The sequence below is a fragment of the Rutidosis leptorrhynchoides genome, chromosome 3 (assembly GCF_046630445.1).
Source record: "Rutidosis leptorrhynchoides isolate AG116_Rl617_1_P2 chromosome 3, CSIRO_AGI_Rlap_v1, whole genome shotgun sequence".
In the NCBI taxonomy this organism is placed as follows: Eukaryota; Viridiplantae; Streptophyta; class Magnoliopsida; order Asterales; family Asteraceae; genus Rutidosis; species Rutidosis leptorrhynchoides.
In genome coordinates this window covers 553300993-553373081 of record NC_092335.1, presented here as the reverse complement: position 1 = coordinate 553373081, position 72089 = coordinate 553300993, and the positions used below count along the sequence as shown (strand labels likewise).

The window sequence follows — 72089 nt, the reverse complement described above, 5'->3', positions numbered from 1 at the left end:
TATATATATATATATATATATATATTAACAATACAATTAATAATATTAATAACAATAATAAGATTTGTACTAACTATATTAATATGACAAACCAAATATATCAAACTTCATACCTAGATGTTATATATTGAAAATATTACTTTTAGAAATATAGATTTTAATATTTATATTAATAATGATGATAATAATAACAACTCATACATATCTAAATTCATATATTAATATTAATATTGGTTTTAGCGAAAGTAACGATTATAATACAACATTTATACGTTAACTTGTAACTACATATTATACATTAGCTTTACATTTCATTACTAATGTAATACTTATTTTATTTAATTAACATATTTGAATATTTAACATTTATATATTTTATAAATATTTCAATATAATAATCATATATATTTATATATATTTACTTCAAATGTAATTTAATTATTTTATTTATCATTTTACATTTTTAATCTCGTTTGATTAAAATGTAACTCAAAATATTATATATAAATCCTTATACTTATTTTGATATATATATATATATATATATATATATATATATATATATATATATATATATTTACAATATTGGTTCGTGAATCGTCGGGAGTAGTTAAAGCCAAATGCATTCATACAAAAAAATAGTTCTAACATTTTGAGACTCGGTCTAACAGACTTTGCTTATCGTGTCGGATTTATATAAAGATTAAGTTTAAATTTGGTCAGAAATTCTCGGGTAATCACACATAATCTCTAAAACATTAGAGATTACTTAATCATCATGTCGATCTTTCACACCCCCAAATAGGGGCCTGGGGTATCTGTGACTAATTATATCAAATCACAGTTGTATAAACGAGAACGACTCTACATGAGACGTTTTGTTGAGTTTTGCAGCAGAAGATGAATGTCTTTAATTGATATGATATGTAATGAAGACTCCAAGCATAGCAAGCAATCATCATCAAAGCAGTAGATATATAGCGGAAGCAATACTTAAGTACCTGAGAATAAACATGCTTAAAAAGGTCAACACGAGGTTGAGTGAGTTCATAGGTTTGTCATAAATAATGATTTCAGTAATAGTGTTAGACCACAAGATTTGTTTTCATAAGTAGATCACTCGGATCCATTCAAGTTGATCTCCCGCAGGATCAAAAAGTTATGCCAGTGCGTGATATTTAGACTAAACGTTGTTTGCCCCGTGACAAGTTGTTCTGTCCTTGTCGTTTAATTTCATTATCAAGTAATACAAAGACTTAGTCAAATGTATCGGGGACGTTACTCTCGATAGGCCTATCCCCAATAATTAAGAATGCCGCAGTAATTAAAAATATCACTGTAGGGACTTAGTCGGACATAGCCGGGTATAGCATAGTTTAACAGTTGGTACTGATATTTAGACTAGACTTTCAAGTTTACCTCGTACAAGTTATCGTTTATACTTGTCGGTTGGGGACTTGCTGGTCATAGCCCAACATAGCACAGTTTAATAGTTGGTACTGATATTTAGACTAGACTTTCAAGTTTGCCCCGTAACAAGTTATCGTTTATACTTGTCGGTTGGGGACTTGCTGGTCATAGCCCAACATATCACAGTTTAATAGTTGATACGTGTAAAATAGTTATAAAAGTTGCGCATGTATTCTCAGCCCAAAAATGTAAAGAGTAAAAGGGATCATATGAAACTCACATTAAATAGCAGTTGAAGTATTCCACGCAAGAAGGAAAGTAAAGCAAGTAAGTGATCTGGATATCAACCTTGAGGTATAACGTTTGATTAGTTAATGTCTAACTTGACATAAAGTATGTTTATTAATATAGCAACTATATTGACAGTGACGGTTTTTGAGAAAAGTTCATATTTCTCAAAAGTTTCTATTTTTGGAAACCTACTATTTATGAAAAACTTCCACTTATGGTAAGCTTCTAGTTTAAGAATGTTCGGGTTATAATTCTTAACAAAGATGTTGTACAATCTCGCCTAAACTTCGTCGCTAACATGCAAGTCACTCGAATGATCTATTGTTACTGAGCGGCCCAGGATCTCTTGACCAGAATCTAAGTCTTGGCATTCGAGATCCACAAGCGTCCCATAATAGTAACAAGGATCACCCTAGGCCACAAGTAGCGGTGATGTTTGTAGTCTTTGTACGCTATCTTTAATTATAACCTTCACGTTAGGTGCGTGTATATATATATATATATATATATATATATATATATATATATATATATATATATATATATATATATATATATATATATATATATATATATATATATATATATATATATTAATTCGATTTTAATTATAACTCCTATATATTAATTCATAAAAATACTTTTATAATTTTTAGTAACATATATTACTAATTGTAACATGTTATTTATTTTAATTTTAATTGCATATAATTTATAACATTATTTACATGTTTCGGTAAAAAAATAATAAACCGAAGTAAATAGTAAAAAGTAAAAAGTAAAAAGTAAAAAGTAAAAAGTAAGAAAAGAATACTTACTAGTAGTAATTCTTCAAAGAGAGAATGAGAGAAATTTTGGTGTGAGTTTGAATGAGAAATGAGGGGTATTTATACTTGAAAAAATTAGGTAAAAAGAATAAAATAATTAAAAGAAAAAGAAATATTTTAATTTTTAATGGGATTTTAAAATTCAAAAGTATTAAATGTTAGGTCATGAGATAATGCACAAAATAAAATAATAAAAGTAGTTTTCCATTATAATTTTCAATTAAAAAGTAATTTATTTATTTATTTTATTAAAAAATCATTTATTTTAAGGATTTTTTTATATATTTTTTTTAAAATAAACAAATTGATTTACTACTTTTCCAAGAATATTTGTCAATATTTTTTTTATTCATAATAACAATACTGATAATAAAGATATTAATTATTGATATCTTGTTTAAAAAGGATATTAATAATAATAATATTAATATATCAAATTAATGCGTAATTATTTACAAATAATTGTTCGTGAATCGTCGAAATTAGTCGAGGTTAAATGAAATCATATAAAGATTTTTGTTTAAATTGTGCCGAAAATTTACGGGTTGTCACAGTATCCCCCTGTTAATAGAAATTTCGTCCCGAAATTTAGTTGTTGCCATCAGTCGGCGTTGTTTGTAAACAGGTGAGGATATTTTCTTTTTATTTGGTCTTCATGTTCCCAGGTATGCTCGGGGCCTTTCGTGAATTCCAACTAATAGGATATTGTTTTGTTTCTAGCGTTTAAATCTTACGATCCATAAATTCTACGAAGTGCATTTTATTATTAATGCTGAGGTTATCTAAAGGATTTAACAAGAGTGTCATTGATTAGGTTTTCCTCAGAAAGAGATGATGACGTTATACAAGCATTTCAATATACATGAAATGTGTGATGAATAATAGTGAGCTTATTTAACCCTTGAGCGTTTATGCCACAATATTAGGGTAGACAAAATGGAGAGGAGTTCATGAAAATCATAATCATGAAATTTGATAGAGATCGTCATTCTTTACAACAAGAATGATAAATATGAGTTGAAAAATAGAGTTTTATCGACATTAAATAATATGGATAAAACGATTCCATTATAGAAAGTGTATAAATGAAACTATCACAAAAGAGTGAAATGAGGAAATTAAATGTTCACCTTAACTTTTGATATGGTTAAAGTTGATTTCCGGAATTCAAGGGATTTAAAGAAATCTTCATAATCTTTATAAGATTTGATTCTCCGGTAATTAAGAAAATTAGGATTTTCTTTAATTAAATGCGGTGAATTGTCTCGATTGCTGTGTCTAGAATTTTGCTATAAATTAGCTTCTTTCGTTTCATTATCTTCACCACTTCTATACTTTCTCCCTCAATTCATACTTCCAAAAGATTTCTTAATATGCTCAATCCAGTTCTTGTTCTTGACCTTATATTGGTTATCGCCACAATCTTCCTTCTTTTCCAACTCCTACCAGAGGAGTGTGTTTACTTCTATTATGCTCTAGGATTTATCGTGTTTTTAGTTCTCCCGTGTCTTTATATTGCTATACGCATTGATATACACGGTTTATAATTTCGGTATTGTTATCGGGCTTTATATTTTCCCTTATTTGTCGAAGCTCTTTGCCTTTTTATTCTCCTCTCGACTCTAAGTAAAGCGAGTAATGGTCCAGAATTTTAGGTATGAAGTTTCGAATGAACATAATGTTCTAAGTAGGAAGGAACGTAATATCATGATTTGATTTGTTATATTACAAGAATTACTGAGGATAGAACTATCAAGAATATATTTTCTTGATATGTTCAGAGATTAAGTAGAATGTAAGAGTCGTGCAACATGGCAAATGATGATTATAAAGTTTATGAATCATCATCTTCCATTAAAATTTTAGCATGACTTACTGTAATATAATCACGTTGGCCTGACGTCATTATATTATACTAACTCATGCTTCAATTCCCAACACTACTTCAAATCATTCAAAATTTAAACTTGTATGTTACAGAAATATAGAAACTAAAACGGTTTCCTTTATTATGTAACACAGATAGTGCGAAGTGATAAATAATTTCGCACAAGAATAGTTATGAGGGTATCTTCAGAAATATAGAGGATATTTATAACGAAAGGTACGGTGATATCTTAGAATTTTTAAGATCCAATGACGAGGAAAATTCTTCTGTTTTCTCTGCATTTAATGCAGTCATATTTGAATCTTCGGTTATCAATGGTTTCAAGAAATTTTATTTTTAGATGATTAAACACTGATTGTAATCGTCAACGAGTCTAATGGTTAACGAATAGGCGTTAATGATTTTAAAAGTAATGAATGATAATTTCAGTGGTTTGATATGATAATTCATCATAGAATATGAATGAATACAATTCATGAGAATCAGAAGTGAAAAATGTACAATGTAATATATTAATGTGAGATATAAATATTTCTAGGGTATTACCTACCCGTTAAAATATTTTCACAATTAACAATTTGTACAAAAGAGTTTTAATTACAGTCTTTTTGAAAATATACATACATATATATTTTCCTTCAGATGTAATCATGGATTTAAAATAATAATAAACTCATTTGATTTACGGTTGAAATGAGAATGAATAATCTCCAAAACCTTTAGAGATTTCATAATTGTCGCGAAATATTTCGCTAATGAAGTTATGAATCAATACATTCATCGTTACACTTGATTTATTATGAAATGGAGTTTATTGTGTTGAAGCAGTGATTAACAATTGTTAAGTCATTAACGAAGGGTGTACATCATATCATATTAGTGGTATGAATTAACCAAGTAGTACATACTAGTTGAGATTCACACGTAATTGCTTAGTACGACAAGATTTATTGTTGTTCCAAATCATATATATAAGTTGTACATATATAATTCTTCGTGAAGAATGAGTCAATACATCGTAACTCATTATTACTAATATTCCTTGGTATCTATGGGCGTATGATGTTGATGTTTGAGGTACTGAGTGTGATGTTGAGGTGTGGGATGCGGATGTTGTTGTTGATGAAGCTGATGCTGTTGGTGGTGATGCTGATGGTGCTTACAATTCTTGTGGTGTTGGTAATGTTGGTGGTACTGATGGTACTAGTGGTGTTGCTGGTGTTGCTTGTGGTACTTGGGTAGTAGGTGTGAGCCTAGCTTCTAAATCGTGCACCGTTTCCTCCAGGGTTTCTACTTTACGCTCGAGTCTATGGATTTGTTCTACCCATTCCTCCGTAAGGTTTATCAATTCTTGATATTTAGTTTGAAGTCTTCTAACTTCTTCTAGTAATCCTATCTGATTAGAATTTGGGAGTAGAGGATGAATACTGTCTTGGGCTACATCGAGTCGACCTTCGAGGCAGAAAATCCTTGAGAAAAGAGTGTAAACGGTATTACGAACAGGTTCACTGGTAAGCGGATCGAGTACTCCGACGTTTGGTGGTAAGTTTGGCTCATGATAAGGAGTACCATCTTTGTTTCTCCATAGGGTGAGTATTTCACGAACCCATCCCCATCTTCTGAAGAAATCATGGTAGTTGATCGGTTGGTGGGTCCCCGTCATGATGTCTTCGAAACTAGAGGAATTTGAAGAATCGGGTGAGAAATCCATATTATGTGTTTGGAATAGAGTTTGATATGAAATGAATACTGAATGATATATTTCTCTCCTTGAATACGTATATATAGCAAAAAGATTTCCGTAATTTACGAAGGAAATTTAGGGAAAGTGTTAGACAAAGTTTATGGAGATAGATAGGATAAGATATGATGTCTCAATACTCCATTTATGCAATGACGTGTCGAGATAAAAATGATAAGTATGTAATCAGATAAACTTTCGACTATAGACTTTTAATTCATAATGGCCTATTCAGGTCTAGGGGCTTGAGCTATAGGATCCTTTAAATCGGTAATCCAAACCCTTCCATTCTAGAGTTTCGTAGACGCCATCCGTCAAGAAAATTCAATAATAAAAAATAACGAGAAAGCAAAGATTTTGAAAGTAATGAATATGAATAGTAGAGATTTCAAGAATCATAGATAACATTTCATGTAATACATATGTAATACACAAAACCATGATAGATGACAAAGGAATGTCGAGAATTTCCGAAATCATGGTGTCGCATTTAAATATGGTGGCGGAATTGGATAGTACTTAGGAGAATGAGCAGAGTTCTTAGATTGGCTCGGCATTCTAAGATAAGTAAAGTTTCTAAAGAATAGTATAGCATTTAACAGTTAAAGGCAACAATTAAAGGCACTATGGTCAAGGATAGTTGTAGTCCTACATTGCTAAGGTACCTAATTATATAAGGCACACATAAAATGCAATCCTGGTTCTCTACAACAACCTGCTCTGATACCAATCTGTGACACCATGTGACACAGATTGGGGTTAAAACCCAAATAGTGCCTTTCCTACGAATAGGGTGACCACTGAGCGTACCTCAGACTCTGATTTTACAGCCCGCGTCACCGCTATTATTTGGCCAACCATAAAAGGATCGCAAGGAGTAAGAGCCAATGCTTCGTCACAGGTAACACTGTGAGAACCCCCTCTACGACTAACTCACCTAAAGTCGTTGCCGTTAACCGAACCCGAATGTTGGGAACGTTAACCGGTCGTTGCTTTAGATGCAGTTAAACCAACTCTGATACCAATCTTTCACACCCCCAAATAGGGCCTGGGTTATTTGTGACTAATTATATCAAATCACAGTTGTATAAACGAGAACGACTCTACATGAGACGTTTTGTTGAGTTTTGCAGTGGAAGATAAATGTCTTTAATTGATATGATATGTAATGAAGACTCCAAGCATAGCAAGCAATCATCATCAAAGCAGTAGATATATAGCGGAAGCAATACTTAAGTACCTGAGAATAAACATGCTTAAAAAGGTCAACACGAGGTTGAGTGAGTTCATAGGTTTGTCATAAATAATGATTTCAGTAATAGTGTTAGACCACAAGATTTGTTTTCATAAGAATATCACTCAGATCCAGTCAAGTTGATCTCCCGCAGGATCAAAAAGTTATGCCAGTGCGTGATATTTAGACTAAACGTTGTTTGTCCCGTGACAAGTTGTTCTGTCCTTGTCGTTTAATTTCATTATCAAGTAATACAAAGACTTAGTCAAATGTATCGGGGACGTTACTCCCGATAGGCCTATCCCCAATAATTAAGAACGCCGCAGCAATTAAAAATATCACTGTAGGGACTTAGTCGGACATAGCCGGGTATAGCATAGTTTAACAGTTGGTACTGATATTTAGACTAGACTTTCAAGTTTACCCCGTACAAGTTATCTTTTATACTTGTTGGTTGGGGACTTGCTGGTCATAGCCCAACATATCACAGTTTAATAGTTGGTACTGATATTTAGACTAGACTTTCAAGTTTGCCCCGTAACAAGTTATCGTTTATACTTGTCGGTTGGGGACTTGCTGGTCATAGCCCAACATATCACAGTTTAATAGTTGATAGGTGTAAAATAGTTATAAAAGTTGCGCATGTATTCTCAGCCCAAAAATGTAAAGAGTAAAAGGGATCATATGAAACTCACATTAAATAGCAGTTGAAGTATTCCACGCAAGAAGGAAAGTAAAGCAAGTAAGTGATCTGGATATCAACCTTGAGGTATAATGTTTGATTAGTTAATGTCTAACTTGACATAAAGTATGTTTATTAATATAGCAACTATATTGACAGTGACGGTTTTCGAGAAAAGTTCCTATTTCTCAAAAGTTTCTATTTTTGGAAACCTACTATTTATGAAAAACTTCCACTTATAGTAAGCTTCTAGTTTAAGAATGTTCGGGTTATAATTCTTAACAAAGATGTTGTACAATCTCGCCCAAACTTCGTCGCTTACATGCAAGTCACTCGAATGATCTATTGTTACCGAGCGGCCCAGGATCTCTTGACCAGAATCTAAGTCTTGGCATTCGAGATCCACAAGCGTTCCATAATAGTAACAAGGATCACCCTAGGCCACAAGTAGCGGTGATGTTTGTAGTCTTTGTACGCTATCTTTAATTATAACCTTCACGTTAGGTGCGTATATATATATATATATATATATATATATATATATATATATATATATATATATATATATATATATATATATATATATATATATTAATTCGATTTTAATTATAACTCCTATATATTAATTCATAAAAATACTTTTATAATTTTTAGTAACATATATTACTAATTATAACATGTTATTTATTTTAATTTTAATTGCATATAATTTATAACATTATTTACATGTTTCGGTAAAAAAATAATAAACCGAAGTAAATAGTAAAAAGTAAAAAGTAAAAAGTAAAAAGTAAAAAGTAAGAAAAGAATACTTACTAGTAGTAATTCTTTAAAGAGAGAATGAGAGAAATTTTGGTGTGAGTTTGAATGAGAAATGAGGGGTATTTATACTTGACAAAATTAGGTAAAAAGAATAAAATAATTAAAAGAAAAAGAAATATTTTAATTTTTAATGGGATTTTTAAATTCAAAAGTATTAAATGTTAGGTCATGAGATAATGCACAAAATAAAATAATAAAAGTAGTTTTCCATTATAATTTTCAATTAAAAAGTAATTTATTTATTTATTTATTTATTTTATTAAAAAATCATTTATTTTAAGGATTTTTTTATATATTTTTTTTAAAATAAACAAATTGATTTACTACTTTTCCAAGAATATTTGTCAATAGTTTTTTTATTCATAATAACAATACTGATAATAAAGATATTAATTATTGATATCTTGTTTAAAAAGGATATTAATAATAATAATATTAATATATCAAATTAATGCGTAATTATTTACAAATAATTGTTCGTGAATCGTCAGAATTAGTCAAGGTTAAATGAAATCATATAAAGATTTTTGTTTAAATTGTGCCAGAAATTTACGGGTTGTCACACGAACGAAGATAAATAATGTAGAATGTCACGTAGAATGATGATTATACTCGAGGTACATAATGAGATGTTTAGGCATGGGATGCGGATATTGCTGATGGTGGTACTGTTTATGCTGCTGGTGCTACTGCTGGTGTTTGTAACCTTTGCACCATATTCTCCAAAGCCACCACCCGAGCGCGAAGCTCGTTGACTTCTTCTATTACACCGGGGTGATTGTCGGTTCGGACGAGCGGATAAATAAAATCTAGAATTTGATGTAGTATATAATCGTGACGAGATACTATGAAAATGAGAGAGAAAATAGTGTTTCTGACAGGTTCACCGGTAAGTGCTTCAGGTTCTTCACCAAGAGGGAAATGTGGTGGATGGAAGGGATCACCTTCTTCTTGTCTCCAATGATTTAGGAGGCTACGAACCCATCCCCAATTCATCCAGAATAGATGATGGCTGATAGGTTGATCCATTCTGGTCACACTGCTTTCAGAGCTTAATTGGGATTCCATTTCGGAATCCGAATGACTTGAACTAATGACGAATTCTGATGTGCGCAGAGGTGTATATGAAATAGTTATATTTTTATTGCGAAATACTATTAAATACAATACAATTTTACACAAGTTATTTATTTATTTATTTATAGAGTGGATATACCTAAACCTTGCTACAACACTATAGGCAGTGTACCTAATCGTACAGTAGTGTAGTTTTTAGTAAGTCCAGTTCGTTCCACAGGAAGCTAGCCAAGTTTAACGCTATATTTTTAAACCTATATATGTATAAATATATATATATATATATATATATATATATATATATATATATATATATATATATATATATATATATATATATATATATATAAGTAGTATTATTATTATTATAAAATGGGGGTTTTTACCGTTTAGTGACCGGTTTGTCGATTTTATGTCTTAAGTCACAATTAAAACCTAATGTAAAATATTAAAAATAAATATAACTTAAAAGCGTAAAGTAAATGACGATAAATAAAATTGCGATAAATAAAAGTGCGATAAGATATAAAATAAAGGAATTATGCTTATTTAAACTTCCGTAATCATGATGTTTGACGTGATGATTTTAATTTATTACCATGGGTTAATTGTCCTTTGTCCTGGATTATTCAATATGTCCATCTGGTTTTTGTCCATAACAGTCCATCGGTCATAAATATAAAATGCGAGTGTCCTCGTCAAATTATCCTTATATCCGAAGTCAAATATTCCAACTAATTGGGGACTTAAACTGTAATAAGGTCTTAATACTTTATTTAATAATTACACCAGGATATCGACTGCATGTAACCCAAGGTTTTAATACTTTGTTAATAATTACGCCAAGTGTCCTTGTACATAATTCACCCCTGTTTTAATGAGTCCATTGACTATTAATCCATTCCCGTGTCCGATTAAATAAACGATTATTAGTATTTATAAATATCCCGCCCATCGTGTCCGATCGAGTGTATATGGTTATTTATAGATACGTCAAATTGTAATTCTCTATATTAAATTAACGAACTATCATTCAGTTAAACAAATATAAAGCCCATTAATAGTCCATAGTCCAATTTCCACAAGTGTCGGTCTTTTGTCCAAACCCCAATTATGGTACAAAGCCCAATAACCCCGTATTTAATATTTAGTCCAACATCATGATTACTTCGATTTAAATAAGCATAATAATAACTTAGCTACGAGACATTAATTTAAAAAGGTTGAACATAACTTACAATGAGTATTAATAGCGTAGCGTTACACGGACAGAATTTCGACTTACAAACTTAAAACATTCGCCACTATAACCTTATTATTATTAAACTTAAATTAAATTAAAATTATATATATATATATATATATATATATATATATATATATATATATATATATATATATATATATATATTTACGTATATAGAAAAGAAAGAAAAGGGTAATGAATCGATCAGAATGCGCGTTCTTTTATAGGCCCACGTTTCACTGTTGAGCTCTGCGAGTGCGAAGCTTTTGTGCTTCACAGCTCCGCGAGTGCGGAGGTCTGGAATGCAGCTCATAGATTAAATCCAAAACGTGGGCTGCGTATAATTATAATATATAATAATATATATAATTAATTATATATTATATTATATTCTTGTGCATAGCTGACTTGTAATTTTTGGTCCGTTGCGTCGCACGCGGAAAGTTGGTTCATGTCTCGGTTCCGGATTTTCGAACGCCTTTTCGTACAATTTAATATCTTATACTTTGCGTTTCACGGCTTGTACTCTTGTAATTTTTAGACGTTTCTCATCAATAATTTGAATCACTTGGATTGTACTTTGTACTTTTTAGCTTTTTGGTCATTTGCGTCTTCAATTCGTCGAATCTGTCTTTTGTCTTCACCTTTTATTATTTAAACGAATATCACTTGTAAATAGAACAACTGCAACTAAAAGCTTGTCTTTCTTGAAGGATAATGCAATGAAATATATGTTCGTTTTTAGCATTATCAAATATTTCCACACTTGAGCGTTGCTTGTCCTCAAGCAATATAGAACTTGAATAAAAACATACTAGAATCACTTCTTTATTCTTTACACTATGTACATCAGTGATTTTGATACGGCGGTATGAACAATGATAGTAACAATGTTGTTTACAGTCCCACATGACTATGAAAATTTAGATCCTTTAGGAAATTGGATCTTTATGAAAACATTTGATCTTTTGAAAATTCAATCTAGCTTTTATCCTAGATAAGTTTTTTGGAATAACCCATCACCGGCGTTTGCAAAATGTTTTTGTGGGTTTTGTGGGTTTCAGATTTGAAAATTTTAGCTCAAAACTTATGGTTTTGTGTCACCCACTTGCTAACCTTGTATTGGGAAAGCAACACGTCCAGTATACTTGCTCCGTATATTACCTTTCGGTGAACTACCGTCCGGTTGTAAAGGAAAGCGTTGAACAAGCAACTGTTGAGGCAATGTCCCGTGACATGCTTTTGATTATGGTCTATAACGTGTCGGATGCAATTACTATCCTTGGTATGAGCAATAGTAAAGATCACCCTATAGTTTTTTTGGTCTGGCACAAGGTCCTGTCTTTGACCATGCTATGCAACCACCATTCTTATGGTTGACACCCGATTTGGTTCAGGCGACCTAATGAATTTCAGGTGAATTCCTAGGATTTTACGTTCAATGGTAATGAACGCATTGAAAATAGGTTTTCAGAAAACAAATCGGTTTGTAATTTTGATCAAAATATTTTCTCGTTCACGCTCGAGTTTAGATATCATCGAATTCCATGAGTTTGTAATTCACAATCTTTAAGGTCAATCTCAAGGATTGAGTAATATCAGGCTTAAAAGCTTATTTTTGATCTTTAAGGAGATTATCCTTTTCTGGGGGTCTGATTCATTAGTCTTATCAAGCTAATTTGCACGTCGCCCTCCAAATTTTATGAGACAGATCCTCTCATGGTTAGGATAAGTCTGACCACTTGGCGAACCTTTTTGATGCCGAGGTCCGTGGATTTCCAGCTGATTTTCGAGAAAACTTTTCAAGGTTTTTCGTAGACTCTACAACTGGTCTGGACGACAACTTCCTGACCTAAATCAAGAAGCGCGTGTCTTTTTCTCTCAGAAGACTTTACTTCCTTTTAAATTCTATTTATATTACAATAAACTGGTAAAACTGATTAATATCGTCCAAAACAAAAGTATCTTCAATTATTTGTACAAAAATATGTGATATATGTTCTAAATAACTTGGTAAATTTTTCCCACACTTGGCTTTTATTTTCCTTTCTTTGCCTTTTTATTTTCCTCTATTCCATTTTAAATGAATTCTAACATTTTGGGTTGTTTCTCAATTAATATCCTTTTCGAGGTAATAATAATTTCGGTGTTAACACCTAGTTTTATCGTTCATAAATATGTATAAACATGATTTTGAATTCATTTATTTGAAAATTTTGAAAATTTTTTACTAGAATTGGGTAGTCAGTATATAAGAGTAGGGTTGTTCTTTATTATCAGAGAGCACTAGATTCTAATACAACTACTGCGTTACTAGTATTTTTAATGGTAATCAAGTGTTTACATTTAAAATTTTAAAAATCCGAAAGAATTTAACCCCTTCCCACACTTAAGATCTTGCAATGCCCTCATTTGCAAGAAATCAGTAACAATTTAAATTATTGAGGGTGATTAGCGTAGAAAAATGATTAAATTTTACCAAAGTTTTCAAACGTATTGTTGTATGCTTTGAATGATAAATGGTTGATAAGGCTAAAAAGGAACATATATTTCATAGCAATATCCCTCCTAAATAATAGGTTTTCATATGTAATTGTATTATATTTTCATTGTAATTGTTTAAATAAATAAGTGCGAAGACAAAAGGCGAAAATGAAGATTTGAAGACACAAACGTCCAAAAAGCTCAAATGTTCAAGATACAATTCAAAAGGTTCAATTTATTGATGAAAAACGTCTAAAAATGACAAGAGTACAAGTTACAAAACGCAAAGTACAAGATATTAAATTGTACGCAAGGACGTTCGAAAATCCGGAACCGGGACATGAGTCAACTATCAACGCCCGACGCAATGGACCAAAAATTATGAGTCAACTATGCATAAGAATAAAATATAATATATAAATAATTATATAAATTATTTATATATTATAAATATATATATAATCATGTCGACAAGCTATGAGACAAAGGATCCTGAGCTGGATTTTCAAACTCCACGACTCGCGGAGTTTGAAGGCCAAAAACTCCACGACTCGCGGAGCTGTCAGAAATCAAAATGCCTATAAAAGGCCATGCATTTTGCCGAGTTTATATATAATAAATAATAATAATAATACTCTGTAATAAATAATAAATAAATATATATAATATATATATATATATATATATATATATATATATATATATATATATATATATTATAGGGTAGTTTTATATTAGATTAGTTCGGGTTATGTAAAGGTTATTTTACGGGTTTTTGAAGTCGAAATTCTGTCCGTGTAACACTACGCGATAAATACTCAATGTAAGTTATGTTCTCCTTTTTAAATTAATGTCTTGTACTTAAGTTATTATTATGCTTATTTGAGCCAAAGTAATCATGATGTTGGACTAAATATTAAAGACGGGGTAATTGGGCTTTGTACCATAATTGGGGTTTGGACAAAAGAACGACACTTGTGGAAATTAGACTATGGGCTATTAATGGGCTTTATATTTGTTTAACTAAATGATGGTTTGTTAATTTTAATATAAAGATTTACAATTGGACGTCCCTATAAATAACCATATACACTCGATCGGACACGATGGGCGGGGAATTTATATGTACGAATAATAGTTCATTTAACCGGACACGGGAATGGATTAATAGTCACTACAATTATTAAAACAGGGGTGAAATTATGTACAAGGACACTTGGCATAATTGATAACAAAGTATTAAAACCTTGGGTTATACGCAGTCGATAACCTGGTGTAATTATTAAACAAAGTATTAAAACCTTGTTACAGTTTAAGTCCCCAATTAGTTGGAATATTTGACTTCGGGTATAAGGATAATTTGACGAGGACACTCGTACTTTATATTTATGACTGATGGACTGTTATGGACAAAAACCAGACGGACATATTAAATAATCCAGGACAAAGGACAATTAACCCATGGGCATAAAACTAAAATCAACACATCAAACATCATGATTACGGAAGTTTAAATAAGCATAATTATTTTATTTTATATTTCATCGCACCTTTAATTATTCGTCATTTATATTTTTTGTTATTTATTTTATTTTGTTAATTAAATTTACTTTACGCTTCGCTTAAAATATAAAATCGACAAACCGGTCATTAAACGGTAAACCCCCCTTTTATATATTATTATATATATATATTTATATATTTTTGTACAAATGTAATTATATAAAAATATAGTGTAACCGTCTCCCTGTGGAACGAACCGGACTTACTAAAAACTATACTACTCTACGATTAGGTACACTGCCTATAGTGTTGTAGCAAGGTTTAGGTATATCCATTTTGTAAATAAATAATTAAAACTTGTGTAATATTTCGTCGTATTTCGTATTTAAATTAATACTATTTCATATACACCTCGCATAACATCAAGTATTTTTGGCGCCGCTGCAGGGGAAATCGGCGAAACACTATATTTTTAATTTATTTTTGTATAAATATATTTATATATATTTTTAGAAAAACAATATAAAATTTTTAAAAAAAAAACGTTTTTCAACCTCCGCGACTCGCGGAGATTTTCTGGAACGGGACATCGCGACTCGCGGAGCCGCCCTATCAGGCCACAAAGAAACCCTAAAAAGCATTAATTACAGGGTATTATTAATTATTATTATTATTTAACCCTAATTGCTTTATTATTATTATTATTTAGTTTAAGTTTTTAAATTAATTAGTTATAATTAATTATATTTAGTTTTAATATATAAAAAATTAATACTTTTATAAATATAAAAATAATATTTTTATAAAAATAAGTAATTTTATCACTTTTTATAATTTGTATCCTTTTATTTAGTGTAATCGTAATATTTTGTATATTTTTCGTTCGCAATTAGTTTTAAAATTAGTTTTTTCGTAGTTATTTTATATGTATAGATTCTTAGGCTTTGCCGTAAAATCCCTTAAGTGCTTTTTCTTTAGATTAAGATTTAGGCACTTTGAAATTTTGCGACGCCGTTTTTCGCTTTAGTTTTAAATAGATTTTAGTGCCTTTAAGTAATTGCTGTTTTCTGAATAAAATTGCATTTACCTTTAGACCTTTAGGCGCAACTTTTTAGATATAATTTTTAGACTTTTAATTTTTGACGTTTTTCTTTCTTATTTTTATTTTTCGACGTTTTTCGACGCGTATTCTTTTTCTTTCTTATTTCTCGCCACACTAGTTTTAGGACTTAGAAATTTTCTCTACTTCTTCTCTAATAATTCAAAACGAAAAATTATTTTAAGCGGTTAAATTGATAGACATCCAAATTTTATGCTTCGTAGTAATAGTTGGATTTGTTAGTGGCTGAGTTGTGAGCTTCCGATTTAAAGGGTTCTGGCTCCCTGCTACATCTTTTGGCTATTCGAAACGTGGGCAAAAGCAGAAAAGTCTATTAATTTGATAACTTTAAATAATTTTTATCTTTTTATAACTAATAGGATAATTAGTGAATGCACCACATTGTAGCTAAAATTTGGCCATCGCAATAAAATGGAAAATTTTAAAAACAAGGCCTTGGAAACTCTTTATGACATCCGAAATCAATTTAATCAATACTCTCAAACGGGTGTTGATGATAATTCGTTCGGTCAATCTTGGATCACGAATGACGAAACAATAACTGGTTGTGAAATCTGTGGAGATTATCACTCAACATGGGAATGTTATTATTACGTTCCTATGGAAAATTATGCACCCATGGAACCTGAATGGAATGATTATGAAGAATACAATTCAAATTGGGATTATTCCCAAGAATATATCCAAACTCAACAACCAGAAGACGAGGAAAATTATGTGCCTGAAAATTCTTTAGATTATATGAAAATCAAACTCGAAGAACTCGATGCTCAAAATGAACAAATGAGAGAGTTTGTAAATCGGCAAGCTGAAACTCTATCAGATTACACACCTGTTGATCTGAGGAGTATTGTGCAAGAAAATCTCATATCATCGAATTTTGATGAATTCGAGAGCTCCGAAATCACCAATTATCCCGATGATACTTTTTATTCAGCTTTACCAATTTCACAACATATCGACACATTAGCCTCTACCAACGAAATCATCAATCAATCAATAAATGAAGAAGAAGTAAGGGTGACAAATTGGTACTCTTGGGAAAACGATAACGTTGAAAATTTTACTCTCGAGACCAAAGTGGTGGGACCGATAAGTACCATTAATGAAGAAGAATTTGCTTCGATCCCGAAATTCACCATTCCACAACCTTCCAATCCAATATTCTCAATAGACGAGTCATCTACTGAAGATGAACTACGAGCTGTAATAGATAATGACACCTCGGATTTCACCCAATTGGGTAATAGAGGTGAAACCTTTGATCCCGAGAATGAACGGAAAGAAATTTTAGGAATTGTCCACCCTATAGAAATAAGTATGTCGGTGTATATCGATCAAATTGACCAAGAACCAGAAAAGAGACATTTCCATTTACTAAAAGCTACATTAAAAAAAGAATTAAGTAGTGACGATCGGGTGGTTCTAAACTTTAAACCCATTGATATATTATACACCACCCGAGATGTAAATAACTGGCTCACTATTCTAATTCGTGGAACTTATTCTACCGACTTCACATGTCGTCAGCTAAGTGTGGGGAAGTCTAACCCCACTTAACGTTAAATTAGGGGTTCGGGTTAGTGCATAACTCGTTAATAAAAATGCACGATTAGGGTAAAAGACGCATTTTCAAAAATTAGCAAACAGTTCAGAAAAGCAACCGTTTTTGAAGAACAATATGTGTGATAAAACAAGAAGGAATGAACGATGAGGTGCATCATCTATCATTCGACGAGCTTTGTAATTATAAACTGGGTATTATTAATCACTTTTCTACACTAATCACCCTCATGAATTTATAATTAGAGTCCGATTTCATGCAAATGAGGGCATTGCATGATCTCAAGTGTGGGGAAGGGTTATAAATTCTCTCGGGTTTATACTTGGCTTATTTTCTAAATTTTATGAAAATTTGAAAAAATTTCAACTAAATGAATTAAAAATCATGTTTATACATATTTATGAACGATAAAAGTAGGTGTTAATGCCGAAATTATTGTTACCTCGGAAATGACATAAATTGAGAAACAACTAAAACGCTTGAATTTATTTATTAAGATATAAAAAGACGCATGAAAAAAGCCAAGTATGGGGAGAATGTACCAAGTTATTCAATTAAAAACTATCTAGCACATGTTTCCGTAAAGTTATTGCAGGTGCTTTTGTTTTGGACTAAATTAACTATTTTACCCGATGAAAGAAAAGAAAAGATAGATCTACATGATGAATCAATTCCATCATTAAAAGGAAGTAAAGTCTTCCGAAAAAGACACGCGCTTCTTGATTTAGGTCAAGAAGTTGTCGTCCAGACCAGCTGTAGGTTGACGAAAAATCTAGAAAAGTCATCACTAAAATCAGCAGGAAATCCACGGACCTCAGCATCAAACAGGGTCGCCAAATGGTCAGATTTATCCTAACCATGAGAAGGATTTATCTCGTACAATGGGGGGACACCGTGCAAATTAGCTTGATAAGACTAATGAATCAGATCCCCAGAAAGGATAATTTCCTTAAAGATTAAAAATCAGCTTTTAAGACTGATATTACTCAATCCTTGAGATTGACCTTAAAGATTGAGAATTCAAACTCATGGAATTCAATGATATCTAAACTCGAGCTTGAACGAGAAAATATTTTGATCAAAATTATAAACCGATTTGTTTTCTGAAAACCCATTTTCAATGCGTTCATTACCATTGAACGTAAAATCCTAGGAATTCACCTGGAATTCATTAGGTCACTTGAACCAAATCGGGTGTCAACCGTAAGAACGGTGGTTGCATAGCATGGTCGAAGACAGGACCTTGTGCCAAACCGAAAAATCATAGGATGATCTTTACTATTGCTCCTATAAAGGATAGAAATAGCATCCGACACGTTTTTGGACCATAATCAAATGCATGTCATTAGACATTGCCTTAACAGTTGCTTGTTCATCGCTTTCTTTTACAACTGGACGGTAGTTTTCCGAAAGGTAATATACGGGACAAGTGAACTGGACGTGTTGCTTTCCTAATACAAGGTTAGCAAGTGGGTAACACAAAACCACAAGTGTTGAACTAAAATTTTCAAATCTGAAACCCACACAACCCACAAAAATATTTTGCAAACACCGGTGAAGGGTTATTCCGGAAAACTTGTCTAGGGTAAAAGCTAGATTGAATTTTCAAAAGATCAAATGTTTTCATAAAGATCCAATTTCCTAACGGATCTAAATTTTCATAGTCATGTGGGACTGTAAACTGCCTTTCAAATGTGCACTTTGCTTTGGAAACCGAAAGTAAATCGGCTATTTGATTACAAGTGTCGTTGACCTAAACCTGAGGCAACTGTGGACGACACACCCACCTTTAACCATGGTTCTATCGTTACTATCATTGTTTATACCACCATATCAAAATCACTGATGTACAAAGTGTGATGAATAAAAAAGTGATTCATGTATGTTTTTATTTCAAGTTCTGTATTGCTTGAGGACAAGCAACGCTCAAGTGTGGGGATGTTTGATAAGGCTAAAAAGGAACATATATTTCATAGCAATATCCCTCCTAAATAATAGGTTTTCATATGTAATTGTATTATATTTTCATTGTAATTGTTTAAATAAATAAGTGCGAAGACAAAAGGCGAAAATGAAGATTTGAAGACACAAACGTCCAAAAAGCTCAAATGTTCAAGATACAATTCAAAAGGTTCAATTTATTGATGAAAAACGTCTAAAAATGACAAGAGTACAAGTTACAAAACGCAAAGTACAAGATATTAAATTGTACGCAAGGACGTTCGAAAATCCGGAACCGGGACATGAGTCAACTATCAACGCCCGACGCAATGGACCAAAAATTATGAGTCAACTATGCATAAGAATAAAATATAATATATAAATAATTATATAAATTATTTATATATTATAAATATATATATAATCATGTCGACAAGCTATGAGATAAAGGATCCTGAGCTGGATTTTCAAACTCCACGACTCGCGGAGTTTGAAGGCCAAAACTCCACGACTCGCGGAGCTGTCAGAAATCAAAACGCCTATAAAAGGCCATGCATTTTGCCGAGTTTATATATAATAAATAATAATAATAATACTCTGTAATAAATAATAAATAAATATATATAATATATATATATATATATATATATATATATATATATATATATATAGTATAGGGTAGTTTTATATTAGATTAGTTCGGGTTATGTAAAGGTTATTTTACGGGTTTTTGAAGTCGAAATTCTATCCGTGTAACACTACGCGATAAATACTCAATGTAAGTTATGTTCTCCTTTTTAAATTAATGTCTTGTACTTAAGTTATTATTATGCTTATTTGAGCCAAAGTAATCATGATGTTGGACTAAATATTAAAGACGGGGTAATTGGACTTTGTACCATAATTGGGGTTTGGATAAAAGAACGACACTTGTGGAAATTAGACTATGGGCTATTAATGGGCTTTATATTTGTTTAACTAAATGATAGTTTGTTAATTTTAATATAAAGATTTACAATTGGACGTCCCTATAAATAACCATATACACTCGATCGGACACGATGGGCGGGGAATTTATATGTACGAATAATAGTTCATTTAACCGGACACGGGAATGGATTAATAGTCACTAGAATTATTAAAACAGGGGTGAAATTATGTACAAGGACACTTGGCATAATTGATAACAAAGTATTAAAACCTTGGGTTATACGCAGTCGATAACCTGGTGTAATTATTAAACAAAGTATTAAAACCTTGTTACAGTTTAAGTCCCCAATTAGTTGGAATATTTGACTTCGGGTATACGGATAATTTGACGAGGACACTCGAACTTTATATTTATGACTGATGGACTGTTATGGACAAAAACCAGACGGACATATTAAATAATCCAGGACAAAGGACAATTAACCCATGGGCATAAAACTAAAATCAACACATCAAACATCATGATTACGGAAGTTTAAATAAGCATAATTATTTTATTTTATATTTCATCGCACCTTTAATTATTCGTCATTTATATTTTTTGTTATTTATTTTATTTTGTTAATTAAATTTACTTTACGCTTCACTTAAAATATAAAATCGACAAACCGGTCATTAAACGGTAAACCCCCCTTTTATATATTATTATATATATATATTTATATATTTTTGTACAAATGTAATTATATAAAAATATAGTGTAACCGTCTCCCTGTGGAACGAACCGGACTTACTAAAAACTATACAACTCTACGATTAGGTACACTGCCTATAGTGTTGTAGCAAGGTTTAGGTATATCCATTTTGTAAATAAATAATTAAAACTTGTGTAATATTTTGTCGTATTTCGTATTTAAATTAATACTATTTCATATACACGGGCATTGGAGTAGGATTATAGTTTGTATTTATGTGTGCACAATGACTTATGATTTGGTTTTGATGATACTGCCAATCTTGAAATACTAGTTGTCTAGCCATTTCATACTCATGTTGAGCCATAAAAATTTGCATTTCTGTCATCTGATTCCCTCCTCCCGCATTACCTTGCTGTTGACCTCTTTCGACCTGTGGATGACTCCCTTGATATGGCTGTGCAACATTATTTCTTTTCCATAAAACCTTTGCACCAGCATATACCCGCATATAAATCTGATCACGAGGAAGGGGTACTTGTACTAACTCCCTTCCCCGAGTAATATCCACACCGAGGTATTCAGCAATTAAAGTCACAAAAATACCACCTCCTATAATACTGTTGTTTCGCATTCCCTTTATCATTTCTGACAAATAATAACCCACACAATAAGGAATATTTACAAAGCTCTGTGGGTCTCTAATACACATCAGATAAAATAAATCATTTTCATTCACTTTATCTTTATTTCTACCCCTTTGTGTAATAGAGTTGGAAATGAATCTATGGATTACCTTAAGCTCAGCTCTATCAATATCAATATAAGAATATTGACCTCCACGAAAATGATTATGGCTAGTCATTCTACTCCACAACTCATTCATATCAAAATCCTGATCAACCCTTCTACCATTACTTATTAACTGTCTATAATCATTAGTTAATAGTTCTTCAGGCGTATAAATACACAAAGCTTCAGCCATATCTAATAAAGACATACGGTACATTATTCCACCTAATAAGAATCTAATAAAACTTCTATCCGTTAAACTAGTTACTTCATTATTTAGTTCAGTAGTACTTAATAACTCAATGCACCATTCCTTATATACAGGTCTACGTATAGTGAATAGCCTAATCCAATCATTGAAAGTAGAATTACCATACCTTTGTGTAAGTAATTCTCTTATTGGCTCGGCCAATCCCACTGTTTCTAACGGTGCCCAATCTATTAACCTGGGTACTTCAACACTCTTGGTTTGCAGAATGTTTAAGTTCTGCTGGAATTTTGGATACTCTGTCCAAAATCTATCAAAAACTAAGTTCGGGTGTAGATTTGGTTCAACTGCTCGTGACAATGGAATAAAAGGGTGCGGTTGATTTTGTTTGTATCGTTCACTGAAATCTTGATCCTCGTCATCTTCATTATAAGTATTAAAGTTTTGTGGTGCGGATGAAGATTCACCTCGTTCATTCTGCAAAACACATTAAACAAAAAGGAATTTGTGCATCCAAAAATGCATTGGTGTTAGAAAAATAACAAATAAAAATAACTAAAATGACATGTTTAATTAGAATCAAATTTATACACATTTTCATATTTTTATTAATTCTTTACTTTTTCAAATAAACAAATATGAGAATGTATACAATGTTCATAAGTATGTAACTTCTAAAACATGTCAAAAAGAATCATTATAACAATAAAACGAGTTTCAATTGGCATTCATATTAAATTAATCAAGTTCATTCAATTTTGACTTAAAAAGTCAACAAATTGGCTCAAAAATCATGTTTGTAATTAAAGTTTGGATCAATTAACACCTCAAACATGTTATACTACTTAATTTAGCATCAATTCATAACAAAAATGGCCATAACTCGTTTATATCAAAAAGCCCCAATTTTACTCAAGAACACAAACCCTAGATTTCTAAAAAATTTGAAGTTTTTGGCTTCAAATCATGTTCAATAGCATCAATTCAGGTTATGCAACTATAATATACAAGCAATTTAACTATAATCAAGCTAGAAATCATCAAATTCAAATTAGGTAAAAATTCTATCAAGAACACTACAAATTCGAAATTAAATGGTGTTTGGATGTAGGAATTACCATTCTTCTTGAAAGGGTTTTAGGTAGGAATCTCCACATCATTATATAGCAACAAATTTGATGAAAAACGGTGTAAAATTGCGAATTTTTTGGTGTTTTTTCGTGGGTTTTTCGCAGAAATTTTGTGTGGTGTGTGTGTAGAAACTGGTCTGTCGACCAGTTTATCCTTTCTGAAATTTGGTAACTCCGCGATCTCGAAGGCGTTTGCCCTTACAGCTCCGCGATCTCGAAGTGGTTTTTTTTTTTTTTTTAATAAAAATCTTAACTCATAAAACAAATATTAATTAATTTTTTAAAAATTTGTTTCTTTTAAGAATGAGGGCGTTTCGGATCGTTGTCCTAGTCCGTCTCTCGACAAAATTTTAAAATTTGTTACTTTTTGAGCGTCGTTTTAAAAGCAAAGATTTTTGGATTTTTTAATGTTTTTGGCATACTTTAACTCAAATAAGATTTAAAAATAATGATAACAAAATTTCTCGTCCCTCCCTTGGGTAAAGCAATTTCGGTTCAACGACCTAGTCTTCAACTCACGACGAATTTTAGAAATCATATTTTTAACTTAATGAAATAAAGTAAATTTTTGTTTTTAAATTCACACCAAACTTAAAATTAAAATGCATAAAATTAAAAATTCATATAAATATAATTAATATTTTTAATTTTACAAACTTATATTAAAAATACTAATTTTTAAAATATTTAAAAACTTAAATATATTGATTTAAAAAGATTTACAATATTAATTTAATATTTATATATTAATTTTAAAAACAAGGTAAAAATTAAAATTAAAATTTTTTTTGGTCTTTTATCCCACTTTAATCAATCAAATATTATCAAAAATATACGCCTCTCTTTTGGGTAAAGTAATTTCGGTTTCATAACCTAGTTTTACTCCTGATGAATTTTTAAAATATTTTGGATTGATTGATTAAAGATATTTATACCTTAAGAATAAACGGTAAATTTCGCAGTGATGTAATACATTTTTGTATGATATCAATAATTTCGGTTACGTATACCTAATTTTATTGAATACCAATTTAATACTTTATAGCAAACGATTCAGCGTTTATTATCAAAAGGTTAAAAGCAATAAATAAAAAATAAAAATAAAAACTGTGCATACTTACCTATTAGATAGAATTCTCAGAGACCTGCTTTAGCTGACTCATAAGAGAGTCGTGTGATTTGGTTTTCCATAGCTACATAAGCGTAACCTCGATTCTTCAATATCTTTTCTTCTAAACATATAAACGGTCCTTCTCTGCATAGAGTAACAAATTCGGTATTTGAATATGTTTGATTATTTGAACATTTACCTTCCTGTGACCATTTTCCGCATTTATAACATCTTTCAAGGTGCCGTACTCTTCTTTTTGTTGCGGATTTTGATTTTCCTTTACCAAAATGTGTCTTATGATGATCTTTCCTGAGTTCTTTTCTTACTCCGTCCATTTTGCCTCTTATGAATGATACCAATTCACTCGAAAGGGTGTCATTATTACGTTTAGTAATCATAGCATGTAGCATTAGACCACGGTTTAGTTCAAAGGAATTCTTTATCTCGTAAAACCTAAAAAAAAATAAAAATTCAGAATGGAGGGAGAAGACTAGTTCTTTAGGGTCTGCTAGGGAAAGACCATTCGGATTCCATTCTCGAGAACTACACGAAAACAGAATATCTAACTCTAACAGAAATACATATTACCCTAAAAAGATTCGAATCTCCCCACACTTAGTTAGCTGTAGTGTCAAGATTGTGATTAACTTCATCTTCAACTTCCATTGGATCATGTATGTAATGTTTAACTCTGTGACCATTAACTTTAAATTCAATCCCATTTGAATTTATTAACTCTACTGTTCTATATGGGAAAACTCTTTTGACTATGAATGCTCCAGACCATCTTGATTTCAATTTTCTAGGAAATAGCTTGAATCTTGAATTGAAAAGAAGAACTCTGTCTCCTTCTTTAAATTCTTTTGAACTTCTGATTCTTTTATCATGCCATTTCTTCGTTCTTTCTTTATAGATTAACAAATTTTCGTATGCTTCATGTCTTAATTCTTCTAATTCGTTTAATTGACTTAACCGTAGACGTCCGGCTTCATGTAAATCAAGATTACATGTCTTCAAAGCCCAAAATGCTTTATGTTCAATTTCTACTCGAAGATGACATGCTTTTCCGTAAACGAGTTTAAAAGGTGTGGTTCCAATTGGAGTTTTGTAGGCTGTTCTAAAAGCCCAGAGTGCATCCTCCAATTTTATGGACCATTCCTTCGGATTTGATCCTACGGTTTTCTCTAAAATACGTTTTAAAGCTCGATTGATATTTTCAACTTGTCCACTTGTTTGTGGATGATAAGCGGTTGATATTTTATGAGTTACTCCATATCTTTTGAGAACTTTCTCAAGTTGATTATTACAAAAATGAGTACCCCGATCACTTATTAAAGCTTTCGGTGTTCCGAACCTTGCAAAAAGACTTTTTAAAAAGTTGACTACAACTCGTGCATCGTTAGTTGGGAGAGCTTGTGAAGCGACCCCTAGCTTACACCACAACACTCTTAACCAACCTTCCATTATTGTTTTTCTGAAATTATATACCCACGATATATATATAACCCGTATGTAAACACTTTTATCTCGGCTACAAGTTGTAAGTAGTGAACCAGATGCACTTCATAACATGCTTTTAACTTCTTAATCATAAACATTTTCATCTTAACATCATCATCAGGTCATCATCATCATCATCCTTATACCGTATCATCATCATGCGTTACCATGCATCATCAACATGTAATCATTATTATTAACGCTATTTAATCCTAACAGAACATAAGTGGCAATTTTTCCTATGATATTTGATATAGACTTGGCCCAAATCAAGCACAAACTCCTTGGCCCAATTGTAAAACAAACGCAGCCCAACTGAATTTAAAAGCTTTCGGCCCAACTGAATAAACAAACTCGGCCCAAGCAACTAGGATTTAAGTTCACGGTCCATTTGTGGCAAATGTGTTCCTAGCCTGTGAGAAACCTTCTACCATATAGCAAGTGGGGTTTTTTTTTCTTTGTCAATCCGAACAGAACACTAAACTAATAATTGTTATACTATCAAGTGGGGTGAGGTGGAGTACTTTATTATAAAGAGGAAAGAAAAAAAAACGTCTCTTACTTGCTCCCTTTAATTTGTCGGCCACAAAGAATTAGTGTTCCACATCTTCTATATATTAATATCTTATAATACCATCTTGTACATACCATTAATATTAATATTAAACTGGTTGAAAAACAGAAAGAAATGCAGCATTAGTGAAACAAAAGAAGGTAAATGGGGCTGTGGTGTGGTGGCTTACTTCGACAGAGAAAAAATAGCAGCAAAGGTTGCTGTGTCAACGTGAACTAGAAACAGAAAGAAATAGCAGCAAAATGAAATGGGTTTTTGATAAATGGTAGGGTAGTGGTCGCTGTAGTAGTAGCAGGAGGATGTAGGGTTTTGTTGTGATGGTTTTTGAATTCAACAAAACAAAACAAAAAGAAGAAAACATGTGGTATAAACTGCAGCTGCAGTTCGTAGTAGACAGGAAACAGATGTAGTTTAAATGGGTTTTCATCGATTAATAGGGATGGAGTGGCGGTGTTCGTTGGTGGTTCTTTGTCGTTGATACATTAAACAAAAACAGAAATTTCGAGCTACAAGTCTCGGGTGGTTTACCATGGTTGAAGAAACTCGGGTGGCGGATATTGGGGTGGATATAGACACGAACAGTAGCGTGTTGTAATTAGGTAAAGGCGATGGTTGCTTGGATGAATATGGTGGTGTCGACAAGGAAAGAGGCATGGAAGAAAATGCAATTGTTTTTCGTGGATGATTAGCAGAAGGTTGAAGTGATGATCTCCGATGGTGAATTGTTGGGTTCTCTTTTGGCTCGTCAAAGAAAGAAATAGAAACAGAGAACGGAGGCTGCAAGTGGTGGTTAACAGTTGATGTAACCATAAAACATAAACAGTTGATGAACAATGGTGAGTGGTGGGTGTTGGAGCTTGTTCTTGGTTAATCACTAGAATTAGGAAGAGATGTGATATAGAAAAATGAAACTAACTGATACTATTAGCACTTGTTGTTTGGTAGTCCATATCACTAATAGAAAAAGATAAAAAGACTAAATGTGTTTGTGAATGTTTTGTCTAGATACATGCATACAGGTGTATATATATTAAAAGCAAAATAACAACAGTACTTTATTCAATATTTCAACGTGTAAATATGAAAAAGGGAGCCACTCCTTTTGTTTTCTCTGTATCGACATCTATCTTATATTAAGATATCTTGAATGATTTTTGTTTGTCATATTCATTGGCACTTATCTTATTCCGATGGTTTTTAAGTCAATAATTAACTCAATTATTACACTTTGAGTTGAACTACGATATTCAACTAAAATCGATACTTTAATATCTTCTATCTTGCTCATCCTCTTAAAATACCAACTCAACAACTCTTTTATCTATTCGACTTAGTAACATACTTATTTTAAATTAACCATTGTATTACTTGGAACACTTACCATAAATAAATAAATTGAAAAGGCACACAGCACACCTATTCTAATTTTTATGTACGTATGCTATTTATAAATTATATATATATTTGTATATATATATATATATATATATATATATATATATATATATATATATATATATATATATATATATATATTATAAATTACATTTTAGATTAATGCATTTACACCTTGCAACATATTTGAATAATTATATATACTATAAATTCTCAGGATGTAACAGTTAACCTGTACAAATCTTAGAATATATTATGAACTCAACAACTTATCATTAGTAACACTAGAATATATATATATATATATATATATATATATATATATATATATATATATATATATATATATATATATATATATATATGTATACATAATTAACACAAATAAACAATACATTTTACATATTTAATTATATCACAAAATCATATAATATTATATTTATGTAATTCAAATTATTATATATATATATATATATATATATATATACAGTTTTATTTATAAACAGTTGTTCGTGAATTGTCGGGAATGTCGAATGGTAATTGAATATATGAAACAGTTCAAAAATTTTGAGACTCCATATTACAGACTTTGCTTATCGTGTCGAAATTATATAAAGATCAAGTTTAAATTTGGTCAGAAATTTCCGGGTCGTCACAGCTTGTGCTTCCGCCCATTTAGATACATAATCAATAGCAACGAGAATGTAGAGATTATTATGAGATTTTGGAAATGGACCCATAATGTCAATACCTCAAACGTCAAATACTTCACATACTTGAATGACATTTTGTGGCATTTCATCACGTTGACTTATTTTTCCGGCCCTTTGACATGCATCACAGGATTTGCAAAGAAGGTGTGCGTCTTTGAAAATTGTAGGCCAATAGAATCCAGCATCGTAAACTTTTCTTGCTGTGAGTTGAGGCCCATAATGCCCTCCTGTTGGTCCTGTGTGACAATGGTTTAAGATTTGACTAGCTTCATCTCCGAATACGCATCGGCGTATTATTCCATCGGGACAACTTTTAAACAAATGTGGATCTTCCCAGAAATAGTGTTTTATATCACTAAAGAATTTCTTTCGTTTTTGGTACGACAACCCTTTTTCAAGGAATCCACATACTAAGTAATTTGCATAGTCTGCAAACCATGGAATTTCATTATAATCTATCTTCAATAGATATTCATCAGGAAAGTTATCTTGTATAGTCGATTCATTTAGAACTTCTAATTCGGGATTTTCAAGATGAGAAAGGTGATCAGCGGCGAGATTTTCTGCTCCATTTTTGTCTCGAATTTCAATATCGGATTCTTGTAAGAGTAAGATCCAACGAATTAATCGTGGTTTGGCATCTTGTTTCAAAAATAGGTATCTAAGAGCAGAATGGTCGGTATAGACCACCGTTTTAGCTAGAACGAGATATGAACGAAATTTGTCAAAAGCAAAGACAATAGCAAGGAGTTCTTTTTCAGTAGTTGTGTAATTCGTTTGTGCTCCTTGACTATGTTATCTTCATTAACTTTTTCAACTACCAGTTCTGTTTCCTTATGTTGATCAGGTTGTTGTTCTTGTGGAGTAGGAATAGAGTCATCAGAAATTACAGGCATTTCAGGTGGTTTAAGTGTAATACCACTTATTGTGGTAATGGCTTTAGCTGTTTCATTCCGGGGGTTAGCATTTGTATCGCTAGGTAGACTTCCCGATTTTCTTTCACCTATCAACCTTGCTAGGTTACTACCTTCTTGTTTCAAATTTTGGATAGAAGCTTGTTGATTTCTAAATACTTGAGCATTTTGTTCATTAGTTTATTTCTGAGATGTGAAAAATTGAGTTTGAGATTCAACTAGCTTTGACATCATATCTTCTAAATTTGGCTTTTTATCATCGGTTTGTGGTGGTTTATTTTGAAAAATAGGTCTTTGCTGATTGTAAGTATTGTTGGATACTTGTTGATTGCTAGGACTTTGTTGGTTCTTGTATGGAACATTTCGGTTATAATTCTGATTTTGATTGTAGATTGGTCTTGGCGGTTGATAATTATTCTGATAATTATTTCCAGGCCTTTGGTTCATGTATGAAACATTCTCTCTTTGTTCCATTGTTTGTTCAATACTGAGACAATCTTTTGTCAAATGTGGTCCTCCACACTGCTCAAAACTAATTCGTATTGAGTGAATATCTTTAGTCATCTTTTCCATTCGTCTCTCGACAGCATCTATCTATGCGGAAATGGAATCAAAGTCATGGCTAGAATCGGCTCTAGCTGCTTTAGATGATCTAACAATATCTTTTCTTGATGCCACTCATGTGAGTGGGAAGCAGTGTTATCAATAATTTTGTAAGCTTCAGTTGCGGTTTTCTTCATAATGGAACCACCAGCTGCTATATCTATGTCTTTTCGTGTAGTGATGTCGCATCCTTGATAGAATATTTGTACTATTTGATAAGTATCTAAACCATGTTGCGGACATCCTCTCAATAACTTTCCAAATCTTGTCCATGCCTCATACAGAGTTTCATTTGGCTTTTGCGTGAACGTAACAATTTTTCCTTGAAGTCTCACGGCTTTAGATGCCGGAAAGAATTGTTTAAGAAATTTTTCAACTAAAACGTCCCATGTATCAATCGCCCCTTCAGGTAGTGATTCTAACCAATCTTTGGCTTCTCCCTTTAAAGTCCAGGGAAATAACATGAGATAGATCTGTTCATCCTCCACTTCTCTGATCTTGAATATAGTACAAATTCTATTAAATGTTCGAAGATGTTCGTTTGGATCTTCCTTCGGCGCACCACTAAATTGGCATTGATTAGTTACCATGTGTAGGATTTGTCCTTTGATTTCATAATCTGGCGCATTAATGTCTGGTTGAGTAATTGCATGACCTTGGCCAGTGCGTTTAGCTCTCATTCGGTCTTCCATACTTAGAGGTTCCATATTTTCCATGATTGAATTTGTTGAATCTAAATCACTAAGGGATTCTGATTTAATGGTTTCTTCCTCGACAATTTCTGGATGAGTGATTTGTGGTTCAGGAGGAATGATTAGTGGTTCAGGATCTCTGAATTGTCCTTGAATATCCTCCGGATTCTCAATTGTGAGGTCGGATTCAAAAAATGGATTATCGAAAATTTGAATTGGAGTACTTGGTCGACTAGATGACGATTCTAAAGAAAAATCAATGGCGACAATATTGGCTAGATGTCTTGATCGAGTTACAGGTGGTGAACGTATGAAAGGTGGTGAACGTTTTGCTCGGTGCATTCACTGAATATCCTATTAGTTATAAAAATAAAAATTATATAAGTTATCAAATTAATAGACTTTTCTGCTTTTGCCCACGTTTCGAATAGCCAAAAGATGTAGCAGGGAGCCAGAACCCTTTAAATCGGAAGCTCACAACTCAGCCACTAACAAATTCAACTATTACTACGAAGCAGAAAATTTGGATGTCTATCAATTTAACCGCTTAAAATAATTTTTCGTTGAAATTTAAAGAAAATAAAGAAAATTCTATGTCCTAAAAACTAGATCGGCGAGAAATAAGAAAGAAAAAGAAGCACGTCGAAAAACGTCGAAAAATAAAAGGCTGAAAAATAAAAATAAGAAAGTAGCACGTCGAAACTTAAAATTCTAAAAACTAAAAATTAAAAGTTGCGTCTAAAGGTATTAAAGCTTAAAAGAATTCTATATCCAAGACGGCAATTATTTAAAAAGTACTAAAATTTATTTAAAAACTAAAGCGATAAACAACGTCGTAAAATTCTAAAGCGTCTAAATCTTAATCTAAATAAAAAGTACTTAAGGGATTTTACGGCAAAACTTAAAGATCTAGAAATACTACGGCAAAATATTAAGTTTAAAACTAATTACGAACGAAAAATATAAATATTACGAATAAACGATTAAAAAGGTACGAAATTTTAAAAATAAAACTTAAAGTTGTAAAAATACAATTTTTATAAAAATATTATTTTTATATTAAGCATTTTATAAAAGTATTAACTTTATAAAGTATTAAAACTAATTAAAACTTAAAAATATAATATTAATTAAAAACTAATCTTAAAAACTAATTATTAATTAAAAACCTTAATTAGGTTTAATAATAATAATTAAATTTAAATTAAACCCTAATTTGTGCAGATTAAGGATCAGACATGTCGGTGCAGGCTACGCGATCGTGTAGGTTTTGCTTTGTTTTCTCCGAGATCGCGGAGATGTGCAGGTTCAGAATCCGATGCAGGCTGAATTTCGTGCAGGATTTTTTTATTTTTATTATTATTTTTTTTACTTTGTTTTTAATTTTTTGTTTTTATTTTATAGAAAATATAATTTAAACAAAACTTATATTTTAACAATTACTTATTAGATTTTTATAATTCTAAAAAAAACTTTTTAATTAAAACACCTAAATAGATATATATATATATATATATATATATATATATATATATATATATATATATATATATATATATATATATATATATTTATGTTTTTATATTTTTGTTTTTAATATTTAAAACTTATATTTTTACAAAAATAGATTAAAACTTAATAAAAATCTTTTTTTTATAGTGTTTCGCTTCGGCGTTGAACTTTCCCCGGCAGCGGTGCCAAAAATACTTGATGTGCGTAGAGGTGTATACTTTGACCCGACCCGAACGTGTTGACTTTTTCGTTGACTTTGACCCGACCAAGTTTGACTTTTAGCCAAACTTAACCGAATACTTATGCAATCTTTCTAACTTGCTTCTATACTTGTATCTTGCATGAAACTTGACAATTTGATTCACATGCTACATAATCGAGTCGTAACGAGCCATAAGACTAATTGAACATCTTTGATCAACCGTAGTTACCGTTATTGTTACAACTTACTTGTTTAGGTCAAGACTAGCATTTGTTCTTTGCACGTTACTTGTTGAAGTATCTTTTTACTCTTGCACTCAATGTGAGATCATAGTCCCACTTTTACTCTTTTGAACTTACATTGGGATGAGAAAACATAAACGTTTCTTTTTACTAAGTGAACACAAGTACAGAAAAACAAACATTCTACATATGAGTTTAGAACAAAATCCTCAATTCGATTATCATTAGTTACACTTGCCGGGTGTAAGCGAGAACTTATGTTGTATGGATCCATATGGGTTTGACAAACTCTCATTCAGACGGTTCGCTACCGTCTACGAATGAAATATATTTTCGAGAAACAGTGTATGTTCTAACACTATTGTGATGGGGTTCTATGGAAGGAATGTTAAGCGTTGATAATTGGGTGCTCGTGAAATAAATTTTGGAATGGTTAACTATTATTTCGATGTTGCAAATCTTGTGGTTCAAATTACTTATTTACTCACTTACTTACTTAAACCTATGATTTCACCAACGTTTTCGTTGACAGATTTCTATGTTTTTCTCAGGTCTTTGAACGATATGTGATACATGCTTCAACTCATTATTTTGATACTTGCATTGGATGTCGAGTATATGTGCATACATGGAGCATCTTTTGACTTTATTTAAAACTGTGTCGCATAGGTTTCATTTGTACTCATAACTTTGTAACGTAACTTTTGGTTGAACAATTCTTGTAAACTTGGAAACAATCTTTACTTTTGAAATGAAGGCGACATATTTTGGTCAAACGTTATTTTAAAGACTTATGACCACGTAACGGGATCTAAGTAGTCGGTGCCGTCAATGACGATTTTGTCGGGTCGCTACAGATGGTATCAGAGCGTTGGTTGTAGGGATTTAGAGTTCATTGGTGTCAACCCCGAGTCATAGGGTACATTAGTGAATCTAGACTACAACCGGCATATAGACTTGAAGTAGGAATTACTTGACTACTTGTGCATTTATACTCGAACTCTTTTATTCACATCTAACTCTTTTTCTACCTTAATCTCACGTGTTTGATTTGATTGACACGCCACCTTGATTATATGAAATGATGTCGAATGCACATATGAATCAGGGTGATATAATTTCCGGGATTATATTACGGTGACTCATATGAACGTTCCGACATTATGACATAAAGAATTTAAGGCGAGTCAAGGAAAAATTTTCTCTTTACCATGATTCCATATCACGATTAGTATTATTGATAATACTAATCAACAGTATTCTTGTGTCATGAAGGAACAATGGCTCACCAAGGTCAACACAATACTCCTCCCGAAACTCTCGAACAAGCTCTTAAACGAATGATAGCCAACGCCGTGGGTGAGGCCGTGGCCGATCACTTCTCCAACCACAACAACAATCAGGGAATTGGTAATTCAAACGAGGGCTGCTCCTACAAAAACTCCATGAAGTACAACCCTCCCACTTTCGATGGAATCGGGGGACCGGTTGCTCTCACCCGATGGTTCGAACAAATGAAAGCTGTTTTTAGCATAAGCAGTTGTCGGGACCAAGATAAGGTCAAGTTTTCCACCCTCACTCTCACCGGTATTGCTCTCTCATGGTGGAACACGTATGTACAATCGGTGGGTATCGATGAAGCCCTTACACTCTCCTGGACCGAATTAAGAGAAAGAATGATCACCGAATACTTCCTGTGCGAAGAGACTCGAAGGCTCGAACAGGGGCCAAGAAATTTAAAAATAGCCCGAGATGACCTCGAAGCTTATAATCAACGGTTTGCCGAACTAACCTCAATTTGTCCAAACCTCCGGGCTCCCGGGCCCCAAGGAGTTGAGTTTTACATTGATGGCCTCCCTAAGAGCATTCCACACGGGGTAATGCCATCAAGACCCGCCGACCTACAAGAGGCTGTGATGATAGCCCACCGGTTTATAAAAACGGTGGACGAAATTGAAGCACCGGCACCAACGGCCGAGGCCCAACTGGGCAACAACAAAAGAAAACGGGAAGCCTCCCCATCAAGCAACCACAACCACAACGACTCCACCAAGAAGCTTTTCACCCCCGGTGGCAAGAAAGGGTATGCTGGGAATCTACCTTATTGTAACAAATGTCACAAACATCATTTGGGTGAATGTGGTAAACCATTTTGCATCAAGTGTCGAAGAAGTGGCCATGCGGCCCATGTTTGTAAAAGTACCGCCCCCGTCGTCCAAAAGAAGCCCAATGTACCGAAAACGGGTGTTTGTTATAAATGTGGCCAACTGGGTCATTTTAGAAATGCTTGCCCAAAGAATAAAGCTAAAACCAACGCGCGCCGTTGAGCTTTCAACATTGACGCCAAGGATGCCCGAGATGACCACGGACTAGTCACGGGTACGTTTCTTCTTAACAACTCTTATGTTTCATGTTTATCCGATTCGGGTGTCGATAAATGTTTTGTATCCAAGGCTTTGGAGCCTACTCTTTGCACTCCATCACTCCCCCTAGATATTACTTACGCCATTCAAGTGACCAACGGAAAACTATTGTGTACCGAAAAATTTTATCGGAGGGTGTACGTTAAACTTATTGGGTGGATAATTTAAATTTTGACTTGATACCTATAGAACTAGGGAGCTCAAAACCTATTCATTAAGAAGAAATGTTTCCCTACGATTTTGTATAGATTATTGTGAACTAAGTAATTTCCGGTCAAGAACCGATATCCACTTCCCCATACCGATGATCTCTTGGTCAATTGCAAGGATCATATGTGTATTCCAAGTCGACCTCCATTCCGGTTATCATCAAATGAGGGTTAAGGGAGAAGATGTCTCCAAAACCGGTTTCCGAACTCGTTGCGATAGTTATGAATTTCTTTTAGTAACCGTTCAGTTTATCCAAGGCTCCGTCCGTATTCATAGACCTCCTGAACCGCGTATGCAAACGTATCTAGACAAATCCGTTATCTTGTTTATAGATGATGTCTAAATCCATTCAACAATAAGGAAGAAAAGCGAACAACATCTCCGTCATACGCTCGAACTTTTGAGAAAGGAGCAACTTTATACCGAATTCTCCAAGTGAGAATTTTGGTTAAACGAAGTCCAATTTCTAGACCATGTTGTTAGTGGTCAAAGTATTACAATAAAATCTCGTAATCGAAGCCACACGAAATTGAGAAACCCTCACGACTCTGACTTGTATTCGTAAAATCTTAGAACTCGCCAGTCATTACCACAGATTCATTTCCGACTTTCTCGTGTTGCTCGTCCTTTAACCCCGTTAACTCACTGAGGAAAGAATTAAACCTCTCCGTGTCCGAACTTTGAACGTGATTTTTCACACCAACCTTACTAGCTAAATTCTTGTAGCACTATATGGAAATCTTTCTACCTGGACGCCTGAAAGGCATACCCTCTTGACTCGAAATCAAGGAAACTAAAATTCGTTATTATGCCTGAAAAATTGGAACACTTATGTATGGACCCCATCAATCTCCTCGTCATCACGTACCACGTTACATAACTCTGCTTTTTCACTATTACCGTTTGATATTACTGGGACCCAAGATAACACACAATCCAAGGATACCTCTTTCTTCCTTGACTTATCGTCCTTATGCTTCTGATAATTGGCCATCTACCACTCAACCCTGAACTATATAACTATGTGTACTATCTCGTCTCCCACCAAGTCTCAACATTTGGCCACTAGATGCGCGATATGGCTACCTCAAGGTATAAAACTCATCCTATTCTAAGTTCTCAATTCACTCCTATCTTTTCGCTCGTACTTTCGTATAAGGAAATCTTTTATATAATTTCTCAATTGAGAGAGAGACTCTTCACGTATTACTAGTGCTCGCCACGAGGGCGAATATCCCGGACGAACGTTTTCGGTAGCCGATAAGAAACTTGTACCAACAAACGCTTTCGAGCCCTAACTAACTTGTTTAAACATATCTTAAAGGATTCTATTCCAACCCGGTGTACATTTATCAATTATCCTGGATCGAAATAATCATTACACATCTGGTTTACAAAAAGCCTTAGGAACACTTTTAAACATGAGTACCGCGTATCATCCACAAACCGACGAACCAAGCAAACGAACGATTTACATCTTGGAAAGACATGTTACAAACTTGTATTGTTGCCTTTAGATGAACCCTCTTACAACAGTAGTTACCACTCACGTGTTAACGCACACTTTTCGAAACTTTTTATAACCACAAATGTCATTCTCCTATTCGATAGACCAAAGTAGGTGACAAGCAATTCACAGGATCCGAACTTATTCAAGAAACAACCGTTGAGATAGTTCAAGTCCGAGAAGGACCCAAGACGGCCCGTAGTCGCCAAAAAGACTATGCCGATGTTAGGCGTAAACCTTCCAAAATTCCAAGTCAGTAACCGGGTAATATTGAAAAACCGCAACTTGGAGAGGTGTAATCCATTTCGAGAAATCGAGAAAAGTTATATCCACAATATTGATCCTTTTGAAATCTTGGGGTGTATTGTAACCGCTTCCTACCGTTTAGAACTTCCGACTCAATTAAGTTTACGTTTACCTTACGTTCCATGTAACAAACTTAGAGACGTGTCATGCGGAACAGGAACGTGCTATCCTTCTAGATAAACTTACTATTGATGACAAACTCCTCTTCGTAGAAAGACCGATAGAAATTGTGGATCGTAAAACCAAGCCTTAATACAACGTAAAGCCCCGACTATCCAGATTCGTGGAAATGCCCAAGGACGTATCTTCACTTATTCGTAGATTGGACAACACAAGGTCTCGAGTAAGAGACATCGACTATTACTTCCAACTAAATTTCGGGATGAAATTTCTTTTAAGGTGTGGGTAATTTTACATCCCGCATTTTTTCGTTAAATTATTTTAACGCCCGTCTTTTTTTAAAAAAAATAATATACTTCGTATCTAGATTCGTGCCCTCTGTTAGCTAACATTCTTAATATTTTCGCTATCGGATTATCACGTCTCCCGTACTCTCGTGTAATTCAAAATAATTCGTTCGGTTAATTCCCGCCCCCGACTACAAACTTGAGGGACCAATGTTGCCAAATGACCAAAATCTTAACTAGGTCAAATGGTCAACATTCACCATTCACCACTCATCTCTCTCTTTCTCTCTTCCTCATACTTACACTTTTCTCTCAACTTTCAAATCCTTAATTCATCATCTAAATTCGATTTTGGAGGCTAACATCAAAACAAATTACATACTTGGAATCCTCTCTTCATCCTCTACAACTTGATACCAATTTCATCTCATTTGGGTAACTTTCTAAAATCACTAGATTTTGTGTTCTTGATGTTTTTGAATTATAAAAGTGTTAATTAGTGTCTATGGCTCAAGTCTAACATGAATATATGATTTACTTGCTCGATTTGTTGTTTTGAGTAACTAGTATGAACAATTGAAATGGGTGTGCTTAATCTTTGATTTTGGATGAGTTAATGTTGTTAAATTGTTAAAGTTCATGTTTTAATTGTGTTACTAGTATCACTAGCTTCAATTTGATGTGTAGGTTGCTTTAGAAAACTTCATAAACTTGATTATTGATATAGTGAACTTTGGGTTAGGGTTTGATAAACTTGAAATGAACTTTTGATGCCTTAAATGACATGAGATGTTGTTAGTAAGTGTTTAGTTGTATTGCATGTTTAATTATCTTCGAAATGGCATATCATATGTGTAACTTGGATCACCGAAACATGAAATGAGATTTATGAACTTGAATTTGATAAATGATGAACATTAAATGCAGTTTTGGTTGTTGTAAGTGGTATATTGATTGATGAAATATGCTTAGTTATTTTCCTCGTCAAAATACCTTCCCGATGATATAAGATACATGTTTTGGTTGTTTGCGGGTCATAAATTGGGATTGTTTGAGTTTTGGTTCGTGCATTTGTTTGTTGCAGCAAAACAGGGTCTGCCTACAGACTGGACGCCGTCCAGATTATTGGACATTGTCCAGGCCTTCAATGCTGGACGCCGTCCAGCAAATCTGGACGCCGTCCAGATGCACTGCCAGTGACTGTTTTGGTTTTCCATTTTACGAAAAATGTTTGCTATGCTACGCACCTCCGATTCACATGTAACTTGTTCTAACATGCTCATATATGATTAAAAACCTCAGAAAAATAGTTCGAGACCCGACCCGAACGTGTTGACTTTTTCGTTGACTTTGACCCGACCAAGTTTGACTTTTAGCCAAACTTAACCGAATACTTGTGCAATCTTTCTAACTTGCTTCTATACTTGTATCTTGCATGAAACTTGACAATTTGATTCACATGCTACATAATCGAGTCGTAACGAGCCATAGGACTAATTGAACATCTTTGATCAACCGTAGTTACCGTTATTGTTACAACTTACTTGTTTAGGTCAAGACTAGCATTTGTTCTTTGCACGTTACTTGTTGAAGTATCTTTTTACTCTTGCACTCAAGGTGAGATAATAGTCCCACTTTTACTCTTTTGAACTTACATTGGGATGAGAAAACATAAACGTTTCTTTTTACTAAGTGAACACAAGTACAGGAAAACAAACATTCTACATACGAGTTTAGAACAAAATCCTCAATTCGATTATCATTAGTTACACTTGCCGAATGTAAGCGAGAACTTATGTTGTATGGATCCATATGGGTTTGACAAACCCTCATTCAGACGGTTCGCTACCGTCTACGAATGAATTATATTTTCGAGAAACGGTGTATGTTCTAACACTATTGTGATGGGGTTCTATGGAAGGAATGTTAAGCATTGATAATTGGGTGCTCGTGAAATAAATTTTGGAATGGTTAACTATTATTTCGATGTTGCAAATCTTGTGGTTCAAATTACTTATTTACTCACTTACTTACTTAAACCTATGATTTCACCAACGTTTTCGTTAACAGATTTCTATGTTTTTCTCAGGTCTTTGAACGATATGTGATACATGCTTCCGCTCATTATTTTGATACTTGCATTGGATGTAGAGTATATGTGCATACATGGAGCATCTTTTGACTTTATTTAAAACTGTGTCACATAGGTTTCATTTGTACTCATAACTTTGTAACGTAACTTTAGGTTGAACACTTCTTGTAAACTTGGAAACATTCTTTACTTTTGAAATGAAGGCGACATATTTTGGTCAAACGTTATTTTAAAGACTTATGACCACGTAACGGGACCTAAGTAGTCGGCGCCGTCAATGACGATTTTGTCGGGTCGCTACAAAGTGTCCTTGTACATAATTCACCCCTGTTTTAATGAGTCCATTGACTATTAATCCATTCCCGTGTCCGGTTAAATAAACGATTATTAGTATTTATAAATATCCCGCCCATCGTGTCCGATAGAGTGTATATGGTTATTTATAGATACGTCAAATTGTAAATCTCTATATTAAATTAACGAACTATCATTCAGTTAAACAAATATAAAGCCCATTAATAGTCCATAGTCCAATTTTCACAAGTGTCGGTCTTTTGTCCAAATCCCAATTATGGTACAAAGCCCAATAACCCCGTCTTTAATATTTAGTCAACCATCATGATTACTTCGATTTAAATAAGCATAATAATAACTTAGCTACGAGACATTAATTTAAAAAGGTTGAACATAACTTACAATGAGTATTAATAGCGTAGCGTTACATGGACAGAATTTTGACTTACAAACTTAAAACATTCGCCACTATAACCTTATTATTATTATTATTAAACTTAAATTAAAATTAAAATTATATATATATATATATATATATATATATATATATATATATATATATATATATTTACGTATATAGAAAAGAAAGAAAAGGGTAATGAATCGATCAGAATGCGCGGCCTTTTATAGGCCCACGTTTCACTGTTGAGCTCCGCGAGTGTGAAGCTTTTGTGCTTCACAGCTCCGCAAGTGTGGAAGTCTGGAATCCAGCTCATAGATTAAATCCAAAACGTGGGCTGCGTATAATTATAATATATAATAATATATATAATTAATTATATATTATATTATATTCTTGTGCATAGTTGACTTGTAATTTTTGGTCCGTTGCGTCGCACGCTGAAAGTTGGTTCATGTCTCGGTTCCGGATTTTCGAACGCCTTTTCGTACAATTTAATATCTTGTACTTTGTGTTTCACGGCTTGTACTCTTGTAATTTTTAGACGTTTCTCATCAATAATTTGAACCACTTGGATTGTACTTTGTACTTTTTAGCTTTTTGGTCATTTGCGTCTTCAATTCATTTAATCTGTCTTTTGTCTTCACCTTTTATTATTTAAACGAATATCACTTGTAAATAGAACAATTGCAACTAAAAGCTTGTCTTTCTTGAAGGATAATGTATGAAATATATGTTCATTTTTAGCATTATCAAATTCTATTTCGTATGATTGAATAAAGGATTTTTGATATGAAATGATTTTCCGGCTATCGGGTGGTATTCTAATTACATAGAATATCTATATATAGATCAAAAGATTTCGTAGATTACGGAGGAATTTACGGAATATGTCAGGCAAAGTCTAAAGTAATAGATACGATAAGATATGAATTAGCAGATACGCTAAGATAAGAATTTTGTCTATACACTATTCATGCAGTCAATGCAGTAAAACGTGTCTAGACTAAGAATGATAAGCAGGTAATTTCCTAAGGATGATAAGCAGATGATTTGCGACACAAAATGATAAGCAAAACTTTTGACATGTAGACACGGTCGAAGTCCAGACTCGCTAATGCATCCTAACGACTTATCAGTTAGACACACTAATGCAGACCTGGTTCGCTAAGACCACCACTGTGATACCACCTATAACGACCCGTCCTAATCCATCTGGACGAATACATTACATTTGGTTACATCGTGAGGTGCTTGACCTCTATATGATACATTTTACAAACATTGCATTCATTTTTGAAAAGACAATCTTTCATTACATCGAAAGTTGACGGCATGTATACCATTTCATAATATATCCAACTATAATTGATTTAATAACAATCTTGAATGAACTCAACGACTCGAATGCAACGTCTTTTGAAATATGTCATGAATGACTCCAAGTAATATCTCTAAAATGAGCAAATGCACAGCGGAAGATTTCTTTCATACCTAAGAATAAACATGCTTTAAAGTGTCAACCAAAAGGTTGGTGAGTTCATTAGTTTATCATAAACAATCATTTCCATTATTTTAATAGACCACAAGATTTCCTTTGTTCAATAATCATACACTCACAAGTGTTTAAAAAATCATTCATATGGATTGAACACCTGGTAACCGATATTAACATCATGCATATAGAATATCCCCAAAACAGAAATCCATCTGTATAATATAAACTCGAAGTACTAAAGCATACCATTTTCCAGTATGGGGGGAGTTAGTGCCCGTAGATCTACCTTTAGGATTCACGTCAATTAGGGTGTCTGTTCCCTAATTCTTAGGTTACCAAGCTAAAAGGGGTGATATTCGATTCGATAATCCAACCATAGAATGTAGTTTCGATTACTTGTGTCTATTTCGTAAAACATTTATAAAAACATCGCATGTATTCTCAGTCTCAAAAATATATATTGCAAAAGCATTTAAAAGGGGAGCAAATGAAACTCACGATACTGTATTTTGTAGTAAAAATACATATGACGACATTGAACAAGTGTAGGGTTGGCCTTGGATTCACGAACCTATATCATTTGTATATTTATTAATATACATAGTTGTAATCGAACAAATATAAATTTATTAATTATATCCTTTTTATATTGATGATACATATATGTTTCTTATATTCATTTTGTATATAAAAATATATTAAATTTTTGTTTTGTTATGCGTATTAAATATATAATTTGTATATTAATAATAGTAGTTATAATAAGACCAACATAATATTAATAGTGGTAAAATGATTATAATACTTAATATTATTAGTAAGATAGTAATGTTAATGATTCTATTAATGATAATAATAATAATGTTATTAATGATAATAAATGTAAATATATTACTTTTATTGTTAATGATAGTTTTAATAATAATAATTTACTAATAATAATAATAATAATAATAATAACTTTATAAAAAATGATAATATTAATAACAATATTGATATTGTTAATAATGATATTTTTGTTTAATAATAATAATAATACTAGTTACAAAAGTGATATTAATACTAATATTAATGAAATTAGTGATAACTTATATTATTTTCATAATAATAATAATAATCCTTAATGATAACAATAATAACACTTATACTAATAAAAATAGAAATCTTATTAATAATGATAATATTAATAATTATACAACTTAAGATTAATACTTATAATGATAATAATATTAGTAATATTAATAATAATAATAATAATAATCTTACTTGTAATTATAATTTTGATAATAATACTAAAAGGGTAACTACTACTTTTATTGGTAAAAATAATAATACTAATAACTAATATACTAGTAATAATAACAATAACTAATAATAACAATAATATTAACAACAATAATAATAATAATAATAATAATGATAATAATAATAATAATAATAATAATAATAATAATGATAATAATAATAATGAAAATAGACTACCTCTTAGGGGTTTAAAAAAAAAATAGTCCTTGCAGGGACTCGAACCCGCGACCTCCCGCTCACCGGCAACACTCATTAACCATTCCTCTGCTCCCCGTTTTTCTGATTTATTCCAACAGTTAAAATCTATATCCCGTATATATTTTGTGTTCATAATCCTTCTACTTCAGTTCAAAATCGAACAAGGTTCAAATCACACCAATGAAATAATTTATGGAATTTGAGTATTAAAACAGAATCCTACACATTCATTTTGATGAATTGAAAAAAAAAAAAAAGACACAGACCAGCAGAAGCTGTTACGAAGGGAAAAAAAATAAATAAACTCCATCTTTGATTATGAATTTAAGAACGTTTTACTTAAAAATTCCTACATGAAATAGATTTCAAATCACTCCTACAAACTATCTGTAACCTCAATTGTATCTGCAACATCGATTTGAACTCGAATTTTATGATGAACATAAAGGTTGACTTTTTGAAAAATAACCTTTGACTTAAAATTTCGACATCAGTTTGAGGAATTGGAACTCGAAATTCTGCAGAAAGTTTAACTAGATGAATCCTAACCTAACTGCATTTTTGGATTTTGAGATGGAAATCGAATTCGAATTTTTTTGAAAAATATTTAAGAACAGAGAAGTCGATGTGTTTTTTTTATCTGTTTTCTGTTTTCATTTCTGATTTGCAGAAGATGTATTAATATATAATGATAGCAATTGAATGATTAAGCCAATATAGATGATCTGTTTGTATTACAATTCGATTACGACGTGTAATAATATTCAGACAACCAAATCGATCAATCAGAGAAAAATCAAATAAAGATAAAAATATAGAAAGTGATGTGTAACTTATTTTGACTCCAAAATCGTACTGTGATAATTATGTGTAACAAGTTTGTACCAGATGCCAAGTTCTTTATATAATTTATTCAATTAAATTAATATTAATAATAAAAATACATTAATAATAATAATAATAATAATAATAATAATAATAATAATAATAATAATAATAATAATAATAATAATAATAATAATTACATTCATAATATAATAATAATACATAATAATGATACTAAAAAGAATAAAATTGATAATAATATTATTAATACAACAACAACAACAACAATACCCAATTCCACTAGAGTGGAGTATGGGGGAGGTTAGATGTAGACAGTCCTTTCCTCTACCCTAAAGTAAAAGGGAAGTCATTCCTCCACCCACGGATACCTATCGGTCCCCAGGTAGAGGAAGTCGTCCCTCCCTATTCTGTAGAGCAGAGAGGCTGCTTCCTAGGGACCTCCGACCATAAAGAACCATGAATTCCGATATGTGCAGTAAAAGTATACAAGTAAAGTAGATAAAAAAGAAACTTTACCATGAATAAAGTATATATCAATACGATATGTATAGGTAAATAAAGCATGTAACAAAATAATGTAATATAACATATAATTAAAATATGTGCGTGTCAAATATGCAAGTATAACCCGTCATGTAAGTACAATAAGTATACGAAAACATGTTGGTAAGAAGCATGTAGGTATACTATGCAGTATAAAATAGATGGTATACAATGTAAACATAGACAAATAAGCATACAATGATAGCATAAAAGCATGTGATATGTAAGTATGTATAAATTAATTGCTATATAATGTAATATAAACATGTAACCATATAGTGCAATAAATCCTCTGAAAATGCTACAATAAGTATAGATATATAATATAATCATAAAACAGGTACAGCCAATACGATAAGGCACACAAGCAAGTAGGCAGGAAATATAATATAAATATATAAAAAAAAATAAACAAAATGTAGAGCCTAGTCATCTATTCTAATTCTACTCCTCCACAAATTCCTATCAGAAGTCATGTCCTCAGTCAATAAGAGCTCCTTCATGTCAAGCTTCAATCTATCCTCCAACCTACGTCTGGGTCTACCCCTTCTCCTTACGCCCCCAACAACAAGGGTCTCGACTCTCCTAACCGGGGCTAAAAGTGGGCGCCTCAAAACATGTCCAAACCATCTTAGTCGTCCTTCCCTCAGCTTGTTGGTTATGTTCCCAACTTTCAAGTTCTCCCTAAAAACTCCATTTGGTATCAAATCTAGCATTGTCTTACCATACGTCCACCTAAGCATCCTCATTTCTGCCACCTCCATCCTTCTCTCCTGGGCTTTCGTCATTGGCCAACACTCCGATCCGTACAACATGGCCGGTCTGATTGCCACCTTGAAGAATTTCCCTTTCAATTTAAGGGGTACCTTCTTGTCGCACAACACCCCTTTCGCTGCCCTCCACTTCAACCATCCTACTCGTATACGATGTGTCACGTCCTCATCTATCCTTCCCGATTTGTGAAGCATCGAGCCTAAATATCTAAAGGACTCTTGTGGAGGTAAAATTTGGTCCCCAATTCGGACGTCCACAATATCCTCTTGTTCCTCTTCGCTCGTCCTGAAATCGCATCTAAGGTACTCCGACTTAAGTCTGCTAATCCGTAGGCCATTTGATTCTAGGGCGCTCCTCCATTGCTCTATCCTTCTGTTAAGCTCATCCTGGGAATCCGAAACTAATACAATATCGTCCGCGAATATTAGGTACCATGGGATGTTATCTTGTATCCTTTGAGTCAGTTCGTCTAGAATCAAAGCGAAAAGATATGGGCTAAGGGCCGATCCCTGATGTAAACCTACCTCTACTGGGAAAAACTCAGTGTTTCCTACCGTCGTACGTACACGAGTCTTCGCCCCCTCATACATATCTCTAATAGTGCTTATATATCTACTTGGGACACCCCTAACATTAAGGGTCTTCCAAATCAGCTCACGCGGGACACAGTCATAAGCCTTTTCTAAGTCTACGAATGCCATGTGTAGGTTCTTTTGTTTTTCCATATACTTCTCCATAAGGCTTCTAACGATGTGGATCGCTTCTATCGACGAACGTCCTGGCATGAAACCGAACTGGTTCTCTGAAACCTTTGTCTCACGTCGGAGCCTCGTCTCAATCACTCTCTCCCAAAGCTTCATTGTATGACTAAGTAACTTTATGCCTCTATAATTACTACATATTTGCGCATCTCCCTTATTCTTGTAAATGGGAATAACCTCACTAAGTCTCCATTCCATAGGCATCTTTGCGCTTCTAAACGTCATGTTGAAAAGGTTTGTCAGCCATCTAACCCCTTCATCTCCTAGGCACCTCCATGCCTCAATCGGAATTTGGTCTGGTCCTACTACTTTGTTTCTCCCCATCTTTCGTAGAGACGATCTAACTTCCTCCTGGTTAATCCTCATACAGAAACAGTTGTTTTGATACTCACGAACCTCATGGAGTTCCCCGTTCCGCTCGGGTCTTTTCCTACAGAAGAGGGATGCAAAATACTCCTCCCATCTATTCCTAATAAGGTCTTATTTCACTATAGTTTGACCCGCTTCATTCTTGATAAATTTGACGTTAACCAAGTCCCTGCTTCTTCGCTCCCTAGCTTTAGCTATCCTATATATGTCATTAGCTCCCTCTTTAGAGTTTAGTTTCCTATATAAATCTTCATATGCTTTGTATTTAGCAATAGCTAAGGCCTTCTTTGCTTCTCTTTTAGCTTCTTTATATCTTTCTTCTATCCTAGTTCTCTCTGCAGGTGTCCCTTCTCCAAAAGTAATGAGCTCCCTAAACCTCATCTGTTTTAACGCGACTTTCGTTTGGACATCGTCATTAAGCCACCACGATTCTCTGCTACTCTTATGGGCTCCCGATGTCCCTATTGCCACCCCTAAAGTCTCTTTTGCCACATCTCTGATAGCGGACGCCATGCGGTTCCAAATCTGATCTACATCAGTAGGGGCTACGTAATCCCCTTCTACCCTCAATCTATCAGCAACAGTCGCTCTAAAAGTCTCTGCATTCGCTCCATGCAGGTTCTTCCAAAGGACTCTAGGTTGCACAACCCTGGCCCTCCTACCAACTCTTCCCCGAGTGACTAGGTCCATGACCAACAATCGATGCTGGGAGGAGCACGTCAATGCTGGAAGGACCTTACAGTCCCTACAAGTCCTAAGTTCCCCTTTACGGAGGAGCAAAAAGTGAATCTGGGTGCTACGACCCCCGCTATGAAAAGTAGCTAACTGAGCATCCCTCTTCTTGAAGAAAGAGTTTGCTACGACCATCTCGTGGGCAATGGCAAACTCCAGGATTGAGCGCCCTTCTTCGTTTCTAGGGCCAAACCCAAAGCCCCCATGGGCTCCCTCGTAACCTTCTGCCTCCACTCCTATGTGTCCATTCAGATCACCCCCTATAATCAGTCGATGGTCAGCTGGGCACCTCCTCACTACCTCATCTAACAATTCCCAAAAACTCTTCTTTTCCGCATCACTTAAGCCCGTGTGAGGTGCGTATGCGCTTATGACCGTGAAAGTCTCCTCCTTAATAATTAGAGTAACCGACATAATCCTATTGCTAAGCCTACTCACGTCAACAACGTTATCCTTATGTAGTTTGCCCAAAAAGATACCTACCCCGTTTCGTGCTATCCTAGAACCCGAGTACCACAACTTATAGTCTTTAATATCTACCGCCCCTTCACCCTTCCATCTAGTCTCTTGAATACACCCTATGTCTACATTACTCTTAAGAAATGTATCAACGAGCTCAATCCTCTTGCCCGTCAAGGTTCCTATATTCCAACTACCCACTCTAATCCCACCCGGGGTAGCAACCCTATTACCCCCTCTAACCCCTCTAGTCCTATCCGCCCCTAATCTAGGAGGACATGACCTCAGGTGATCATAGGTGCTAGTAGGGTCTATATTAACCTATAAAGAAAATAAAAATTGAGAGAATTCAAAACAAAAAAAGTAAAATACAATAAAGACCAGGCTATACAATAGTAAACAGTCAAAGTAAGGCAAAAGATAGGAAAAAGATAGCAAATAGTAAGAAATAAATAGATGAGATAAGAAAATAAATAAAAAAAACAAGTTCAGCAAGTTAGAAAAATACTCCGTATATTCTAATAATACCAATCACGTAACTAGTATACAAAAAAGTAAGGCTCACAAGTTTAGGATAATACAGTCAAAGTAAGGTTAAGGGTAAAAGAAGTTTAAAGGTAGAAAGAAACAAACACAGCCTTGTGTAAACAAGGAAATTCCGGCAGCGGTGGCTAGCGACGGCACAAGGGCAGCAGGAGGCGGCGGAATTAGCGAAGCTTCGTTTTAATACCTGCGAAAAGAACAGAGGAAGTGCCCGGAAAAAAATTCCGGCGAACTGAGCGACGGCGCGCGGCGGCGCGTTTCGAAACGCTTGCCGGCGAAAATCGAACTCACAGAATCAGAAAAATGCCGCAAGTTTAATGATGTAGGTTACGGCTTCTAATTCACTAGAAAATAGGAGCAATTTCCGACAAGCGTTAATATAACAATAATAATAATAACATATTATTATTATAATAATAATAAATTTTATTAATTTATTAATTTCTAATAATATTAATAATAATAACATTAATATAACAATTTATATGTATTTAAATTTTATTTCCATATATATAGTATTCTTTATAAAATTTATAGTAATAATAATATTATTAATATAATATTTATGTTTTAACTTGTAATTACATTTTAATATACTAATCTTGCATATTATTAATTATGAAATACTTATTTGAATAATTAATCTTTATACATTTTATGTATATTACAATATACATGTAATATTAATTGTTTATAGAAGTCATATATATATTTATTTCTATAACAACTTAATTATTCTATTTTTTTATATATATTTCAATTCAAATGGTTAAAGTGTACTTTATAATTTTTTATTTTTTTAAAATATTATATATATATATATATATATATATATATATATATATATATATATATATATATTTATTTATTTATTTATTTACAAACATTTGTTCGTGAATCGTCGAGAATGGTCATAGGTTAACTGAATACATGAACACAATTCAAAGTTTTTGAGACCTCAACATTACATGCTTTACTTATCGTGTCGAACTCATATAAAGATTAAGTTTAAATTTGGTCGGAAATTTCCGGGTCGTCACACCTTTGAGTCACTGCAATCTTTTATCGCATTCCAAATCTCCTTTTCACGAAAGTATTTTTCTAAAGCCGCTACATCCGATGAGAAAATCGAGTTGAAGTTTACTCTATTCCATATCATTAACTACGTTCAACTATCATTTACAAAAGATAATGCGGTAAACGTTTAAACTTACTATATTTAAATTATATTATATTTAAATTTATAATTTATAAAATCAGTTAAGTTTTTTTTCAACTGTAAATATTTCTTTCTAGACTTCTTTATAGTATGATCTTAGTATTTATTTATTAATAATAATTTTGAGTTATAAATAAAATTTAACTTACGTATGTTTTGTTTAAGTTTAAAACATTTTGTCATTCAAAAATCTTAACAACGATAAAAATGGCAAAAAAACATAATACTTGTTCCTTTCAGATTTCTTCTATCCCATTCATTCCCAACCCCCTCTCATCTATTCAGATTTCATTTCACTTTAACAACAAAACAAGCCCTAGTTCCCCCTTTTCTGTATCTATCTCTATCTATTATCTATATCTATATCTATACTCCATATCTCTATCTCTCTTTATTTACTGTATAATTTTTTATATATATATCAGACATACACAGCCTATCGGTATCTTTTTCTTCTCTCTCTAATTGTTTTCTTACTTCTTTTTTTTCTTTTTCTCTTTCTACATAAACACGCATACACTCTTATTTTGTAATTATAGTGTTAGATTCCTTTCGTTTTTTTTGAATATATCTTGAAATTTTTAGCTTTTTTTCTTATTTTCATTTGTATTGTATTCTTAATTCTTGTATTCGTTGTACGAATTTGTTTTGTGACTGCAATTTTTGTTAGGGTTTCGAATGGTGTGAAGTGACTGAGGCTGATATTGATAAGACTTTTTGTGGTTTAAAAAGATCGAAATTGAAGATATGGCGTCTGCAGATGTTGAGCTAGAACAACAACTTAAAGAGAGAGGAAAACAGTTATCACATCCTTCAGATTCCATCGACGAATTGCTTTCTGTTCTTGATGTAAGCCCTGATTTGATTATATAATATCTTTGTATGTTGCATGCCTTGCATATTCATTTTGGTTCTGATTGCTGTTTTTGACTTAATTAGGGTTTGTATTACATAGACTGCAAATTTGGAGATAAAGATTTGGTTGCATATTTGTTTGATAGAATTGCAAAGTGTAAATATTGAATTATAATTCTGGTAAATTAATAGATTGTGTAGAAAGCTTTTGGGATTCATTGGATCAAGATGCATACTTTAATGTGAATACTGAAACCAAAATTCGTACTATGAGTATTTAGCTCATGTATGTGATTGCTTATGAATCTGATTATTGTAGTTACTGATTGAATGTGGACAATGTTTGGCAAGATTATGTTGCTGTATTTTGTACCTTTAGAATGAGTATACGATTGATTGATTTGTTTTGGTCTGTGCTCATCAGCAACTAGAGAAACTTCTATCAAAGGTTGACCAGTCCCCGAAAAGGTCAATGCTCGATGCACTCAAACCGTCAATGAAGGCGTTAATTAAAGACAGTCTTTCCAAACATACACATGTTGATGTGAAGGTTGCAGTTGCTTCCTGCATTAGTGAAATAACAAGAATTACTGCACCTGATGCACCTTATGATGATGACCAAATGAGGGTACTTGATCATACCATACGTCCCACTTTTTGTAGTTCGATAATCACATATTAATATTTTTGTCTTTCATTTTAAACATCTTGTATATGTATGTGCAGGAAGCGTTTGAGTTGATTGTTTCTTCCTTTGAGGATCTAGCTGATTTGTCCAGTCGATCTTTTGACAAGAGAGCTTCGATTCTTGAAACTGTTTCGAAAGTCAGATCATGTGTGATTATGCTTGATCTTGAATGTGATGAACTGATTGTGAAAATGTTTGAGTATTTTCTAAGATCAGTAAGGTGTGTTACAGTTTTCTAAGAGCCTTAACCATTTAATTTATAGTTTTAATGTTAATGTAACAGTATGTAAGTATGTTAATTTCAGGGACTATCATATTGAATCCATATATTCATCAATGGAAAATATAATGGTGTTGGTTATCGAAGAAAGTGAAGAAATTTCAGTTGAGATGCTCAAACCACTACTGGCTAGCGTTAAAAAAGATAGTCAGGTGTCAGATCTATGTTAGCTTTACTATTGAGATTACTTTTACTAATTTTTATCTAATTTCTCATCATTTTTTATTAATTTGTTAAATTATTATTCAGGGAGTTCTGCCAGTAGCTAGAAAATTGGGTGAAGGTGTACTTTCAAAGTCTGCAGATAAACTAAAGCCTTATCTGATGCCAGCCGTAACATCATTGGGTGATACACTAGATGTATACACTAAAGTTGTGGCTTCAATATGTGAAGGGACACCTGCTACAGTTGAACAAGATGATGAAAATGAATCTGGGCTACAACCGGTATGATTTCATTATCGACTTAAAATCGTTCTTTACTTATATTGCTGAAGTTTTTCTTTGATTTTTTTGAGGCACATCTAATTATCTATATGTTGAGTTAGATGTTTCTTTACTTGAATCCCCTGTATTTCAGGCCAATGAGAGCAAACTGGAGAAGGAATCTGTAGACGAGGCACCAAATGTATGCCACTCATTGGTGTTTTTTTTTCCTTCAATTTTTGTTTTAATTTTGTTTTTGTTGCTCATTCCATTTACTAAGAATGGGTGTATTATCGCTTAACTTGTAAATTGTATAGGCTGATGAGAGCAAGATTACCACAACAGCATCATCGGATCATGCGGACCAGGTACGTTATCTTGCATCTTAATTTATTTTTATATTTTTATTTTGAAATCCACAATAAATTGTTAACAGGTTGATAAAGAAGAGGCTTGTCCTGAAGAAGAAGATACAACTGTAGACGGATCTTCAAAGTCTGTAATGAGTAATGGAGTAAATGTGACGGGTAACGAAAAACAAGCTTCAGTTGATCAAGAAAAGAAGCCAGATGAAGAAGAAGAAGAAGAAGACATGAATGAAGAAAATCTTGATAACGAAAACACTGATGATGATTCAGATGGTGACAAAGAATTAAAGCCAGAAGAACAAACTTCTAAAACGAGTGACAAAAAAGCTGATGATACAATAGCAAATTCAAACGAACATTCCAATTCTTCTCATATTGAAGGTGAACAAGAAGAAGCAGAACAACTGCCAGAAACTGAAAAAGAGAGTGATGTTAAGGAACCGGAAATCGAAGCTGATGTTCGTTCAGAAACTGATAAACATGATAATGATGTTCATGTTTCATCACCAAAACCAATCGAAAGTAAGCCTGCGAGTATTTCTTCCCCATCTCAAACTGACGAGAAACAAGATGAAATTGATTCTAACAAGAAACAAGATGAAATTGCTTCTTCACCCAAAAGTGGGTCCCTTTCTGATGAGACCCGTACAAAGAAAGCGGTGAGCAAGCCTGAAACCAAGGATTCAACACAAGAGGATGCATCTGAAGAAACAGGCGATTTGGGTGAAGAGCCGAAAAAAAGAACAGGAAAAAAGGAAGTTGTTGCAAAGGAGGTTAAAGCATCACCACCTAAAGATGAGGTGGAAGATGATGAAGCTTTTAGTGATTCAGAGGCAAAGCCTCTTAAGAAGTCTGAGTCAAAGTCAAAGGCAAAGTCAAAGTCAACAAAACAATCTGGTAAGAAGTCAAAGCAGCCTGTCAAGAAGATGGATGTGGTGGAATCAGATGCAATGGAAGTGGATGCCAAAGAGGAAGATAGCGATTCAGATGCTAAACCATTAAAACAGTCTGTTAAGAAAAGGGAGAAAAGCAAAGTTACTATTGATGAAGAAGAGGAACAACATGAGGACGAAAGTGATTCAGAAAATAAACCGATTAAGTTGTCTGCTAAAACAGGCAAATCAAAGAAGAAAGAAAACAAAAATGTTGTGGCGAAGGTTCAAGCAAAATCATCCTCTGACGATGACGTCAGTAACTCAAGACTTACTTTATATTCTTCCCAGTTTTTTTCATTTTTTTTTTTAGTTTTGCATCTCTAAAAAGTTTTTTTTTTTTTTTTTTTTTTTTTGGATAATTAGGAGATGGATTCTTCTCCAAAGTCAGCTAAAGGGGAGAGCAGCTTAAAAGAAACACCAACGACTAGTTCCAAACGGAAGCGTTCCACAACCAAAGATAAAGTAAATACTTCTTTACACACTAAAAAAGTAGGGTCAAACTTGGACCAAGTCGGGTCTGACTCGGGCAAAGTCGGTCAAAGTCAAAGATAGTTCAAAAATATTACTCCCTCCGTCCCAAAATTAGTTTTCCGTTTTGACTTTTCAAGTCTTTATTGTAAAACTTTGACTATAAATAATTTTGTTCGTGTTATATAATATTTGATGAAAGTTATACCAATGAAAATACATTCAAAAACCGAATCCATTCATTTAAATATTCATTTTCTTTAAAAAATAATAAAGCACAAATAAAAATATCTAACGTCAAAATTTAAAAATGAACACTTTGAAAAGTCAATCAAACGGGATAGTTATTTTGGGAGGGAGGGAGTTTATTTTTTTGCACTTGGATTTTGTACCATGTATCAGATGTTTGAAATATATATATTTTATGTTTGAAATATGGGCAGGATCAATGGGGAAGTAACCAATCGGGGGGAGCGGGGGGAAGCAAAATTTTTTTTTTTTTTTGGTTTTTTTTGATTTTTTTTTTCCGGCATCAAGATCACACGAAAATATGAACATTTAGAAGAGACACTTCGTGATGAATGTTATTATTTAGGCGGGAAAACGATCGACAAAAATAACATTCAAGATAATATTGTTCGTGAAGAATATGAACTTTTTTTTTCTTCATGTTTTGTGAAGTAAAATTTAGAGTTTAGGGTTTAGGGTTTAGGGTTTAGGGTTTCGTGTTTTGGGTTTATTCCATAAACCCAAAACACCAAACCCTAAACCCTAAACTCTAAACCGTTCGTGTTAAAAACTCAATTTAAATCCTAAATCTAAACCCTAAACCCTAAATTTCTAAACCCTAATATCTAAACCCTATAAACCCTAATATCTAAACCCTAATATCTAAACCCCAATAGCTAAAACCTCAAAACACGCTCGAAAAACACGATAATTGTTATATATTACTTCTTCGAGCGTTTTCCCGCCAAAAAAAAAATATTTATCACAAAGTGTCTCTACTAAATGTTCATATTTTCATCTCATCTATAATGTTCGTGAACAAAGTTTTTTCAAAAAACGAAAAAAAAAAAGTTTTTGCTTCCCCCCGCTACCCCCCGAATGGTTACTTCCCTCTTGATCCTACCACTATATATATATATATATATATATATATATATATATATATATATATATATATATATATACAACAACAACAATACCCAATTCCACTAGAGTGGAGTATGGGGGAGGTTAGATGTAGACAGTCCTTTCCTCTACCCTAAATGCTGACGTGTACAATGTTGTCAGGTTTCGGATGATATAAAGTACGATAAAAGCCTGGTAGGTTTGAAAGTCAAAGTTTGGTGGCCAGAAGATAAAGAGTAAGTAATTTGTTGTATTTTTTGCCATTTTTCTTCGGCTAATAAAAGTTTGCCAATTTTTTTTTCTCTTTTCTTTTTTGGTTTTGGAGAATGTATGTTGGGAATATTTTGAACGGGTCACTAACATTAATGTGTCATTGCATGTAGGTACTATGAAGGTGTGATCGAGGCATTTTATAATTCTAAAAAGAAGCATAAGGTCATTAAACGTTTTGTAATGCTAGAATTCAATTTTTTCCATTTTAATTGGTTTGTTCTGACACATTCGATGGTAAACAGGTTTCATATGTGGATGGAGATATGGAAGTTTTGGATTTAAAAACACAAGATTGGAAGATAATACAAGAGTTTTCTGTGCGAGATGAGGTGAGAACATGTTGATTGGTGTGTTACTTTTACTGTAATATTAATATTTGTTTGCGCTAACAAGGTTTTGTTGACAGGAGCAAGAACAATCCACTGAAGCGCAAAGTGAAGAAGCTACCCCTGAAACGTAAGTTTTACTGTTTGATACTTTTCTTTGTATGTATATATTATATAATATATAATATATAATTCGACTTTCGTGATTATTGGTTTTCTTGAATGGGTCAAATTGGTCTTGACTGACACAAGGGAACTCGGTACTTTTACTATTAATTTTTATCTAATCTTATTGCAGGTAGTTTTTACTGTATTTTTTTCAAGTCAAAATTATGCCGTTGGTCCCTAACATTTGTCTAAATTGCATAGGTGACCTTGTTTTTTTGTTTTTGACTTGGATGACCCTAACATTTTTTCGGTTAAGTATGATCATGTACGTGGCATATGAGAGTATATTTGTCGATTTATCTCACCTTGTCCCTTGTCCCTATCCCTTCATCTTCAACAAAACAAACCCTAACAAGTTATTCATGTTCGTATCCTAACTAAATCAGACCTAATTTAAATCCCAACCGAATCTGAATCCAACTTAATCAAATAACCTCAACATCACGTCTTATAAACATGTGTTAATAGCTGAAAACCTTCTAAATCCATGGTTAATTTGTTAAATAATTACAGTAAAATATAAGTATAAAAAACATCAGAACACTTTCTAATAAATAAATCAAACAATTAAGATAAAAGTGTTAAAATGGATGTAGTGATAGTTGAGCATAGTGATTCGAAGGGTCTGATTGAATCGAATTCGTTGGATTCGGTTAGTTTTTTTGCTTAGAAATTTGTATACTATGGTTGATTGGTTACGCTCAAAGCCATGGAAATTTGTATGCAATTTTTCAGTTGGTTCCCTCACATTGGAATTTATTCTAGTTAGGATTTGAATTTGATTTGTATTGGATTTGAAATTTAAGAGGTTTTATGATTTTGGGATGAATGAAGAAAAAAGTAAGGTGGAGAAGAAGGTGAAGAGGGATGAAAATGAGAAGTCAATTTTACCCTCACATGTAATGGATGTGACTAAATTTAAGGAAGAACACTAACGATTGTTAGTGTCGGGTCATCCGCGTTACAAGTGTAGATGTTAGGATCATCCAAGCAAATATGAGAAAAAGGTCTCACCTAAGACAAATGTTAGGACCAACCGCATAATTTTGTCATCTTCTTACATAGTGTATTATATGGTTGTATATTGTAGTACCCTACAATCAGATAGGAAGAAAGGAAAATCTTGGAGAATATACGAACATATCTGTGCGATAGCCATTAGGCACAGATATGTAAAGACATATGTATATGTATGCCAAGAGAAGATTACAATCTAGATAGTTTAATTTGTATTACTGCATGGAATTCCCTAATCCCTATAATTTAATTATGTGATATCCAATATTAAACATGTTACAAGAAATTGGTTTTTGTATGATTTGCAAATTTATTTTTTAGTAACACTATTGTTTGCTCAAATAGAAGTGTGTAATGTGTAAAATTTACAATATTTTATAAGTTTAGTTGCTTTGCGTAATCAGTTAAGCTCTTGCTGTTATGGAAATACCTAACTTTTCATCACTTGTTTTCTCATAATCGACTGTTTTTTACTAGGCACAAGAAGAAGAAATCAAAAACCGATTCTGCACCATCTGCTTCACAAGAGAAGAACAAAGCTTCATCTAAAAAGTGAGTTTTATATATATATATATATATATATATATATATATATATATATACTTTCTTTTTTATTTATAATTCAAATTCAATTAGCAATTTTGACTCGTGAAAACTTTATAGAGGGGGTAGCGTTTCTTCGTCTGGCAAGTCAAAAGGTTCGGTTTCAAAAGACAATAAATCCACCGACAAGTCTGGTGCAAAATCTACTACGAAGAAAACTAGTGGCAGCAAAACAAATGCCAATGGTCCCACCAAGTCAAAATCAGGTTCGTCTAGTGCGAAAGAAGCGAAAGAACACGAGGATGTGAAAACACTGGAAAGCACAAAAGGAAAGTCAACAGAGACCACAAAGAGCGGGTCAAAGACCGGAAATAAACGGAAGAAGAGGGCGTAGAGGGTTGAAGGGTGTTGTGGTTATTTGATGGGGGTTGTTAAAAATAAGCAGTTGATGACTATAGTGTTTAGGGTTAAAGTTAGTGAATTTCGTGGTATTGTTTCGAAGTATTTGCATTTGGTAGAGATAATGTTAATTATTATTATTAGTGGGTTATTAGGTTTTGTTATAAAGGAGTTAGATTATTATGTGGTAGGTTTTGCTGGTGAGTATTGGCATAAGTTGTGGGTGACCTTTGATCTACTCTTTGTTTTAGAACCTTGTCAATGGTGATTGGGTTTTTGTTTTTGCAACATTTTGGCTGTTAATTTGTGTGTTTGTACGTTTTATTTTGCGAGATGAAAACCGTTTATTCTGCACCTGTTTGTTTATACTACCAGTAGAAACTAGAAAGTAGCCAGATAGTTCAGTAGTAAAGTCTTACAGGTTCATGCATGTTCACTTTCTTGAGACGTTGCGATTGTGAAATTCTATTTAAGTCTCACTTCAAATGTCTACCTTTCTCACTTCAAATGTCCACCTTTTTAATTGCGTGTTGTTTCATATTAGATGTCCACTTTATATTTCAACCAATTTAGAAGAGGAGATTTTTGATTGGTGGACGACTGTGAGTCACTGAGACTTTTTAAAACTGTTAGCAAAAAGTAAGTTTGTGTGCAAAAAGTAAGTGAATACTTGTAATTGGACGGATGTAGTACCATTCTTCACGTGAAATTTCATCATCGTACTAGCAAGAAACTTAATGCAGAAACATGATACAATAGTGGTATTTAAGTACATTTTCAATAATAATTCCAATATGTAGATATGAACTATAAGAGTAACTTCTTTCACGTAGATTTGAGATCCAAGTGAAGAAACGAAGTTAGACGATGTCACTTGGGGTTCCTAATCCACATTGTGAACTAATTCACTTCTTAAGTCACCTCTTAATTCACCTATTACTCTAGGTGTTGATATCAGTTCGTGGGTAACTTTTGTACAGAAAATTTATGGTTTGTACTAAGTAAGGGTGAAACTAATGTTTTTCTTTCTTATTTCATTTAAACGGATAAGATTTTTCCTTTTCAAGCTACTCGAGGAACACAGTTATTTTTACTTAGATGCATAGTATAATCGGGTTATTTCATGACTATTTCTGACAATTTCCTTGAAAACCTTAAAATATGTTACGAGATTTAACCGGCGACTATTTTGAGGGCCCCATTAATTGTCTTGGGAGAGTTAAAATTCAAGAACATATACTTATACTGCGTATGTATGTATGTATGTATGTATGTATGACGACCCTCATTTTTCCATTTCTGTTTCTACTATTTTACTATTAGAACTTTTGTGCTCGTAAACTATATTTGACAACACTTTGATTAAATAGTAATTTTTGATCAATGCTTCATGTCGATTAAAGTTTATGAATTATGTGATATTTATTAGATATAAACTATATGTAATATATTAAATGGTGACAATTTATATAGATTAAAACTAATGAGAACTAAAATTTAATAAAAGATATGGATAAATAATGTAAAATGGTTAAATAAAATGTATTTTAAAATAAAAGTAACTTCAATAAAAAAAAATATATAAAATATATAAATAAACAAAATATGAGTCGAATTATAAAAAAAAAAAATATATAATAAATATAAAAGTCGGCCTAAAAAAAAAACAACTTAATTAACAAGTAACTAATCCTACTTCTAGCCTAGTGTATTAGTTCTAATCCAATTCTAACTCCCTAAACTAATCCAAGTCTCAATCCTTGCTCTTCAAGTTTATTGTAGTGACCCGAACTTTTCCATGTTTATATATATTAAATGAAATTGATATTTACATGATTAAGTGTTTCCAACATGTTAAGCAATCAAACTTGTTAAGACTTGATTAATTGAAATATGTTTTATATAGGCAATTGACCACCCAAGTTGACCGGCGATTCACGAACGTCAAAACTTGTAAAAACTATATGATGACATACATATGGATATATATATATATATATATATATATATATATATATATATATATATATATATATATAGTTATCATGATATTATGATAAGTATGTACCTCATTAAGTATTTTAACAATGAGTTATATACATAAAAATGAGACTATTGAATTAAGAAACTTGAAAACGGTATATATAACGATTATCGTTATAACGTCTTACTAATTACATATGAATCATTTTAAAATATTGATACACTATATATAAACATGTTAAATGATAAGTAAACATATCATTAAGTATAATAACAATGAACTACATATGTAAAAACAAGACTACTAACTTAAGGATTTCGAAACGAGACATATATGTAACGATTATCGTTGTAACGATATTTAACTGTATATATATATATATATCATATTAAGATATATTAATACATCATTATATCATGATAATGTAACAATTTAACATCTCATTAGATATAATAAACAATGTGTTAACAACATTTAACAAGATCGTTAAAGGTTTCAAAACAACATTTACATGTAACGACTAACGATAACTTAACGACTCAGTTAAAATGTATATACATGTAGTGTTTTAATATGTATTCATACACTTTTGAAAGACTTCAAGACACTTATCCAAGTACTTCTACTTAACAAAAATGTATACGATTACATCCTCATTAATTTTCATCAACAATTCTACTCGTATGCACTCGTATTTGTACTTGTACAATACACAGCTTCTAAATGTATTTACTATTGGTATATACACTCCAATGATCAACTCTTAGCTGCCCATGTGAGTCACCTAACCATGTGTGAACCATCATTTAACATCTAGCATGACTTATTAGCAAGGAAACAAAAACAAGAACTCCTTTTAACCCCACTCAACTTCACCACTCACCACCTACTCCATTTCACTTCCAATTTTCTTCCCAATTCTCTCTCAAAACACACACACTCTTCCATGAATGTCTAAGTTACTATTTTCCAGAAAAAATCATCAAATACAAGCTTTGGTTATTACCTATAATCATCATAAAAATAATTACTCAAGAACACATCAAGAACACTTTCAAGTTTACAAGTTTACTTCCAAGTTTCCTAATCCATTCCAAACAATCATCTAAGATCAAGAAACCTTTGTTATTTACAGTAGGTTATCATTCTAAATCAAGGTAATATTCATATTCAAGCTTTGATTCAATTTCTATAACTATAACTATCTTAATTTGAGTAATAATCTTACTTAAACATGTTTTTGTGTCATGATTCTATTTCAAGAACTTCCAAGCCATCAAAGATCCTTTGAAGCTCAAGTTATTTTTTCATCATTTTCAGTAGGTTTACCTACTAAACTTGAGGTAGTAATGATGTTCATAACATCATTCGATTCATATATGCATAACTATCTTATTCGAAGATTTGAACATGTAATCACTATAACATAGTTTAGTTAATTCTAAACTTGTTCGCAAACAAAAGTTAATCCTTCTAACTTGACTTTTAAAATCAACTAAACACATGTTTTATATATATATGATATGCTAACTTAATGATTTAAAACCTGAAAACACGAAAAACACGAAAAACACGAAAAACACGAAAAACACCGTAAAACTGGATATACGCCGTCGTAGTAACATCGCGGGCTGTTTTGGGTTAGTTAATTAAAAACTATGATAAACTTTGATTTAAAAGTTGTTCTTCTGGGAAAATGATTTTTCTTATGAACATGAAACTATTTCCAAAAATCATAGTTAAACTCAAAAGTGGAAGTATGTTTTCCAAAATGGTCATCTAGACGTAGTTCTTTCGACTGAAATGACTACCTTTACAAAAACGACTTGTAACCTGTATTTCTGACTAGAAACTTATACTTTTTCTGTTTAGATTCATAAACTTAAGTTCAATATGAAACCATAACAACTTGAATCACTCAAAACGGATTTAAAACGAAGAATTTATGGGTAAAACAAGATTGGATATTTTTGCTTGTTGTAACTACGTGAAAATTGGTAACAAATCTATATTAATCATATCCTAGCTATCTCATATTGTATTATACATGTATTCTAATATATTATATAATCTTGGGATACCATAGACACGTATGCAAATGTTTTGACATATCATATCGACCCATGTATATATATTATCTGGAACAACCATAGACACTCTATATGCAGTAATGTTGGAGTTAGCTATACAGGGTTGAGGTTGATTCCAAAAATATATATACTTTGAGTTGTGATCTAGCCTGAGACGTGTATACACTGGGTCGTGGATTGATTCAAGATAATATATATCGATTTATTTCTGTACATCTAACTGTGGACAACTAGTTGTAGGTTACTAACGAGGACACCTGACTTAATAAACTTAAAACCGTAAAACATATTAAAAATATTGTAAATATATTTTGAACATACTTTGATATATATGTACATATTTGTTATAGGTTCGTGAATCGACGCGTGTCCAAGTCTTACTTCCCGACGAAGTAAAAATATGTGTAAGTGAGTTATAGTCCCACTTTTAAAATCTAATATTTTTGGGATGAGAATACATGCAGCTTTCTAAATGTTTTACAAAATAGACACAAGTACGCGAAAATACATTCTATGGTTGGATTATTAAACCGAATATTGCCCCTTCAAGTCTGGTAGCCTAAGAATTAGGAAAATGGCCCCTAATTGACGCGAATCCTAAAGATAGATCTATGGGCCTAATAAACCCCATTCTGGAATTTGGAATGCTTTAATACTTCGATTTATATGGTGATTGCGATTGCCAATTTATGACATACTTGCGAGTATGCGGGAAATATTCTATATGCATTATGTTAATGTCGGTTACCAGGTGTTCATCATAGAATGATTTTTATACACTTGCGAGTGTAGGATTATTGAATAAATGAAATCTTGTGGTCTATTATATTAATTTGATAATATATAGGTTAAACCTATAACTCACCAACATTTTTGTTGACGTTTAAAGCATGTTTATTCTCTGGTGATTATTAAGAGCTTCCGCTGTTGCATGCTAATATATGGACAAGACTTGGTGTCAGCATGCTTGTATAATATTGTTTAAAACTGCATTCGAGATTTACTTTGTTGTAACATATTAATATTGTAAATCAATATGTATTGGTAGTGTGTAAGTGTGATATTTTTAGATTATCATTTCTGATAATCTAGGTAGTGTCCTTTTAACCTTGTCGATAAAATAAAGATTATGGTTTGTTTTAAAAACGAATGCAGTCTTTTAAAAACGTCTCATATAGAGGTCAAAACCTCGCAACGAAATCAATTAATATGGAACGTTTATAATCAATATGAACGGGACATTTCAGTTGGTATCCGAGCGTTGGTCTTAGAGAACCAGAAAATTTACATTAGTGTGTCTTATCGAGTTTGTTAGGATGCATTAGTGAGTCTGAACTTCGACCGTGTTTTCTTTAAAAATGATTGCTTAATATTTTTTTGTTGTTGGAAACTACAAATTGTAACATGTAAATATTAGGTGATAAATTAATCTCTTAACATGTTTGATATTGTGTGATAGATGTCTACCTCTAGTACAAATCCCATCGACTCACCTAATAACAATGAAGAGTCGAATATATATTGGGAAGATTCACAAATTCCCGAAGAGGAACCGGAAGAGGAGGAACCGGAAGAAGAGGATCCGGAAGAGGAGGAACCGGAAGAGGAGGAACCTGAAGAAGAAGAGGTTCCGGAGGAAGAAATATTGATACATACAGTAAATCGATTAAATAAAAGAAAATCCTCAACCAACGGACTAAAGTTAAAAATGGTCAATGGTGTTTTCGCCAAGGAAGCAAAATATTGGGAAGATTACCAATTTTCCGATGAATCGGATCCCGATGAGGATTCCAATGATGTTATAGAAATTACCTCGACCCAATTTAATAAAGCAAAAGAAAATAATAGGGAAAAAGGTATAAAAATAGAGAAATCTGATTCCAACCCCGATGAACTTTATATGTATCGGCAACATCCGTATTTCCTAAAATGTAACAATAACCCGGGAACCTCTAAACCACCAGGTTTTTCTAAACCATTGTGGAAAACAACGGCTCGTATTAGAGGAACACCATATATCCCTAGAAAATTAGGAAAACAAACCAAGTCCGAAGAAGAAGAAACCAGTGATTCAGATTAGAGGGTTGTGATTATGTTGTGTATTATATGTATTGTAGTGTGCTTATACTTTTATGTTCTATGTAAAAATTGTTTGTATTATTTGTTAATTATCTTTTACGAATCTAATCCTTGTCTATTTTACAGTATAAAAACAAAATGGACGTTAAGGGTAGAGAACCGAATATTTTAGAAGACCTACCAGAGGATATGATTGAGGAAATCTTGTCTAGAGTCGGTCAGAATTCATCAGCACATTTAGTTATGGCGAAATTAACTTGTCAAACATTTGAAAGACTTTCCAGAAATGCCTTAGTTTATAAAAGGCTTTCCTTTGATAGGTGGGGTATATCACATTGGGGAGACCGTAAGTTACGCCGTATTTTCTTTAAAGCGTTAAATGCGGGGAACCCAAATGCAATTTTACACTATGGGTTAAGAACCTATTTTGACTCAACATATCCCAACATAGAGTTTCGTGAGTTAGAAAGAGCTTCTAACATGCAACATAAAGAAGCATGTTATACTTACGGGTTAGTGATGTTCGCTTCTTACCAAAGTGAGAAAAAGAACAACGGGTTACAACTTTTAAATAAAACCTTCCCACAAGTGACGGATTCAGTAGTTGGGGTGAGAAACAAGGTTTTTAGATTATTACGGGGCTGTTGGACATTACGAAACCCTCGTCCTTTTGACGACATTACAACATGCTGCTTAGCCAAATGTCATAACGGTTACTTTCCACAAGACCAAGGATGGGAAGTCGTCTTAGTAAAACCAGAATGCATGACTTGTTTCTGGACTTTTGAATTACTTGTCTTTATTTCTTTTGCTGAACAACTTGCGTATTAACTAGAATTGGCTTTATAGCTTGCTGAGTTATTATGTGCTATATTTCATCCTATATGTATAATAGCGGTATTGTAAGTTTGTAAAATATTGTATAAAAGTTTGAACGCGAAATATTATTATAATCAGTTTTTCATATAGAATTGTAGTAGTTAGATTGTATATTAGCTACTAAGTATGAACTTAACGGGTAGGTACTACCCGAATTAAAACTATAAAATGCTAATATGAAGAAAAAGCTTTTATAAATGAGTTCATTTTATACTACGAAATACTATTGACTAGTCTTAATATTCTATATGATTAACTTAATTCTTTTGGGCTATTTTTGAAGGAAATGGCACCGACGACTCGTCAGAATTTGAACATGAGCGAGGAAGACTTCCGTGTTTTCCTTGCAGTAAACATAGCCGCAGTACAGGCTGCGATGCAAAATAACAATAACTCTGGATCTAGCAGTGGAACTAATTCCACAATAAATCTTGTAGGATGCTCCTACAAAAAATTCACTGCCTGCAAACCTTTGGAATTTGATGGAACCGAAGGACCAATTGGATTGAAACGGTGGACCGAGAACGTCGAATCGGTGTTTGCCATAAGTAAGTGTACTGAAGAGGACAAAGTTAAGTACGCTACGCATACCTTCACAGTGAAATGTCCCGTTCATATTGATTATAAACGTTCCATATTAATTGATTTCGTTGCGAGGTTTTGACCTCTATATGAGACGTTTTTCAAAGACTGCATTCGATTTCAGAACAAACCATAACCTTTAAAATATTACGACGATTATCAAATAATGATAATCTAAAATATAGCGTTTTTCACACGACTATTACATAATGGTTTACAATAATATTACACATCAACATAAGTCTTCGAATGCAGTTTTTAAATAATATTATACAAGCATGGACTCCAAATCTTGTCCTTAATTTAGTATGCAACAGCGGAAGCTTCTAATAATCACCTGAGAATAAACATGCTTAAAACGTCAACAAAATTGTTGGTGAGTTATAGGTTTAACCTACATATTATCAAATCATAATAATAGACCACAAGATTTCATTTTTTATAACACATCTCATATCAGGCATTTCGCAAACTGCATAGAGATAAAAATCATTCATATGTTGAACACCTGGTAACCGACCTTAACAAGATGCATATAGAATATCCCCATCATTCCGGGACTCTCATCGGATATAATAAATCGAAGAACTAAAGCATCCGTAACTCGGATGAGGCTTGTTGGGCCAAATAGATCTATCTTTAGGATTCGCGTCAATTAGGGGCCATTTCCCTAATTCTTAGGCTACCAAGCTAAAAAGGGGCATATTCGGTTCGATAATCCAACATAGAAAGTATTTTTGATTACTTGTGTCTATTTTGTAAAACATTTATAAAATCGCATGTATTCTCATCCGAAAAAAATAATAGATTTTAAAAGTGGGACTATAACTCACTTTCACAGATTTTTACTTCGTCGGGAAGTAAGACTTGGCCACTGGTCGATTCACGAACCTATAACAAATATGTATATATATCAAAGTATGTCAAAATATATTTACAACATTTTTAATACTTTTTAATGTTTTAAGTTTATTAAGTCAGCTGTTCTCGTTAGTAACCTACAACTAGTTGTCCATAGTGAGATGTACAGAAATAAATCGATATATATTATCTTGGATCAATCCACGACCCAGTGTATATACGTCTAAGGCTAGATCACAACTCAAAGTATATATATTTTTGAAATCAACCTTAACCCTGTATAGCTAACTCCAACATTACTGCATATAGAGTGTCTATGGTTGTTCCAAATAATATATATACATGGGTCGATATGATATGTCAAAACATTTGCATACGTGTCTATGGTATCCCAAGATTACATAATATATTAGAATACATGTAATACAATATAAGTTAGCTAGGATATGATTAATATAGATTTGTTACCAATTTTCACGTAGCTACAACAAGAAAAATTATCCAATCTTGTTTTACCCATAACTTCTTCGTTTTAAATCCGTTTTGAGTGTTTAAAGTTGCTATGGTTTCATATTGAACTTAAGTTTATGAATCTAAACATAAAAAGTATAAGTTTATAGTCGGAAATACAGGTTACAAGTCGTTTTTGTAAAGGTAGTCATTTCTGTCGAAAGAACGACGTCTAGATGACCATTTTTAAAAACATACTTCTACTTTGAGTTTAACCATGATTTTTGGATATAGTTTCATGTTCATAAGAAAAATCATTTTCCCAGAAGAACAACTTTTAAATCAAAGTTTATCATAGTTTTTAATTAACTAACCCAAAACAGCCCGCGGTGTTACTACGACGGCGTATATCCGGTTTTACGGTGTTTTTCGTGTTTTCCGATTTTAAATCATTAAGTTAGCATATCATATAGATATAGAACATGTGCTTAGTTGATTTTAAAATTCAAGTTAGAAGGATTAACTTTTGTTTGCGAACAAGTTTAGAATTAACTAAACTATGTTCTAATGATTTCAAGTTTAAACCTTCGAATAAGGTAGTTTTATATATATGAATCGAATGATGTTATGAACATCATTACTACCTCAAGTTTAGTAGGTAAACCTACTGGAAGTGACAAGAAATGATCTAGCTTCAAAGGATCTTGGATGGCTTGAAAGTTCTTGAAGCAGAATCATGACACGAAAACAAGTTCAAGTAAGATTATCACTCGAATTAAGATAGTTATAGTTATAGGAATTGAATCAAAGTTTATATATGAGTATTACCTTGATTTAGAATGATATATTACTATAAACAACAAGGATTTCTTGAGGTTGGATGATCACTTTACAAGATTGGAAGTGAGCTAGTAAACTTTGAAGTATACTTGATTTTATGAAACTAGAACTTGTAGAATTTATGAAGAACACTTAGAACTTGAAGATAGAACTTGAGAGAGATCACTTAGATGAAGAAAATTGAAGAATGGAAGTGTTTGTAGGTGTTTTTGGTCGTTGGTATATGAATTAGATATAAAGGATGTGTAATTTTGTTTACATGTAAATAAGTCATGAATGATTACTAATATTTTTGTAATTTTATGAGATATTTCATGCTAGTTGCCAAATGATGGTTCCTACATGTGTTAGGTGACTCACATGGCTGCTAAGAGCTGATCATTGGAGTGTATATACCAATAGTACATACATCTAAAAGCTGTGTATTGTACGAGTACGAATACGGGTGCATACGAGTAGAATTGTTGATGAAACTGAATGATGATGTAATTGTAAGCATTTTTGTTAAGTAGAAGTATTTTGATAAGTGTATTGAAGTCTTCCAAAAGTGTATGAATAAATATTAAAACACTACATGTATATACATTTTAACTGAGTCGTTAAGTCATCGTTAGTCGTTACATGTAAATGTTGTTTTGAAACCTTTAGGTTAACGATCTTGTTAAATATTATTAACCCATTGTTTATTATATCTAAATAGATGTTAAATTATTACATTATCATGATATTATGATATATTAATATATCTTAGTATGATATATATACAGTTAAATGTTATTACAATGATAATCGTTACATATATGCCTCGTTTCGAAATTTTTAAGTTAGTAGTCTTGTTTTACATATGTAGTTCATTGTTAACACACTTAATGATATATTTAATTATCATTTTCTCATGTTAAACATAGTGTATCAATATCTTAATATGATTCATATGTATTTAGTAAGACGTTGTTATAACGATAATCGTTATATATATCGTTTCGAGTTTCTTAATTCAATAAACTCATTTTTATGTATATCACTCATTGTTAATATACTTAGTGAGATACTTACTTATTATAATCTCATGTTAACCATATATATATTCATATATATATATATATCATCATCATGTAGTTTTTACAAATTTTTAACGTTCGTGAATCGCCGGTCAACTTGGGTGGTCAATTATCTCTATGAAGCACATTTCAAATAATCAAGTCTTAACAAGTTTGATTGCTTAACATGTTGAAAACATTTAATCATGTAAATATACCAATTTCATTTAATATATATAAACATGGAAAAGTTCGGGTCACTACAGTACCTACCCATTAAATAAATTTCGTCCCGAAATTTTAAGCTGTTGAAGGTGTTGACGAATCTTCTGGAAATAGGCACGGATATTTCAGCTTCATTTGATCTTCACGCTCCCAAGTGAACTCGGGTCCCCTACGAGCATTCCATCGAACCTTGACGATCGGTATCTTATTTTGCTTGAGCCTTTTAACCTCACGATCCATTATCTCGACGGGTTCTTCAATGAATTGTAGTTTTTCATTGATTTTAATTTTGTCTAAAGGAATAGTGAGATCTTCTTTGGCTAAGCACTTCTTCAGATTCGAGACGTGAAAGGTATTATGTACATTGGCGAGTTGTTGAGGTAATTCAAGTCGGTAGGCTACTGGTCCTACACGATCTAAAATCTTGAATGGTCCAATGTATCTTGGATTTAGTTTCCCCGGTTTACCAAATCGAACAAACCAAGGCGAAACCTTAAGCATGACCATCTCCCCAATTTCAAATTCTATATCTTTCCTTTTAAGGTCCGCGTAGCTCTTTTGTCGACTCTGAGCAGTTTTCATCGACTCTGAGCAGTTTTCAACCGTTGTTGAATTTGGATGATTTTCTCTGTAGTTTCTTGGATTATCTCCGGACCCGTAATCTGCCTATCCCCCAATTCATTCCAACAAATTGGAGATCTGCACTTTCTACCATAAAGTGCTTCGAACGATGCCATTTCGATACTCGAGTGGTAACTGTTGTTGTAGAAAAATTCTGCTAATGGTAGATGTCGATCCCAACCGTTTCCAAAATCAATAACACATGCTCGTAGCATGTCTTCAAGAGTCTGTATCGTCCTTTCGCTCTGCCCATCGGTTTGTGGATGATAGGCAGAACTCATGTCTAGACGAGTTCCCAATGCTTGTTGTAATGTCTGCTAAAACCTTGAAACAAATCTGCCATCTCTGTCAGAGATAATAGAGATTGGTATTCCATGTCTAGAGACAACTTCCTTCAAGTATAATCTCGCCAACTTCTCCATTTTATCATCTTCTCTCATTGGCAGAAAGTGTGATGACTTGGTGAGACGATCGACTATTACCCAAATAGTATCATAACCACTTGTAGTCCTTGGCAATTTAGTAATGAAATCCATGGTAATGTTTTCCCATTTCCATTCTGAGATTTCGGGTTGTTGAAGTAGACCTGATGGTTTCTGATGTTCATCTTTGACCTTAGAACACGTCAAACATTCTCCTACGTATCTAGCAATATCGGCTTTCATACCCTGCCACCAAAAGTGTTTCTTGAGATCTTTGTACATCTTCCCTGCTCCGGGATGTATTGAATATCTGGTTTTATGTGCTTCCTTAAGTACCTTTTCTCTCACATCTCTAAACTTTGGTACCCAAATTCTTTCGGCCCTATACCGGGTTCCGTCTTCCCGAATATTAAGATGTTTCTCCGATCCTTTGGGTATTTCATTCTTCAACTTTCCTTCTTTTACAACTCCCTGCTGCGCCTCCTTTATTTGAGTAGTAAGGTTAGTACGAATAATTATATTCATAGCTTTTACCTGCATTGGTTCTCTGTCCTTTCTACTTAAAGCATCGGCTACCACATTTGCCTTCCCCGGGTGGTAACGAATCTCGAAATCGTAATCATTCAATAACTCAATCCACCTACGCTGCCTCATGTTCAATTGTTTCTGATTAAATATATGTTGGAGACTTTTGTGGTCGGTATATATGATACTTTTGACCCCATATAAGTAGTGCCTCCAAGTCTTTACTGCAAAAACAACAGCGCCCAATTCCAAATCGTGAGTCGTATAATTTTGCTCGTGAATCTTCAATTGTCTGGACGCATAAGCAATTACATTCTTTCGTTGCATTAATACACAACCGAGGCCTTGCTTTGAGGCATCACAATATATCACAAAATCATCATTCCCTTCAGGCAATGACAATATAGGTGCCGTAGTTAACTTTTTCTTCAACAATTGAAATGATTTCTCCTGCTCATCCTTCCATTCAAATTTCTTCCCTTTATGCGTTAATGCAGTCAAGGGTTTTGCTATTTTGGAAAAATCTTGGATGAACCTTCTGTAGTAACCAGCCAGTCCTAAAAATTGACGTATATGCTTCAGAGTTTTCGGGGTTTCTCACTTTTCAACGGTTTCAATCTTTGCCGGATCCACTTGAATACCTTCTTTGTTCACTATGTGACCGAGGAATTGAACTTCTTCCAACCAAAATGCACACTTTGAAAACTTAGCGTACCGTTTTTCTTTCCTCAATAACTCTAGCACTTTTCTCAAATGTTCTTCGTGCTCTTGATCATTCTTTGAGTAAATAAGTATGTCATCGATAAAAACAATGACAAACTTGTAAAGGTATGGTCCACACACTCGGTTCATGAGGTCTATGAATACAGCTGGTGCGTTAGTCAACCCAAACGGCATAACCATAAACTCGTAATGACCGTAACGCATCCTGAAAGCAGTCTTTGGAATATCATCCTCCTTCACCCGCATTTGATGATAACCAGAACGTAAATCAATCTTTGAATAAACCGACGAGCCTTGTAGTTGATCAAATAAGTCATCGATTCTTGGTAGTGGATAACGATTCTTGATGGTAAGTTTGTTCAACTCTCGGTAGTCGATACACAACCTGAATGTACCATCCTTCTTTTTGATAAACAAAACAGGAGCTCCCCATGGTGATGTACTTGGTCGTATAAAACCACGCTCTAAAAGTTCTTGTAGTTAGCTTTGGAGTTCTTTCATTTCACTGGGTACGAGTCTGTATGGAGCACGAGCTATTGGTACAGCTCCTGGTACGAGATCTATTTGAAATTCAACAGATCGATGTGGAGGTAGTCCCAGTAATTCTTTCGAAAATACATCAGGAAATTCTTTTGCGACGGGAACATCATTGATGTTCTTTTCTTCGGGTTTGACTTCTTCGATGTGTGCTAGAATGGCATAGCAACCTTTTCTTATCAGTTTTTGCGCCTTCAAATTATTAATAAGATTTAGCTTCGCGTTGCTCTTTTCTCCGTACACCATTATAGGTTTTCCTTTTTCTCGTACAATGCGAATTGCATTTTTGTAACATACGATTTCTGTTCTCTCCTTTTTCAACCAGTCCATGCCGATTATCACATCAAAACTCCCTAACTCTACTGATATCAAATTGATCTTAAACGTTTCGCTAACCAGTTTAATTTCTCGATTCCGACATA

The 72089-nt window shown here is 32.8% G+C and overlaps 2 protein-coding genes across 2 annotated transcripts; one reads left to right on the top strand and one right to left on the bottom strand.

The window, feature by feature from the left end:
- Positions 1 to 47087: 47087 nt before the first annotated feature.
- LOC139902033 (uncharacterized) lies at positions 47088 to 49869 on the bottom strand. Its single transcript, XM_071884691.1, has 2 exons — positions 49753 to 49869; positions 47088 to 48488 (listed from the first exon to the last, which is right to left on the bottom strand). Exons 1-2 carry the CDS (start codon positions 49867 to 49869, stop codon positions 47088 to 47090), a joined length of 1518 nt encoding a protein of 505 aa, XP_071740792.1.
- A 375-nt stretch (positions 49870 to 50244) lies between these two features.
- LOC139902916 (uncharacterized) lies at positions 50245 to 58099 on the top strand. The gene is made up of 16 exons (XM_071885609.1): positions 50245 to 50371; positions 50600 to 50778; positions 51209 to 51412; positions 51511 to 51692; positions 51778 to 51904; positions 52002 to 52199; positions 52333 to 52380; positions 52496 to 52546; positions 52615 to 53733; positions 53845 to 53943; positions 55246 to 55319; positions 55467 to 55518; positions 55599 to 55685; positions 55763 to 55812; positions 57345 to 57419; positions 57531 to 58099. The coding sequence occupies exons 2-16, from the start codon at positions 50677 to 50679 to the stop codon at positions 57802 to 57804; spliced, it is 2742 nt and encodes a 913-aa protein (XP_071741710.1). The 5' UTR covers positions 50245 to 50371; positions 50600 to 50676; the 3' UTR covers positions 57805 to 58099.
- Positions 58100 to 72089: the final 13990 nt, after the last annotated feature.

Coding starts and splice junctions, on each gene's coding strand:
- LOC139902033 (XM_071884691.1), bottom strand. CDS start 49,869: ATGATATGGAATAGAGTAAACTTCAACTCGATTTTCTCATCGGATGTA. Junction 48,489..49,752: donor AAGATTGCAGTGACTCAAAG/GTGTGACGACCC, acceptor TTTTCTTTATAG/GTTAATATAGACCCTACTAG.
- LOC139902916 (XM_071885609.1), top strand. CDS start 50,677: ATGGCGTCTGCAGATGTTGAGCTAGAACAACAACTTAAAGAGAGAGGA. Junction 55,320..55,466: donor TGGTGGCCAGAAGATAAAGA/GTAAGTAATTTG, acceptor CATTGCATGTAG/GTACTATGAAGGTGTGATCG. Junction 55,686..55,762: donor AGTTTTCTGTGCGAGATGAG/GTGAGAACATGT, acceptor TTTTGTTGACAG/GAGCAAGAACAATCCACTGA.